We start from the raw sequence: 71893 nt of genomic DNA, 5'->3' as shown, positions 1-71893 counted from the left end.
TCCACTTGACCCTCACCAACCATTTCCTGGATACCCTGTCAGGTGAACATGTGCGTGTGTGTGTGTGTGTACATTATCCGTTTCTAAACATTTCTAACCTTACTCTGCACCTGCTTCCTTTGCTTGTGAGGCACCTGGGTATCCCTCCACGGCAGTTCACACAGATTTGCCTCATCCATCCCAACGTGACGAGATAGTCCATCGCATGCCTACGGCCTGGGGTATTTCCAGAGTCCCCAGTGGAAGACACCAGTTTCTGACATTTTGCTATTGCACACGACACTGCAGCAGCCAGCCTCACACCGTCTTTGCCTGTTTGTGTGAGCATCTCTGTAGGCTCGACTCTGAGCGGTGAAAATGTTGAGTCAAATGCTACGCACACTGTAGATTTTATAAAGAGTGTTAACGTTCCCTCCAAAGGCAGATGGGACATAAACCACCATGTTCCAGCACAGTGCGTCTACATTTACCCCACATTCTTGTCAATGCTACATTCTGCTGATTTGTAACCTTTGTCAATCGGATAGGTACAATTTTTCATGTTTTTCCCTGAAAAAAATGTTGTTGACCATCTTTAGAAAAATAGACAAAGGACATGAATAATGAGTTCTTAGAGAAAATTAGTGTAAATAGCCATGCACCAAAATCCCTAAGATCAAAATGGCTTTAGCATCCATCTGGTGTAGCCACTTGTTGCATTAACTTACGCTGAGAACGGCGGTGATGGCCGCCTGTCGGGTCTGCTTGTGCTGTCTCTGAAGACACAGAGGTGTCTCTTGGTCCGTTCTGGAACTGACTACATTTGGTTATTGTAAGTGTATTGCTTATTTTGAACCACAACAAAACAAAAACACAACATAAGCATTGCACAATAGAAACATATTTCATAAATGTCTTTTATATCTTAGATTTGGCTTACATATTGCATTTTTCAAGTTTTGTGTAGCTTGATTTATTATGTCAAGGCTAGAAAGAAGATTGCCAGGAAACACATCACAGCTAAAGACTAAACTGGAGCTTATACAAGAGGAAAGCAACCTGGGAGGCTGGAAGGAAAACAAGCTCAAGGAGCGTTTTACATAAATTTGTTGATGATCCTTCCCAAACTGATTATTAAGGGGAACTCAAGGATGATCAAAAAAATCCTTAATCTTTTGAGTTTCCTGTAATGAAAGTAAAATATGCTTTTCTTACAAGTCAAAATCAACAATAAATATTTATTAGGCACCATGTCCAGAGAGGCTGCGGAGAGAAAAAGAGTTCGGAGAGGGGTTCTAGGCCAGTGTGTGCTGTGTGCTGTCACACTAACTTTCTCCCCCGCACCGGAGTCTGAGACGAGACAGCTTTGCTCTTGCCCAGTGGGTTCTCCAGAAAGCCAACTGCGGGAGCGGTTTGCCAGCTGGGGGTGAGTTAGCGGGGGGTCCCCAGGGTCCACCCTGTCGGAAGGGAGGCGCTGAGCTGGGTGAAGTCACAACGAGACCTTGGCTGAACCCGCGGGAGCTCTGAGGCTGAGAGGGCCCTGTAGGGCTGGTGCTCGCTGGGGCCAGGGGCTGGTCGGTGCACACCGGTATTGGCTGGCCACTGCGTGCAGGTTGCCTCAGGAAGTGGGGCACGACCTTGGATGAGGCAACCCCTGGAAACTGCCCATCAGCTGAGGGAGCAGGTCTTCTGGTCCTGAGGGGTCATCTGGGCATTGCAGCCATGTCTCCAATGGGACTGCAGCCACGGGAGGAAGATGGGAGCCAGGGAGCAGACACCGCAATTAAAAATCCCTGCCTTGTCTACCGACTGCAGAGTAATCTGGGAAAACCTGTTCTGGGAACTGAGAGAAACATACGTGTATAAGAAAACAATGCAACATACTAGAACCTTCTTCATATCACGGAGGCCATATAACAGCACGGTTAGGGAGGCGCCATCCTGAGCTAGCCTGGCTGAGTTCAAATTCCAGCTGCACCAGTCGCTAGCTGGGCGACCTTGGGCAATGTCCTCAGTCTCTCTGAGACTCCACTTGTTCAACTGTAAAACGTGGAAAACAAGAGAAGAGTGCTCGCAGAGTTGTGGTGAAGAGCAATCGAGCTAACATGCGTGTATTGCTCGACACAGAGCCCGTCACCGGCAGGTGCTGTTTCCTGACGTCCTGGCTGTTGTCATCCTATTTCCCACCACCGCCCCTCCCTCACCCTTCCTCCAAGACTTTCTCAGGAAGGGACAGGCTGTCAGTCTCCACTATTCCCACTGGAACCCCGGCAGGGCTGTCTTGAGAAGTGTCTTGCTTCCTCGCACAGATTGTCCTCACCCTTCTCATACCCACCTGTGCTTCCGCATTGTCCCCTCTGCGGATATCACAGTGCATGAGATAAAACTGCTGTGGAAAGTTAGGCATGGCAGGCAAGCTTCGTAAGCCCCCCGCCACGTACACCCCGCCACCCCTCTTCCCAGTGACAGAACATGGACATTTGTCGAGAGCTTATGGAGACCCCTCGGTCCCCAGGAAGGCCAGCTCCTCTCTGTCCCCAAGAGATGAAGCCTGGTTGGTCTAAGTCAGGGCTTCTCAAGCCCAGCACCATTGTCATTCGGGGCCTGATCCTCCTGTGTCGTGGGGGCTGTCCAGTGCCATCTGGGATGTTTAGTACTGCCCCCGGCCCCTGCCCACCAGATGCCAATAGCACCCCTCCCCCAGTCGTGACAACCAAAAATGTCTCCAGACATTGCCACGCTGCCCGCGGTTGACGCCCGCGGTTGACAACCACGGTCAAGGCAGTGCTGGTCCCCCTGTTTGCCAAACGTTCGCTCTCCTGTTCTCTCTGGGCGCCAGTGCAGGCGGATGGGGAAACTGAGGGCCAGGGAAGTTCGGCTGCCTGAGATCCCGCAGCGCCAGGCGGCGGCAGAGTGGGGAGCTGAACTTCCTTTTGGGAGCTCTACGTCTTTCTCCATCGCCGCTCGTCTCGGATTCCTCACCCCAGCCCAGGTCTCTCCACCTGCATGTCATGTCCTACGCCATTCACGCAGCAAAGCACCCAGTCAGTCTACATATGTCCCAAGGCCACGGGGCGCACGGCGGAATAATCCCCTGCAGCCCAAGCTCTCGGGTAAACTGGCTGAGTCAGCCGGCCCATGCGGACCCCTGGGGTCTGGAACCCTCTGGTCTGTTATCCTGATTGAACGTCAACACGCAACCCTGGGACAATCTCGCCTCCTTGATGGGCCCTTGACTCAGACGCTGGGGAGAAAAGCGGAGCCTTGCACAATGTGCTTCTTCTCGGTGCCTGCGTCGTGTGCTTTTGCACACCCAGTGTGCTTTTGTGTTCAATATGAGTGTGCTCCCAGTGAAGGAGAGAAGCAAATACGGCAGCTGCTTTTCTCAATTAGCGGATGAGAGTATAAAGATTAAGTAACAGGCAGAGGCCATGTGCCCGGAGCCAGGGCGGTACGAGGCACAGGGTCCAGGTCTCTCTCGACTTGGCGTGTTGGTGTGTTCTCGCCAGTGACCTGTGCCGAGGCAAGGACTCCTGCTTCCGTGGGAGCCCAGCTTCGCTCTCTTCTCTCTGCCACCAGAAGATGCGGTGAGAGAAGGCTCGGCTGTCTGGCTGGTGTCTTTATGCTCTCAGCTTCTCATTTTGGAAGGTGCATAATTTCCAGTTGCCAGGTAGCACACCTCTTATGGAAATCGCGCAGGAATCCCTCATTCTGCCTCCCTGACCGCCATCTAGACGTGCTCGTAATTTCTCTGTGAATAGAAGTCTAAGTGCTGGTTAGCTTTCACAGAACGAAACGGGAACGAGACAGAAATCCGCATGGCAGCACATGAATATCAATCACTTCTATTATGATCCTCACACTGGGAAGGCTGTCTTGACAATCAACAAAAGCTTGCGTCTCCACTCGCGGGACCAGCACAGATTTGGAGACCAGAGCAAGCTGCAAATGTATTTCCTGGTTCGGCAAGCACAGAATGGCTGTTAGGGTAGTTTTAATTTCCGTTTTTTCAAGTTGGTATTATACGTCTTTTTTATAGATAAAAATGACAGTCTTGCTGGAGGCATTGCCCTTCCCGGAGCCCGCTCGTGGTCTCGACGGCGCAGTGGTTCTCATGAGGAGCCAGTCTCTGCCTGATTTCAGGGTTTTCAGGTTCACCAGTGGCCGGGGCCCCCTGGCCTTGCGGTTTCAGCCAACGCACATGTTCCCTTTTCTCGTTTCAGTTACCGAAATTTGCCTTCTACTCCCCAACCTTGCCTACAGCTCGGAGTACTGGCTGCTTCTGTAGGCTGAGAATTCACTAATGATTGTCAGACTTTTCTCATAAGAGCCAAACCCTATTGGAAGACAATGGGAAATTAGAGACTTTTCAGTCCCTTGTTTGCACTTTTCTAGGCACTATAATGGGAGTAGTTTCTAGACGGGAAGGGATTTACAAATTTGGAGTTCTTATGGTAGGTGATTGGTTGCCAGCGTAGACTGCGGAGTGGGGGAGGGACCCGGGTGAAGCAGGGGGACAGGATAGGAGGGTAGGAGAGGAATTCTGGGGGGCCTGGAGGGGAAGATCTGAAAGAAAACAGTGGCAGAGATGGGCTACTGCTTTTAATTTTTTACTTGAAACTTTGTTGCTGTGCATGTCAATAGCTAAGTTATAACGAGGTCATGAGGGTGCACCCAATATGCCTGTGGTCCTTGTAAAAAGGGGGAATTTGGACACAGACATGGGCACAGGAGAACGCCATGGGAAGATGATGAGAGCCATGTCTCCACAATCCAAAGGACAACAAAGATGCCAGTGGTCCGCAAGAAGTTCGGGGAGAGGCATAGACCTGAGCCACCTCACAGCCTCAGAAGAAGCCAGCCCTGCCGCCATCCTGACTTCCGCCTCCAGAACCGTGAGCCCATCGGCGTCTGTAGCTGTGAGCCACCCAGTCTGTGGCACTCCGTTCCAGGGCCCCTGGGAGACTAACACAGCCTGTGTGCCTAGGCACGTCGTAGTCGATGCTCAGGTCTTCTGTCTCAGCGCAGCTTCACCCCAGCTTCCCTGTCCTACGCCTGCTGCCTCTCTGGCATGTTCCAGGCGCGGCAGACGGCTCTCAGCTCCAGGGCAGCCCAACGTCCGTCTCTGCAGTGCCGTGCCTCTGTTCAGGCTACCCCCTTTTCCAGCCTATCGTCTCTACCACTGTTTCTGCCTGTTGAACATCTATCTTCTTTGAGCTGAAAGGTTCATGTCCGGTTGCTGGAGTTCAAGCTAAAATACCATTTTTTAGGCACTTTCCCAGAGAGACCCCAACTTCCCATTGTCAGAATTAATGTCTGCTTCCTTCACCCGCTCGTCCATCTGCCCTCGCTGCAGCTGCTGCAGCAGCACTGGGCCTCTTTCCATCAGGGCTGCTTCCCTGCGCATCCGTCTCTTCCACGAGCCTGTGTTCTCCTGAAGGCAGGAGCTGCCTCGCACACGTCATTGCCTTCCCAGAACTCCAGGAGCAGCGGCTCGCACCGCTGAACTTCAGTAACCTGACTGAGCCGGATTTCCAGCTTCTCTGGATCTGAACTTCCGTCTGCTACATTTACAATATCCGCGCGACCCTTTCTGGCTTATCCAGCCCTCCCTTCATGACATGATCTACGTCCAGGTTAAGAACATCTTCTCCACATCCAGGATGAAGCCTATCTTTGAAGGTTATGCAGAAGGCCCAGCTGACTAGATCGTTAGTGTGCCTGGTGACACAGCAGTATTGAACCAGTACAATTCTGCCTTCTCTCGTAGCTAACAACTACGCAGGGGATTAGAAGTGGAACATAACTGCTCAAAGTCCAAAACACAGAAAAGCCAAATATGACAAAGAGAGGATGCTGGCCAGAGATACGAAAATGGTGCGGAAGACCTTCCATTCTGTAGAGTTGGGGAGGGCAGAGTGGGTTCTTGCAATAGTGGACAGTGGGTTCACTGGGTGCAGGGGGAGGTGCTGCTGGCTCAGTGGGTGCAGGGGGAGGTCCCGGTGGTTCAGTGGATGCAGGGGGAGGTCCCGGTGGTTCAGTGGGTGCAGGGGGAGGTCCTGCTGGCTCAGTGGGTGCAGGGGGAGGTCCCGGTGGTTCAGTGGGTGCAGGGGGAGGTCCTGGTGGTTCAGTGGGTGTAGGGGGAGGTCCTGGTGGTTCAGTGGGTGCAGGGGGAGGTCCTGCTGGTTCAGTGGGTACAGGGGGAGGTGTTGCAGGTTCAGTGGGTGTAGGGGGAGGTGCTGCTGGTTCAGTGGGTGCAGGGGGGCTGGCGTGGGAGTTACTTGGGGGTGTTGGATCGTCTGTCTCCTTGACACCACTGACTCTGACCCTTGGTAGATTTCTGATTTGTCTTCATTTTTATCTCCAAGTCCCCCTTGGGTGATGCCTCTATTCAAATATCTTTCTGCTGATAATTAGTGAAGTGTTCTTTCTTGAATTCCAAAACCGAACTTTCTTTCTACTGGAAATATCGGCGCGATTGTCTCACTGGCATCTCCAATAAAGCACGAATGAACCTGAACTCAAGGTCTTTCTCTCAATTCCTGGACCTCCTGGGTCTCTATCCTGGTTCAAGACATCACTCTTTCCATCCCAGCATGAGATCTCAGGTCAGATTTGACTCCTCCTTCTTTTCTGCCTCCACATAAGCTTGTTGATTCTGCTTAGGAAATACCCCAGGGGCCCATATTCTCCATTTGCATGTCCAGCCCCCACTCCAGGTCCTGGGGTATTGCAATAACTTCCCAACTTGCCCCTCTCTCTAGAAAACAGCCCCTCACTAGTTCACTCATTGCTCTGATAATGGAGCCATCTCTTAAGAGTATAAATTTGATTGTGTCACCCTTATGCCGAGCACCCTGGGTGGATCCCAGCTGTCTACACAATCAAGTCAACTCTCTGGCTCTGATAAGCAGCCTCTGCAGCCGGTCCTCTGCCTCCCTCGCTCACCCTCGGCTGGGGCGCATGGCTCTAGAGTCCTCGACCTGGTCGGCCAGCAGCACCTCGCCTTCTCAGCTCCCTTGTGCGGCTATTCCTTCTTCCTCAAATGCTCCATTTCTTCAACACGGTGTGTTTGCCGTTTTCAACATCTCAGTCAAGTCTTATAGCCTCAACGCCCAGGTGCTTCTGTTTGTTTGTTTATTTGGGGGTATTTTTGTGTCTTGAAATCCTGTGGATAAGACCAGTGTTTGCCAACCTCCTGGAGAGACAGATGCACGAGGCCAGCGCCTCACCTGAGGCTCAGACCGACCGCTTTTACCGAGATGGCCTGCTGGACGGCAGGGAGCTGTGTCCATTCACGGCCTTTGAGCCTGGCACCGCTCCCTGCTCGGTGCGCGCTGAGACACCACGCGAGCTTTAGGGCTGCAGCCTCGTGAGGGCTAGTTTTTGCATACTAACTGATCTCAGACCACTTCGTGTTTTGGGTTCTTGAATCTACTTTTTATAGGTTTTTTCTCTTCCCTTACTGCTCACCTGTGAGTTGATAGTCTGCTCGAGGCTCTGCCTCCAGCGAGCCTGCCGTCTGCTTTTCAATTCGCTGAAATGCTGCCATGACGGAGAAAACAAGATAACAATGCTGGTTATCTCTCTCAGTAAAATGAGGCTCTGAACGAAGGCCTGTGAAAGCTTCTTCTCAGCTGAGTGTGTCAACTTAGGCCATGAAATTCCTGACCTCAGCTTGGCTTGCCCAGAAGCTGTCTTCACTTACCTTGGAGTTCTCAGCAAATTTAGATAGTTGAAGTTTCTGGAAATGGTCCTCAGATAAATGGGGCATTATTATAGAGCACATGTCCTTAAAACTTTCAAATTATAGTGTTATGACCACATTAAAGCTACAAGGATTCCCTGGAAGTTTCTGAGACTTGGGGAATGTGGCAGGGCAAATAAAAAGCAGAAGTCGGGATCTAATATTCTAAGTTAACCTTAAAGTCAGTCAATCCATGGAAATGACCTTGAGGGGAAATCACAGAAAGATTGCCTAAGAATATTGTGATTAAATTTACCGCGATGCCAGGAAAGTCCAGCCATCGAGTGAATGACATGTGCCGTTTCGTTAGCACATGTTTTCAGCAGCGTGATCCAGGCCTCTGCCGTGCACGCCCTGTTGGAGGACCCAGCATTCCCAGGAGGTCTGCAGAGTCTTTCTGCAGGAGCAGAAACTGCTCCACCTCCTGGGCTGAGAGAGTGCGGTGGGACTGTGTGGGTTTGGCCATCCTGCTCCTGCCCCAGGTCAGGAGAAACACGTGTCTCCAGAGGGGCTGCTCCTCCAGGCTGGATCCCAGAAAGAAAAGGCATATGAAAGAGCCAGGGCAGCAAGCGAGAAGTTGGCATTCACTGTGGTCAGACACTGAGATCTGGGGGTTGCTTGTTACAGCGGCAAAGCCGACTAACGCCAGCACTCAGGGATACAAGCTGCCTGTCTCCCGAGCTGGGTTTAGCTCAGCTTCTAAGCTTCAGGATGGACATTATGGGAAGAGTTGGAGCCATAAACTTACCTTGAGCTTCTCAAATGAATGAATGATCATCGTATGACACTTGTCAAAAGCATCCTAAAACCTGAATTAAATAGAACCCTGGAGAGGAGCTGATTCTCCTGCTGCCGAGTTCCTTCTGTGGAAGTCCAACAGCTTGACCCTCGGCCTCTCTTACCCGTCTCCAACGACAGAGGGTGCATCACAGGACAATGCAGACAGCTTCGCCGCGGGACAGCCCGACCTGCAGGAAGTTCCACTCAAGGGAAGTTTCTTCTCAGTCCTGAGAGCATGGACTGGGCGTCAGACAGGCCCAGTGGCTTCTTTTTCTATTGCATTGTAACAAGTCACCACCAGCCTCACAGCCGACAGCAGCACACACTTGTTACCTCACCGTTTCCGTGGGGCTGGAGTCCAGGCTCCGCTGAACTGGCTGCTCCGCTCTGCAGCTCATGCGACCGTGCCCAAGGGTTTGGGCCAGGGCTGGGGTCTCCCCTGAGGTGTGAAGTTCTCATCCAGGCTCATGTGGTTGTTGTCAAAGTTCACTTCCTCACGGCTGTGGAGCTCATGGTGGTTCACTTCTTTAAGGCCAGCAGGAGAATCCTTGACCTCTTCAAGTCTCATCTTTCCGGGAAGGCCTGGGCTCACCTGGTTAGGTCAGGCCCACCTGGGACAATCTGCCTTTAGATGGGCTGAAAGCCAACTGGATAGAAACCTTAATTACATCGGCCACATCCCACTGCCTTTGCCATAGAACATAAGCTACTCTCAGGAGGGACGCCCATCATATTCGCAGGCCCCCCACGCCGGAGGAAAGCAGCTTACACAGGGCGTGTGCACTGGGGACTGGAAGCTCGAGCCGTCTCGGAATTCTGGCACACCTGGTCAAGACTGACCTTTGGACACTCTGGGTGCATCAAGTTCACCCGCCTGCTTCTCTGGGCTTCCATTTCTAAAGGAGAGACGAGGGTGGGGCTGCTCCGAGGGTGAACGAGAGCAAAGCACTCAGCACTCGGTGTGTCACAGATGCAAGTGTGATCCTCACGTGGTAGCGAGTTGCCTTCTGCCCAGGAATTCCGTCCGCGCCTTCTCGGTCAGCCCTCTGGATCCTCAGAAGCAGGCCACCCTTCCCCAGTCAGACCTCCACTTGGTAGAAGCCAGCCTCCTGTGCTCTGGGTGCTTTCCTTGGCCCACACATCCCAGACTCTGCAGGCAGCTTAGTGAGCCGTCACTGTTCCCTGTTCCACGTCCTCCACATTGAACCCGAGATTGGGGCTGCGGCGTGCTCACTACAGAAAGAGCAGGCCTGGTTGCCCTGAGGTGGACTCGCAGCCGTGACAGCACAGGGCACATCAGCAGTCACGCCATCCTCTTGGGTTATGCGGCATGTGTGTTAAATCAGAAGGTGCATTTTACATGAACTGATAAGTGAGTTCTTCCAGATATCCGTCAGATAAGGCCTAGACTCTTTTGAATAAGATGTCTTAGAATGCAGGAGAGCTTAGAGGATGATGACTAGACGTTCTCTGCAAGGATGGGCCTCTGTCAGCATCTGCTGAAACAGGGATCCTGCAGGATTCAGCAGGTGGGCATGGGCCTCCATCCGCACCCACTGAACCAAGGCGTCCTGCAGGATTCAGCACGTGGGGGTGGGCATGGGAGGCCGGAGGCCAAGCGGGGGACTGCCTGGCCGATTGGGTTCCTTCCCATCCCCGAGTTGGCCCTGTGACCTCAGTATACCAGGGGGAAGAGATGTGTGTTCTGAGCCTTGATAATCTTACATCAATTGGATTTTTCCAAGACCTTATGGAACACTGGTTATATTTAGTTCCAGAAGCCCTCCAGGAATGCGACGGCTGTTAACATTTTCATCTTTAAGAAAATGAAGTGGGTCCTCAGCAAAATGAGATTATGTTGACTTTTCCTCTTCGGGGCTGGCTGGGCGCAAGGGGTGGCGGTGCTCCAGCGTCAAGCAGGCATCTTTATAGGATTCTGCGTGTTCCGGTACCTTGAGGAATAGCATCGCATGTCCCCGTGCAAAGCAGAAGCTCCCGTTGCTATGGCAACAGCCAATCTGAGGGAGCCGTGACCTAAATCGCGGCTGAGGAAACAGGCCCTCGTCAGCGTCGTCGCAGTCTCTGCTCCCTCGGCTCAGGCTGCGCAGCACGGATTACCTAAAATGAACTCTCTCACCTCAGCAAGAGTGAAGCAGTGCTTTCCTACCGCCAAACTTCTAGGGAACGTGGGTAACAAACACTGCGCTGCTACAGAGTCAGAGCGCGGGAGGAGGTGACCCGTGCCGTCCACTGTCTGCGTGGACGCGGCTTCCCCAACAGTCTGGCTGCACCCACCTCCGCCCGCGCAGCAGCTGTCCCACCAGGCCAGCTCCCAGGGACCGTCTCCTAGACCGTTGTCAGGAAGCCAGTGCCACCACTGGCTTCTACCAGAACACATGCACCATGTACCACCCCACACCCCACACGCACGCCCCAGACAAACACATGCCACACACACTGCACACATGCCACACACCAAATCTACACACACCCAACACACCACACACACTGCACACATACCACACACCAAACATACACACACCCCACACACCACAGACAAACACACGCCACACACACTGCACACATACCATACAGACCACATACACACAGCACACACACTGTACACACCATGCACCACAGATGCATACACACCACACACACACACACCACAGACAAACACACGCCACATACACACAGCACGAACACCACACATACCATGCACCACACCCTACACATACCACAAACATACATATATGCACATGCCACATATACCACACACATATACCACACACCTCACACACACACACACACAAACACAACACAAAACACAAACACACATGGGAGAGAGACAGCCCCGGACGAGGTCCAGTATCTCAGGGACAGAGAGCTGCTCTGGGCGGCTCTACGGAGCATTGGTGGGAGGAGGAGCCGTGACTGTGACATCAGCCCAGGAGGAGATGCTGTGGTCTGGAGCCAGCCCTCCGAGCACCAGGCCTCTGCCCCGTGGGGCAAGGTGGCCCCGCTTCCTGGCAACAGCTGGGGGTCTACACTGACAGAAGCCCCCCCCACAGCAGCATCCCCTCCTCCATATGTGCTTGTGGCTCCCTCCCTCTGGCACCTGTCAGAACCCTGCAGCCCCATTTTATGGGTCCTCTGTCACGTCGTTGGCATGAACTAACCCCCCCACCCAAATGGCAAGTGGAAACATCTGGAAGTTTGGACTGAAGCCTCACAGCGGCCTCCTGAAACTGTCAACACCCCTATGGCCCCGTCCTCCCCTTCTCCTCACCCTGAACACCAGGCGGTAAAATCTAGAGTGTCTGGGGACAATTAAGGACACTCTTATGCTCCTCAGGAAATCAGGGCTGATGTCTGTGCTGCTGCAGAGAAGCCGATGGTGCTGGGGGCTCGGGGAGCTGGGGCTAAAGTCACCCGCCCTCGCGGGCCACCTGGTCTCCCCAACACCTGCCGAGACTCGGGCTCTGGTGCTGGCAGCAGCTTGGTGGCACCTCACACAGGCTGTCTGGTGGTGACGCTGCGTGACACAGCAGCGCAGCTTCTGAGGGAGGTGGCTGCATCCCTGCCCTGAAGCCTCAGCGAGCTCCACGTCTCCACCGTCTTCAGAGGGATTCCGGGCCCAGGACTCATCCTCTTAAAAAGGAATTGCAGTCGACAGCACTGGCTGGACTGTCACTGTCTCCGGCCGGGAGAAGGCAGCGCGGCTGCCAGCAACACACGGTTTTAACTCGGTCACACCCTATCTGGGATGGTCCATGCCCGAGTCAGCGTGCATGCAGCTCCTAGCTCTCTTCGCTCCTCAAGTGGCGGACTGCGATGTTTGGGACTTGTCATAAAAGTAGGAACACCGTCTCCACTGATTTCTTCCTTACTCCCAAAGCAAAATGAGTTTGAGTTTTGTTTTGTCTTTTAACCTGGCGAGCTTGAAGCAGGCACAGTCTCGCTTCCAACGTCGCTTCCCTCTTAGCCCCTCCAGCCTCCTCTGCCTCCCCCCCCCCCCCCATTATACGAGCATCCTGGAAAACCGGATTGCTGATCAGAAATTCCTGTGTGTATATTTGCCAGATGAGGAGACAGGTCCATGGAAGGGAAGGCAGTCGCCCTACACAGCACCATTTGCACGTCCTCTGCCTCCATCATGGCTCACCTACCCTCGGTCCCACCCCTCAGAGCTCGGCCAGGACGGAAGCTGGTGCCACGGCCCCTCAAACGTCCATAGTTGAGAACGGTTTAACCCACCCCTCCTGGCTAGAAATGTGCATTTTATCCTGGGTTCTGAAGCTTCCACAGGAAGGAATAGATCTCTAATGGTCGGGGGTCAGGTGCCATGAAGCAGAAGGTGAGGAGGGCATCCATTTGGGGAAGGGCAGGCGTCTGGATTGGTTTTATTTAACACAAGCTTCTTTTATTTAACGTTTCAAAGGGGTGAGAGGCCCCCTGTCCTCACAGGCCCGTTCTCTGTCGTCCTTCCTGGGACAGCCTGGACACCCCGGGCTTAGTGGTTAAAGTCGGTGCAGACACCCGGCCCCAAATGACCAGCCTGGCCAGCTGTGAATGAGGGAAGATGAGAGTCCATTCGAGTCAACAAAGAAAATACACCAGTGGGATGCTCCTCCTGAGCTGGCTACCATGACTTTTATTCTGGTTTCCCTTTCTTGTTTTTAGATTTCAATTTTACGAAGTTGTAAATATAAGTTAACACAATGGCATGTTAACTCAAGTGCAGAAAGACACCCCAACAAAGAGGCCATTTCGGGCTGGGTCCTGAGGAGGAGCCCTCGCTGGCCCCAGAGTCTGTGCAGGCCCCACAGAGTGTGTGCGGTCAGGGCAGGAGCTCAAACGCCCCAAGGGGCTCTGGGTGACATGTCTCCTCCAACATACGTGCAGCTGCTGCTTTTGTGCCAAGAGGAATGTTAAGGAAAGACTTGGGCCTGTCCAGTACCGAGGTGCCATCGTAGGAAAACGCGTCCTTGGAAGATGCAAGTGGACAGGGCTCTGAGGAAGGTGCCCTCGCCAGGTCACTGTCCTCCACACTGCACCCTGAGGGCCCCTTCTGGGGTGGTTTTCCACACTGCCCACCTGGACGACAGTCGCCCCACAGTGTGCCCACCAGGCATGTGCTGAGGCTCTGGGCAATGGTCCACCAAGGGTGATGAGGGCTCCACTCTCCAGTGGGGACAGCGTCTGAGGCCACTGCTCCTGGATTGTCTGGCCAGGAAGGGACACAGGACTCAAATTGATCCCTGGAAACAGTAAAGTGCCTCCCTCCCACGGGGATTTGGGACGTATTTGGGAGAGGGGAAGTGCGTGAAATACTCAGTTCCTGCAGCCAAACTGCCCCTAACCCCCGGGATTCGGGGTCACAAGAGTCCATTTGCCGGGTCCTCGGCTTAGTCAAGTTATGTAACCTCTCCGGGCCTCACCTCGCTCATCTATAAATGGGATGATAATTGCTACGTATCCTGCAGGGCTGTCATGGAGATCAAATGCTTTCAGACTTGTAAAGCACACAGAACGACGCCCCGCACATGGCAGGGACTGTGTAAGTGTGAGCTGCTGCTGGCGTCGATATTAATATTAGCATTAGGATTCGTATTAACGTTAGCTATTAGCATTAGTGTTAGTGACTGCATCAACATTAGTATTAGCATTAGTTAGCATTGGCGTTGCCACTAATATTAGTATAGGCATTAGATATTACCATTAATATTAGCATTAGCCATTAGTATTAGCATTAGCATTAATGTTCACATTAGCTATTAGTATTAGTATCAGTTTCAGCATTAGCATTAATATTAGTATTAACATTAGTATTAATATTAGCATTAGCGTTAGTATCAGGATTAGCATTAGTTTAATATTTATATTAGTGTTAGTGTTAGCATTAGCATCAGGAGCAGGATTAGTATTAGCATTAGCTATTAGTTATTGGTGTTAGCACTAGCATACATATTAGTATCAGTATTAGTACCACTATTGGTATTAGTATTTAGCATTAATATTAGTATCAGTATCAGCATTAGCTACTGTATTAGCATTAGCTAGTAGCTGTTGGTGTTAGCATTAGCATAAATATTAGTATTAGTGTCAGTATCAGTATCACTGTGAGAATTGCTGTTGGTACCAGCCTCAGTCAGCATTAGCATCACAGCATCAGTACCAACATTAGCATCAGTATCGGTATGAGCATCGACATTGGTCTTGTTGCTCCAGCACTGGCGTGTAGGGCGAGGCCCGCCTCGGCATGCAGAACTGGTGGAAGCGGGTCTGTTTCTGTGTGTTTCTTGAAGACGTGGGCTGTCCAGGCAACTGTGGCAGTGGGCAGGACGCCCAGTTGGGGCAGACGCCCAGATTCCATTTCCTGCAGGTCTCTACCCACAGGCTCACCTGCTGTGACGCCTACCTCTGTCCAACCTTCTCCTCTGTTCTCTCCACCTCCCACCCAGAACATTCTTCTGAAGGGCCTTCGAAGCTCCCCTGGGACCCGTGGTTATCGCACGAGCAGCCTCTGCAAGGTGGAGACCCAAATGTTTTCTTTCTGCCTCTGTCGGTGGCGGTCGGGCCTTCTCAAACCCCCTGCTCCCATCCGCAGGCCGAGTCCACTGCTGGTCTCCAGGCTCTCCCCGCTCCCTGAGGCCTGGGCCCTCGTGTGTGCTCTCCTGTGTGGCTGGAACCTCCCATAGCCCTCCGTCCAGGAGCCACCACTGCCAGCGGGGCAGAGGTGGGGGGCACGGCCATTTCCACGGGTCAGGTTGGGGACGCGGGTGCAGGCGGCCTTGCATGTCCGCCCCGCGTCCCCCTTTGCGCTGTGGCTGCAGCGCTGCTCCCTTGGTCGTTTGCATTCTGGTGCAGTCTGTAATCAGCGCGAGCTTCAGCGCCTCTCATTACGGCTCTTGAAGGGATTCTTCAGACTCAGCAAGAAGGGCCGCCTCCTCCCAGGCCAGCATCTGCTTCCTGCGGCTCAGGGAGCGCGCGTTTGCATCCGAGAGCGCGGCTGCTCCCAGCCGGCTGGACTCTCCCCTCACCTGACCCACAATGGCACCTGTCTGGGTCTGGGTGTCACGGAACATCAGAGCTGCATGGGGACGGGGGCACCATCGCCCGGTCCCTACCCCATCCTCCTTTATAATACGAGCCACGATCAGAGAATGGGGCTGGGGACAAGGGTGTGTCCTCATGTAACAACCCCCCATTTCCCCCAAAAGGGTCTCTAATGATTCAATTAAAAACACATCAAGAAATCTGTGTGTTGCGTGGTGCAGGTGTGCTTGTGTTTCCAGACAAGGGGAAATGTCCAGAATTGTCAGGTGAGACCTGAAGTCTAGGCAGGACCCCAAACTGAGAGCCGCGGGTCTTACACAGTTTTCAGTCAGGGCCGTAGATTCAGTTCTGAATGTGCTAAGAGTCAAAACGGAAAAGGAGGATGGCGTTTCCCCAAGTTTGTCTTTTCTGTGCGCTAACCTCACAGCAGCTGCTCAGTAAAGAACAGGTTATCAAGCACCTGTCCTCGGTGCTTGGGACCCCAGCGAGGACACAGAGGCACGGCACACGACACCCTTGATGTCACCATATGATCACATATTTGGGTTGCTTCTTCCGGCGCCCACCAAGGAACCAGGACGTAGTGCAAGGAGTTCAGTAAAAGCAGTTCCACAAGGGGAAGAGAAGGTAGAAGGAGACAGCATTTGGTATTTGGGCTTCATAGGGGCATAAAAGTGAAAGATCTGGAACCACAGACGGGGTCAGGCCGCTTGTCCCAACCACAGTGGGCTGCAGTCAGACTTGGCCAGCAGCTGGGCCTCCAGTTGGTACCCAAAGAGCCTAGTTCCCCACATGCTTCCCGCTGCTGTCCCCTCCTTTCTCAAACCCACGCTCACCCCGTCCCACTTCTCTCTTCTCCACATCCCACCTAGACGACAGGACAAATACACAAATCACATTCCAGTTCTAGTTTCGTCCTTCCCACTGTGCACGTGAAAGGTGAACTGAAAAGCGTGGCTGGTGTTGTTGCCAGCGCTCGCAGCTGCCCTGACGCGATCGAGAAAGCACCTGTGGCTGTTCTCCTTGGGGTGTGATCTTCTCTCTCCTCCGCTGCCTCAGCTGGGAGTGGGAAGGGGCTGTGAGTGAGACTTCCCGGGGCGAGCTGCCGCAGGGAGCCTGGTTCCCATCAACCGGGAAACGTGCCTGTTGTCGGAGGCGGATCCCCAGAAAGTAAAGGCAGAGGAGCTTGAAGGGGCGCCACGAGCAGGCTGCCACAGCGTTCTCGACAGAGGTGACATTCATCTGGTGTGAGAGGCAGATGCTGGAAGAGTAAAGGGAGAGCAGTCATGAAAACTACGACTTCCGCATTGTCCCACCGCAGAGGCAGAATCTGCTTAAGGCACAGCGTCACTCAGAGACCTGTGCTAAATTTATAGAAAATATAGGACAGAGAAGGGTAGACTTGAAGGCCAGCTGCTTGGGATTCCTCTAAGGCGGGATGAGCAGCCGTAGCCAGCTCTTGATTCCGTCCGAACGATCACCGCTGTGCAGAGCAGTGGGGCAACCTGACTTAAAGGCAAGCTTGACTAGAATTCAGCCCCCGTTTGTTACTGTCTGTGGCGTGGTGATTCAGTTAGACTGCGTTAGTCCAGAATCTCTGACCAAGCACTCAACCAGAAGTGTGTCTACATAAGGCGTGTCGAGCCGGCTCGGTCTTCTTCACACCTGCATAGTATTTCACTGCGTGGCTAGAGCATAATTTACTTCACCTATTTCTTCTGCTGTTCTCAATCTTTTGCAATTAAAATCAGTGCTATGTTGAGTATATTTGTATATATGCCATTCTTATGTATAGGATAAATTCCTAGAAGTGGAATTGGTGAATTATATAAGAGAGTTTAATTTTTGTAGATATTACCAAGTTTTGGAAGCTGCATCACTGTGATGATAGAGCCTGTTTCTCCCACCTCCTGCCAACCTAATATGTGATCAAGCCCTTTGATCTTTGCCAAACTGACAGAGTTTTAAACATTATTTCATTATATCCTTTTTTTTTTAGCTGTTGTTATTGTTTTTGGTGAAGAAGATTGGCCCTGAGCTAACATCTGTTGCCAATCCTCCTCTTTTTGCTTGAGGAAGATTATTGCTGAGCCAACGTCCGTGCCAGTTTTCCTCTATCTTGTATGTGGGATGTGGCCACAGCATGGCTTGATATGTGGTACATAGATCCGTGCCAGGGATCCAAACCTGCGAACCCCAGGCCACAGAATTGGAGTGTGCAAAATTAACAACTACGCCACTGGGCTGGCCCCCCCAAATTATTTCATTATACTCTTAATTTACATTTCCCTTATTCTGAGGACACCAAATGTCTTTTTACACGAATCAGAGGTATTTGGATTTCGTTTTCTGCATGCTTATAAACATTGGGCATTTTTTTCTATTGTACTTTTTTTCTTATTGATTTGAAAAAATTTTAGAGATCAAAACATCTCTTTTTCTATGATACATTCTGCAAATATTTTCTATTTTCCTAGTTTGCACTTGTCTTTTGACTATATTTATAACAGTTTTCCTTATAGAGATCATTTCTTTAAACTTGTTGAGTATAATTTATCAGTTTTTATGGCCTTTGAATTTTGTGTCATACTTAAAAGCCCTTCTGTACTCTAAGATTAAAAATAAGTATTCACTCTGTGTTTTCTTATAATGTTTTTGTAGTTTGGGTTTTACATGTAAAACTTTTATCGTTCCGGAATTCACATTTGTGTAAGGAGCGACAGGCTGTATCTTCTTTCTTTCCAGGTGGCAACCCCATTGCCCTGGCACTATGTACAAGATCGTCCATCTTTCCTTGCACTGATTTGAAAGTCTGCCTTTGTCCTACGTTAAGTTCTGTATGCACTGGGCTCTGTTAATGGACTGCCTCTTCTGTTACATTGATCTGTTTATCTAGTCACGTTCCAGTATGACACCGTTTTAATAATTGTAGCTTTATGGTGGGTTACAGCATCTGAAAGGATGAGTTCTCATTCATTTCTCTTCTGCAGAATAGTCTCAGTAATGTTTGCAAGTTTTCTTTTCTTTTTTAACATGAACTGAATCTGCCTGGAATTTTTTGCCCAACTTTTTGCTTTCAAGACTTCAAGTCGCCTTTTCAGTGCACCGTGGTGATGTTGTGCCATGTTGTATTCAGGATCTTTTCCTTTAAATATGGGAGTTTATCGTATTTGTTTTCTTGACCAATGAGCGTTTGATTATAGTGCTGATCCGTATTTCAGGTCAGGCCTTTGCCGTTTCTCGCTTCTTTGCTTTATTAATCTTTTACAATACATCATTGCTTGCTTAACCTTCATGTGCCCTTTCAGACTGCAGATTCAAGACTTGTTTTACTTTTGGGAAACTTTTAAAAATTACGTCTTGAAATATTTTTGCGTTCTGCTGTTTTACTCCTCTTCGGAGAGACCAGTGTGTGTGTGTCAAGAGGTCTCCTCTCTCTGTCTCTCGAATCTAAGGTCTGCCCGGATCCTTTTCCGCTCTGTGCAGTGCTCCTGTCTCGTCTTCACATCCCTGAGGCCTTCCTGCCTTTTTGGGACCCTCTCATCTCTGTGCTGTTCCCATGTGGCTTCCTGCCCATGATGGCTCTGTTTTCCGCTTCTCTCTCGTGTGAGTAATTCCAGCTCCTGACTCATGCTGACCGGGGTCTTTGCACTCATGACCACTAACTTCAGGTTGTGTCCTGTAGTCCTGTGGGGTCTTTGTAATCATCCCATCCTCCCACTGACCTTGAGACTATTACATCTTTTCTTCTTTCTCCTCAAACCCTCAACACCTATTCCCTCCTCTCCACTCCCAACACTGAATCCACCAGCCAAAGGGTCTCTGTACGCCCACAACCACCATCTCCTGGAGATCCGAGATAAACATGCTGCATTCCATCTATGTCAGCCCTCTGCCTGTACACTAATCCCTTCTCCCCTGCTCAAAGGCTGCACCACTGCCCCGTCTCTCTTCCCCATCATTTGTTACCTCTCTTAGGATCCTTTGCATTAGCATCGAGACAGGCTCTACTCTCCCGCTTCCTAACCAGTAGGTCCATTTACCCCACGAACCAAAGCTGCTGCCACTTTTCTCTGCTTTCACCTACAGCAAAACTCTGCAAAATGCTTTCCTACCCTTGTCTTATCTTCCTCTCCTCTCATTTTCTTTTAAGTCCCCTCTAATCAGCTTTCCATCTCTCTCCCATTCCAGGGAAACCGCTCATCCTCATGGCACCAATGGTCTCCAAACAGCTGAAGCCAGAGGTGGACTCTCAGTTCTCGCCTGACTCCAGTTGTCAGTGGTATTGGACCCAGTTACTCGCTGTCTCTTTCTTGAAACACATGTTCATCTGGCCTCCAGGGTACCACTCTCTCTGTGTTCCCAGCCCCCTTCGCTGGCTTTCCCTCTTGGGTTCCCTTGATGATCCTGTTCATCTCTTGGTCCTTAACAGTTGTCTTGTCGCAGCCCTCAGTCTTTGGTCCATTTCTCTCCTCTGTGTATCCATTCTCTTAGTGACCTCATTGGGTCTCATGGCTGTATTACTATGTGCTGAAGATGATCAACGTCACATCTCAAACCCATAAGTCCATCCCAAAGTCGAGAGCCACAAACTATGTGTGGGCCTGCGTCACCACCTGTGTGTCAACATGACAGAACAAGGCCTGACTGCCCTCACCGCCACCTCTTCCTCTTTCTGCCGCTTCCCCACTCAGAAATGGCAAGTCCATCCTTCCAGTTGCTCAGGCCCAAACCCTTAGAATTGTTCTTGACGTCAGTCTTCCATACCCCACGTGCAATCGGTCTGTAGTTCTTATCAGCTGTATCTTCAAAGGACATCCAGAACCCAATCACTCGCTGTCATTTCTGTTACTACCATCAGGCTCGCCCATCAGCCTTTCATACAAAACAATCATGTGTCCGATAACTCCAGTAAGTGATGTCTGGGCAGAGTTAATTATCTGCGAGCGCCTTCTGTTGTCTCTTGTTCACGGTGACTGACTTTCTGTGCATTTTTGGTTTTTGAGTATGAGCTCACATTTACTAGGATTTCATTTGTGGGGATTTTCTGAGGCCTGCCTTGAAGCTCAGTCTCTCCAGAGAGGATTTCCATCTGCTTCTTCCAGTGCCTGGGTGTCCTGCTAAGCCCAGGTCACCATCAACCAAAATCTTGGCCTGAAACGTCATGGGCCACCAGGCAATGTGAATTTGATGTACAAACCTGAGGATGTGTGAAGGATGGCTTTTGGTTTTGAAAACTCATGGGTGATATTGTTGCCACTTTCTCTTAAGATGGAAAGTGCTCAGTCACTTGGGAGGTATTTTTCCTAATTCATCTAAAGTCACTTGGTAAGGACAAGAAAAGTTTATGGAGGGAGTTCCTCTTAAATCCCCTGCCTAGGCATGACCTTGAACTTTGTCCCCTGTCCTCCATGCCTTAAGTGGCCATGGGAACCAGGGTCAAGTTCCCCCGGTTTATCAAATCCCTCCAAAGCAGAATTGGCTTCTGTCGTATTCTTACTTCTCTGACAGTCTTGAAAAACCAATAATCAATGTCCACTATCCCCATCACTGGACCCTCTGGTCTGCTGGGGTCCCTCCTCCCCTGCTTCCTCTGCTGGCTCTGTAGAGCCGTTTTCAGAGCTGCAATGGGCTCTTCTAGATGCTGAGCTGGCCATGTCTGGATCCTGTAACGCTGTCTCCTCTTTTATTTCCTATTAATCCAACCCCTTGAGTTAGATCTTGTCTCCTAATTCTTCCAGGTTTCTCTCTATCACCACCCATGAGCAGAGCATCATGCTTCACGCAAACCCTGAGTTACAGCGAAGAAAACTTGAACTTCAGTTCTCAGTGACGTAAGCCAGCGTGAGCCAAGCTCTGTGATAGATGAGCTCAACCACAGAGAGTGGGGAAGACGGGGCTTCGTAATCTTGAATGGAGCTCCAGCGAGGGCCTGCTGGGGGATCCTTTGCACAGATTTACCCATACTCACTGAATTTCAGAAAACACAAGGAGTGGCTAAGGAGTATCCTGTGTAAACACCCAGGAACAGTGGGCCTCTGGCTGGTCCTTTCAAATGGAAACCAGAATAAAAAGGAAGAGGCGTCAATCCCGTGTGGCGTCCTCAGGGGTTCCTTTAGTATTTATAACTCTCGCCTCCCAGTTGCCTGTTCTTTTCCACGGCTTCTTCGGAAGATAGTTGAAGAAAGAGAAGATATTGATCATCATTTTAAAAGAGATAAGGCAAAAAATGAAAAGAAAAATAGAAAGAACCGTATTTAAAAGGCTGGGCATATTCGGAAGCTGTGAGTCTCTTTTGTCCTTTGGGGGATGGCCTTGCGAAATTTAGATTGTGTGGAACACGTTCCGCTCTTGGCGGGCCTCTAAGGATTGCTCTGTCTAGACAACTGTATATATATATTATTGGAGTTCCTTTTTCACACCCTGAAAATAAGTAAGCAAAAGACTTGTTGTTATTATTATTTTTGCGTTTTTTTTAGTGACTTTCTCAGACATAGCTCATAGGCAGCTTGAAGTTTTGTGTTATGCACATGAGGAAATAAGTGGTCGTATCCAGCTGTTGCCACCTTCTGCTCCAGCTCCTCCTCCCAGCTGGGGTACCTCTGCCATCCAGCTGGACCATGAGGGCCCTGGCAAGGGAGCCCCGGGACTAGAAAAAGGGGGTCACTTTCAGAGATCCCAGGCGAGACCCCCTCCCAGTGAGTTCACGAGGCAGACTGACTTTCTTCAGTGTCCTTCCATTGACTCTCTCTTAGCCTTGCTCTGCCCTCTTGGTCCATCTCCTGCCTTCTTAGGGACATACCTTTGTCATGTATCATACTGACCAATATTTTCTTAATATTCTACGTGAGTATCTAAGCCTTTGTCAGAATCCATGATGGCTGTAAGAGGATTGAGCTGAGCTGCTTCTCCTTTCTTAGACTCTGACGGTATAAAGAAGAAACAGAGTGATATATTTACAAGTCCCGGGTAAAGCAGAGGATTCTGAGAAATCGAATCCTCATAAACTGTATAATCAGCACTCTTTTCACCGTATAAAAGATTGGGCAACCTATTAACAAGTATGAATGCAAGAGAAATGTCTTGGTTTCAACATGGATAGTCTCCTTTTGGTCAATATATGAAAATTAGTGTCCAATATTTATAAGTGAACACATCACTCTTATGCTTAGAAGTTCCTCCCTCTGAAAAATAATTGTGGTGAAAAACGTAAAGATTCATTACAGTCATGAGTTTTTGTTGTTTGAGTGGATTAATGATCTATTACAATGCAACAAATTACCATCAACTTCATGGCTGAGAGAACAACCGTTGGTACCTCGGTTTCTGTGGGTCAGGAATCCGGGCGTGGTCTGGTGGGTCTCCTGTTTCCACGCCTCACAAGGCTACAGTCAAGGTGTTGTCTGGCTGTGTCTCATCTGAAGGTTCAGCTGGGGCAGGGTCCACTTCGTGCTCACTCACATGGTTGTTGGTGGGGTCAGTCCCTGCAGGGTTGTTGGCTGGAGACAGCCTTTAGTTCTTGGCCATGAGGCTTCTCCAACATAGCAGCTTGCTTCATCCGTAAATGCTGGCCAAGAAGTCAACACAAGAGAATGCCTCCAAGACAGAAGGCAGAGTGCCTTGTAACCTAATCACAGAAGTGACCTCCCATCAATTTTGCTTTACTTATTTATCAAAAGCCAGTTCCTAGGTGCAGCCCACCTCGAAGGGAGGAGATTCCACAAGGGCGTGAGCGGGAGGTGGGGCTCTTGAAGACCATCTGTGAAAGCTGGCCAGGACTGCCTGCACCTCACCTTCAGAGGAAGCGGGAGCACGGCCACACTCCCTTGTTGCCCAACGGTCCTCACCCGGCCTTTGCAGAGACATGCTGCCTGCGCCTGTGCTTGTGTCTGAACCCTCCCGGGAGGGCAGACGCACTCTGGGGCTTTCCCTTCGAGCCTCTTTCTGTCCAGAGGTGGGTTGGAAGGCAGCAAGAAAAGAGGAAGGTATGACTCCAGCCTCAAAAGGAGCCTGGGAATGCTTTGTCATGGTCAGAGATAGATGCTAAGGGTCTGGAGACAGATGCTACCAGCCTTGGCGCATAGCGGGGGACTTTACGTACCGTGATAATCCCGTAAAACCCCGTGTCTTTAATTATCCAGCCCGCAGAAACTCTTAAAATGGATGATTAAGTGAGAGATAATGAATGACTTTCCAGGCAAACCTGCACATTTGCCAGTGGAAATCATCGGCTAGAAAGTTGCCTGAGCGCTGGGGCTGGCCAGAGAGTCTGTCTCCTAATCTTCCAGAAGGCGTGGGAGCCCCCCGTTTCTGAGATACCCAGGTGTCTCTCCTGTCTGCTTCCCGCCAGCCCTGAGCACCGCCGTTTGGCTCCATAGGTTGGCCTCGCCCGGGAAGGGCGTCAACACCTCCGCAGTTCCAAGCCGAGGTAGTCACCGCTCTGCCCGGGGGGTGGAAATGGAAGGACTGTTAGTGAGTGCACACCAGGGAGCAAAGGCCAGAGGTCACAGGGCTTGTCAGGGGAGCAGCTCATTTCCTACAACCCAGAAAACACCTAAAGCAAATTTTTTCAGTGATAATAACTTTGCTTTGGACTTTAAGCGTGTGCTTTCCCCTGTGAAAAGCTTGGCCTACTTCTCTGCTTCTCATCCAATGGAAACAACTGTGTGTGTGTGAGAGAGAGAGAGAGACATAGAGAGAGAGAGGGAAGAAAAGAGAATAAAAAGTGAGACTACGAAAGGAAATGGTTGTTGTCAACCTGGGCTGTCCTGTCTCAGAATCGGCGCCCTGATGGCATCCACGAGAACTCAGTGTCCTGCAGACGGTGCTGGAGCACTGGCGCATCTTCTGTGACCAGCTGGCTCCAAAGCAGACAGCGGGCACGACACAGCGAGCATATCACGGTTACAGTGAAACACAAATGCACCACTCATCGGAAAAACTGGGGGGTCCACATGTCTGTTTTCAGGAGAAGCATTTATTTATTTGTTATTCATAGATATCATCTGACATGGGGCCTCTTACTACACAGAAGGCAAGAAAAGCTTTCCACTAAGCGCCCCAAATCAACAAATCGCACTTTGATAAGCATTTGTCCCCCGTGAGATGTTGAGCAGACTGATCGCTGGTTTGGTCGTGTGACTTTCTGAGTTACGCTATCACTTTGTGGTTCATCAACAGACAGTCAGTGGTCATTGCCTTACAGACTTCAGTTGTGATTACATTTTTAGTATATCCTAAGTTAAGGTTTACTCAAAACCTTCGTTCTGTCTTTGAAAAGTCCCATTGCAATTGGCTGACCTACCCTCTCTGTGTAGTTAAAACTGGCCAAATGCTTCACCTCTCAGGCTGTAACTAGAGCCTGTGTGGGGTGGTTCTCTTGGTCAGTTGCTGGTCTTTTATAGGATGGGCATCTGGTTCTTCTGCTGTCCGATCTCAGCATTCCCCATCCTCTCAGCTAGCTAGGACGACCCTGGCCTCCACTCTCACCCCAGGCTCCCATCTCCAGCACTTAACCCACTCTTCATGCAGAGGAAAATGGTGCGTGTGCGCAGTAAGGCTGCCGTGATGCAGAGAACAGGGGGGCACTCTGATCTCCTGTGCTTTCTCTTTCCTGTTCACACGTCACAACTTGCCTGCTGAAAATCAAGATGAAGCCTGAGCCAAAGGGATAATTTAGGGTCAACCAAGTAAGTGGTGGCATCCACTGTGTGGGCCGGGGCAGGGAGGTGATGCTGGTCTTTGAATGGAGGTGAGAATTGAGCCTATCCCTCCCCAGTCACCTAGCAGGCACCGAGCATTTATTACCTGCAAGGCACTGTGCCTTGTGGCCAGAGACACAAAAGATAAGTCTCTACCCTCAAGAGGATTCTGGTCATCAGGGAGCAGACACACGCACGCAGTCACCTGTAATGGTAAAGGTGTTATTGGGAACGTCACCGTCCTTCAGGCAGGCCTGTCTCTGGGATGATATCACACAGAACGCATCACCTAGCCAGGTACATTCGTTTCCTAGAGTTGCCGTAACCAAGGACCACTGACTGGGCAGCTTAAACCACAGAAGCTGATCATCTCCCGGTTCTGGAAGCTGGAAGTCCAGGATCGAGGTGTAGGCAGGCTCAGTTCCTCCTGAGGCTTCTCTCCTGGGCGTGTAGACGGCCGTCACCTCCCTGTGTCCTTACATGGTCGTCTGCATGTGTGTGTCTGTGTCCTGAGCTCCTCCTTATAAGGACAGTCAACTTGGATCAGAGCCCACACTAATGGCCTCGTTTTACCTTCGTCGCCTCTGTAAAGACCCCGTCTCCAAACACAGCCACATTCTGAGCTACCAGGGGTTAGGACTCAACATATGAACTTGAGGGGGACATGCTTCAGCCCATAACACCAGTTTTTTTTTTAAGAATGGTAGATTTCTATAGGCAGGGAGGAGAAAGTAATGTTTCTGGAGCAACAGGAGCAAAGCGAAAAGGATGGGATGAGGCAGGATGTGTTTGAGGGGGCAAGGGCAGTGGCCGGCAAGGGGGGCTGCCCGGCTCAGAACCCAAACCCTCCAGCTTCCCTCCCATCTCCGGGAGGAGGAGCCTCCTGCGCCCTCTGATAAGGAGAGGAGGTTTTCTTTTGCAACCAAGGCGTCTTTTAGAAGAAAGCCTTAATAAATAGGTTCAACATGGTCTGATACCCATTTATAAGAAGATACTAAAACAAAAATTAAAGGTAAGACATCTATTATATCAACATGTAATCTGTTTGCAACTCAGGCTAATGACAGTCTTTCAACCTGTCATTTTTAGGCCAAAGGCAATACCAACATTAAAAAGGGGAAAATGATCAATCCAGGTGTTTCCTTTAACAGGACGGTCCCGGCATTTCAAAGCTGTTTAGAGAACGCATAAACCGTCCACTCCACAGACGCAGCTAACGCAGAGAACTACAGCAGCACTTTCATGAACTTAGCAACTTTCTGCCTGCGCCACAAGTCCTTCCATTTCATCCTTCTCTGAGCGCTAAAATGGCTTTTATGTTTAAAACATTGTGTGCTAACAGCTCACAGCTTCAAGAGGTTATGCTCCTCCGGAAAGCAGACAAACACATATATTTTGGGGGCCGTGGGCCAGCCCCCTGGTGGGAGAAAGGTATCAGTGTGCTCGTGTCTGTGCTCCGGGCCCCTCTCCACAGCAGTGCCTTCTCCGCCATCCTAACCCCAGAGCTGTTTCATAAGCATAGTTGTTATACACGCTGTGGGTGTCGTTAAAGATGCCATGTGTGTGCGTGTGTCTATGAATTCTAGGTTATCGGCCTCAATTTTCCAGCAATTGAAATGGCTGAGATTAAAATGTCAAAGCTCCAATCTGATGAGTTGTTCTCAATGGCACACATCACTTGTCTGTTTTGACAGCCTTTAGCTGTTAATAGTGATTAATGGAAAGCCTCGCAGAAGTGGAAGTGTCTCAATTTTATCCCATTCTTTGGGGCTAAGAGCCCCAGCACATGACAATTTTAACATTTGGCTCCCAGGGGAGCATCACCAATCCTAATATTGTTAGTGTTGTGGTGAAGTCCACGAAATTCGTGCTCATAGTGGAGGAACTGGTCCCCAAAGGGCGGGGTAGAGAAGAACCTGATTCGTCTGTCTCCATACTGTGACCCCCACCCACACCCTGAAGACTTTAGCGTTTGAGGGGAGGAGGGGGGAGCAGCAGAGGGGAGGGTGGGGAGCGACAAGGGGCGGGAGAGGGTCTGTGAGAGGCAGCAGGAGACAAAAGGAGGCGAGGAAGGAAACGCCCGAAATAAGAAAATGACGCCAGTTGAGTATTTGGAAATCAGTTCTGAACAGAAGTGAACTCCTGAACTTGAATGCAAATTAGATCAAGATCCTGGGGCAGCCTGTCATATTCCTCTGGGGTCACTTGTCCCTTCACATTCGTGCCTTTCTCAGCAAAACTGAGTTCCCATGGAGCCCCCACTCCCACCCGGTGCAGAGCTATCCTCACAGTGCCCCCAAAAGATGCTTCCCTTCCTAACGTCTGAGTCCGCGCCCGCAGAAACAGCAGGCAGCATTTGAGACAACTCTGCTAGGGTGCTTTTTCCCCGATATTCCTCAGTCTTCTCTCCTTTTACGTCTACTACACAAAAGATCTCAGGAAAAAAAGCCTAGAAAGATGTGAGGACATCGCTTCTGTTTTCCCTGGTGCCTGCTGGAGCTTGGATCAGGAGAGGTGTGAGCTGCTGCAGCTGCAGCTGGGGACCCAACAGCGAGGAGGGAGGAGGCAGAGGCCTCAGGGGCCGGGAGAACACACAGGGAAGTCACGCCGCAGACCACAGCAGTCACAGTTTACAAAGAAACGATTGAAAAACAAACTCACTCCAGTTCAGCTGCTCTGGCGGAGGAACGGGTCCTGAGAGCCGACCCTTCCAAGGCCCGTGGTGGCAGGTGCTGCTGTCGTCCGTCCTTGGGACTCACGAATGTAAGTAGGTCTAGTGCTTAAAGAAAAGATGAGAGAGCTTCCGGAACACTCTGTGCTCTGCTATTGAAAAAGATGAACAGAATGGAGTAAATAAAGGACGCTGAAATAAAAGGATTCTAAGGAGGAGATGTAAAAGTCAGCATTAGCTGGGACTTCAGAACAAATGAAACCAAGGGAAACTAGGAGGGTCAGACGTCCCAGCTGTGTTCTGTTGGGACAAGCTCTGTTCACGGCAGGGGCTCTCTCAGGAGGAAGCTGAAGTCGCTCAGACTCGCTGTGGAGTGGGGAGAACTCCCAGGAACGAAAACGGGAGCTTTGAGACTCCTGTTGAGGGGGAATCGCTGTGTGTAGACCAAGCAGGGGGCGGGGACTGCGCTGCTTCCGGGGCATGTTCCTGGGATGGACCGGAACAGATCCAGCCCCTGACACCTGCGCTTCTGCTGACGCGCAGACGGCAAAGCACCGCCAAAGCAGCCCGAGCTGCATCCAGGGACCCTGGAGCCCTGGGTGGCCTCAGCAGAAAGAGCTCATTTCTCAGGGACTTAAATGTGAGTACCCACGAGGACTTGCGACAAGCTGGGCGTTCGGAGTAGGGCGAGCCTCGGTTTGACCTTGAGCAAGCTAACTCTCCAGATTCAGTTTTCCATTTTGAAAATGGGGATAATAATAGCCATCACCCAGAGGTGCTGAAAGGACCCGATCAGACGATGTAGGTGAAACCTTATGCAGGCTAAAATAGCATTTGCTCAATTTGTAGTAACTGAAATTTGAGGATAAAAGAGAAGAAATATCCAGAAAAATTATAAAATCAGATATACTGATTTGCCACAAAATCCTACCTTTCGAACACTTAAGTTGGAGAATGTTTATCAAATATGTAAATCATTCAAATTTAACATGTTGCATATTTAATCTATCCTCAACAAGATTACAAGTGTGTTAGAGAATTCCATGTCTTTATGCACCAACTCCACTTTAAGCAATTTGTGCTAAGGAAATAATCAGAGATACGCCAAGCGATTGATGAACAGCTTGCTCATTGCAGATTGATTAGTGCCGTGTAATGATTAGAGACAATCGACGTGTCCAACAATAAGGGCTCCATTAAAAAACTGTGATATATCTCTAAAACAGAATAATATACACATTCATGCAAGCAAGAATATTTAATGATGCTAGAAAATATTTACAGAATATTATCAAGTAATCAGTGTATTGTATAAGATATCTATTATATGATTTCTGTGCTCATGCTTCAGAGAGAGAGAGAAAGAACCAGGGAACTCTGGAAAAATATACCACAGTACAGACGGAGCTATCTCTAATGGGATATTGTGGATCATTTTTATTTCTCTATTTAAACTTTTCTCGATTTCTGAAATTTCCTATTAGAAATAGAGGGAAACTGTTCAAACATCCCAGGAGGCTTTAACGATGGCTAAAATGTAACAAGAAGAAATGGAACCTGAGGCCATACTGTTTTCTGCAGTTGGCTCCGAAAAATATTTAACTCTGTTAAAAAAAAAAAAGAGAAAAATTAATTAAAAAATTATTTTGCCAGATATTTTATTTTAGTGGTCTGTGACCTCAATATGAGTTATGAACAAGAGTTAAATTCTCCAACAATATCTCTTTAAAATTCTATTTTCTATTATTCATTTTGTAAGACCAAGGCGGTTCAGAACATGTCTAAAGAATTGTGTTGGTTCTGGTTACCACACCGTAAGGGGATTGTTGATAGCTAGACTGGACCAGATGGAGAAGCCAAGATGGTGGAGATTTTGGAAACCATGCCGGGGAAATAGTTGGCAGATGTGTGCTCAGAGAATTCGTGGTGGGTGTGAAATGTACCTCTAGAGGTTGGAAGGCTGTCATTGGTTAAAGGTTGGGCTTCTTAGGTGCGGCTCCAGAGGGGAGACCCAGAACCAAGGGTGAAAGGCAAGAGGAAGGCAGAGTTTGCTCAGAGGAAAGACGGATTCCTAAGCACAGACTGTCAGGGAAATGGTGGGGGCCAGCTGGGGGCGCTCAGGAGCAGCCGGATGCCAACCTTCCAGGGAGAAAGGGTTTGGACCCCTCGCCAAGAGGTGTGTGATTGCTTCTCAGGCTACACTCCTTATTCCCTATGTCCATTAGCATCTAGACCCTTTATCAACTTTGCCACATCAAATGGACGGGCTGTTTTACCAACGCACTTGTTTCCCAAGCTTCGATGCTCAACTGATGGCTGCTTAGCTGTGTAGACACACCTGTAGGAGGACAGAAATATTGAAAAGACAACCATGCTATAGCGTTTAGACAGAAGGTCCTTACTGTCCAAGGTCAATCCATCCTGGGAATGGGCCACTTGGAATGAATTCAGTTAAGGCAGAAGCCAAACCTGTTTGGTAAATAGTAAAAAAGGAATTGATTGACAATCTGTCTAGAAAAAATATAAAACTAATAATACAAAAATGCATATTCTTCTTTTCTAGCTAATAAAAAAGGCTGTAATTGTAATTATATGCTACTCTTAAAAATAATAAACGAATTGGGTGTTGATTATGTCATAATCTTCCTGACAAAGTTGTATAACAGCGTGATGTGACATCTACTTCACGTTTGACTTTCATAACACCATCAAAAGAGAATCACTTTTTTAACATCCAAAAAAATTAAGAGCAACATCAGTTTTCCCAGAGATTCTTTTAGAACCTTATATTCCAATCTTTCTCTTTCAAAGGCATGTTTTGTCACCATCTTTTAGTTTTCTCCTCTGCAGTTCTTAATCGGTTAAACTCTGCTGTGTCCTCGTTTGAGAAGTGTGTTGATTTGCTTTTGAGGAGGATAGCTCACCTACACCCATTTCACCGAGTTGAAACCCACCATTTGTGTCATATTTTCAGCATTTGCCCCATCTTCTTGGATGTTTGCAATGTCAGACCGGCACTGACCAATGGCCAGGGAAGGTTTGGCCTTGTGGGCTGAGAAATGGAGACTGAGGCTTCAGCTCATTACTGGTCTGTTAATCCTTTGATGATTCCCTTTTCTGTCTGAAATCTTACAGCTGAAGGAGCTCAGATGCTGAGCTTGAGGGAGGAGACCTCCAAGGGACTCAGAGATAGACAGAAACTTACTATGAAGGAAGCCCGTTCTGTCGACGGGGACGACAAAAACAGCGTCCAGTGGAGGTTCACTCTTCTGTGCTTGAAACCCTTGGGGCCAGATGTGTTTCAGAATTCAGAGGGTTCAGGTTTGCAAAGGTAATAAAGTGCACATACTGAATATTATGCAACAAACCCAAGAGACGCAGAGATGTACCCCGGAATCAAGCACATGAGCACTTCCGCAATGAAACATGAATATTCACATTGAATGGAATAAATGAGACTAAAAATAGCCTCCTGTCAGTTCAGGACAGGATTTGATGCCAAGTGAGCAAGAAAAATGTTTGGTGTTTCGGGCGTTTGGGGTTTGAAGTTTGGCTTGGGGGTAAGGGACCGTGACCATACTGTATATTGCATCTGAGGGCATCAAGGTGAGAGGACTCTGTGGCCCATTCATATTTATGCAGCTGGTGGTGGAGCTTGCATCTGAACCCTGGTCTTCTGTCGGCAAAGGCCAGGCCATTCACAGCCTGGTGGTAGGCACTCAAGAGAGCTCTGGAGAGCCACGGTGAAGAGCCAAGCACAGCTGTAGCTTTGGGAAATGTGACCAATGAGGGAAAAGGCCTTTATGTGCTTATCTTAGCAATTCAACAAATTCTGAACTCCTCTAATCTGAAAATGTTTCTTAATCTCCTGATTTTTCCATGGGGCTTAGCATAAAACGTTGAGCTAAGGTGTGGGTTATCAATAAGTATTTCCAGAATGAATAATAGCTGAGTTTTACTAGTTGGGAGAGAAAGGCAAAGGGGAGTTTTAATGCAGAGTGCTTCCTAACTGAGAATAGAGACCAGTGACCGCCATGTGTATAGGGTTACAGCAGAATAGCAGAGAACCGAACTATGAGGGTTGTAAATCAACAGAAATTCTCTATTTTTTTAAGGAGTTGTTGAAGATTTAAAGGGGTTGTGAGTCAGACCCTCATGTCTCCCCTCTCAGAAGGGCCTTCTTAGACTTCAGGCCCAAACAGTCAGAGAGAAGAAACTGGAAAACAAAGATCAACCCCCCAGGAAGCATTTGTCCATGACTAGGAGGTGCTCAGAGATCTTCCCTCCGCCCTTAGAAACAGGCCACAGGGGGCTGCTGAGCCAGCCAGCGTTAGAGAGGTCGGGGAGACGGAGGGGTCCCTTATTTGGTTTATTTGCTAGTCTTCATGGTGTAAATATTCTCACCGTGACCAATTTCAAGCTACTGAAGGTTTAGCCACAAGCTTCCTACATTCCTGAACGCTTTTCAGTCAGCTCTCTCAAGCCCATGTGAGCCAGAGTCTCCACTGGGACCTCGCCAGAAAGTCTTGAGTTTAAGGAGGTACTGACTGAATCCAGAAAACACAGGCGAGCCGTCCCCGAAGCCACCAGTTCCTCTCTTAGGTTTAAAGGCTACACGCACATAATGTCTGAGTGAATGTGGTGACAAAACTTGTTCTAGCAAAAATGACCCTGAATTTTCAATCTTTGGTCAACACTGAATAAATGCATATTAAGTGAAAGAATGAATAAACACCAACAGTGGTAAGGTCACACAAATCCCACCTTGCGTTTTCATAGATCTTTATTTTTTAAAGCATTTGTACAGTTGTTAGACCATGCGACACCCTAACAGCTCTATGAAATGGATGGAGCAGTTATTCGTTATAATCCTTTGCAGATAAGAAAATCTAGACAGAAAGAGTGAATGACTTGACTAAGATCTCACAGCTAACGAACTCCGGAGTCAGAGCATGGACATCAGGCTTTCCATCTACTGGTCCTTCCCTGGACCTCCCCACAACCACCCCAGTAAGTCATTCTCAAGACTGAGCATCATCTGAATTTTAACCAGAAAAACCCTTTTACCGTCAAAACAAATACTTTCTGAGACCCTCCAGATTGACACCGATTTCATGCCTGTGTGACTTTCCTGAAACAAAGAAGCGTTGGTGTTGGTGAACCTCAGCTGCAGAACTGGGCATCTGTATTTCACAAGATGTTTCAGACCCACATTCTTCCACCCCTCTGCCGCCCCTCAGTGACCCACCATCAGCGGCTGGAATGAGAGTGTTGTTCACGCTCTCCAGCTTCTGCTCACGCAATAACCTCTGGCCACGCCACACATTCCAAACCCTGGAGAGGGTAGCAGGGAGGGGCTGGCTTATCCTGCCAAACCCCAACCCCAGAATCCCCCTTCCCTCCCTACAGAACTCACATCCATCCCCACTTAATCGCTTTTAGGCCCCAGTAGCCAGCTCGAGGCTTTCCTCAAACATTCTGCCCGCTATTCCCAGGGTCCCAGTACCACAAAGCTGGGATATCAGAGGCAGCCCGACTTGAGTGTGTTGGGCAGAAAACTGGAACTTGAAACATTAATTTTGGGGGTAACTTTGGAAGTTGCAAATTAATTTTTGACAACTAAAGATTTAACTTGTGCACCGAAATCTGTGCTTAGGCGAGATTTAGAATTCAATATGCATCTCCTGTGACTACACTTTTGGATCAGCCGTCTTTCTCGGTGCTCTGTGGAGGGCACAAGGCCATAATCCACTCCCACAGAGCTCCCAGTCCAGCTCACGGCACAGGTCACCAGAGGTGTGGTCACAGCCAACCGCATCCCCTGGGAGAGGCTCCAGGAGCAAGGGCAGCTGCCGAAGCAGTCTTTCCTTGATGCTGCGAATTCAGAAAAAGAAGGTCATCAGCTCACAAGGTCTCAGATGGCCTCATGGGGAAGCGGTCTCTGGGGACAGTGAGGCCAGTGGGTAAACGCTCAGCTCGGGTTTGTGCGGACCCGGGTTCCAATCCTGGCTCTTCTTTCATCCACTGGCAAATGACCGTCTCTAAATCCACTTTTCCTCATAACAATAGAATCAACCCAACAAGAGGTTGTAAGGTTCATTTCTCTTTTTGCATATTTTATCATTTCTCAAGGCAGGGCTTGCTAGAAAAACAGAAGTGAGGCTGGCAGAAGGAGTGGCAGAGAGCAACATGAAGTTAGAGAGACCGGAATGTTCAGCAGCTAGACTTGTCGAAGCACCGGGGGAAGAAGAAAGAGCACTGGAGAGAGGCCGGGCAGCCTGTGGGGGTCCTGGCTTCCCCACTAAGGTGCGCTTTTCTTCCGGAAGGGAGTAAGGAGCTGAAGATCTTTGAACAGGAAGTGGGTATCATGAATTAGGCAGGTTGCCAGAGTCTGGAATAGTCACTGCAGACTCTGCACTGGATTCAGGATCTGAGACGCATCCTTTAAGCAATTCCAACATGTATAAGAGCATGTGCTCATCACTGATCATTTTTTTTAAAACTTGTGACTCAGTTGTCCCACATGTGCTGTCTTATTGTAATACTCGCCCAAAGCTCCGGTTTATCTTGGCATCTGTTTTCTTTATAACAGGCGCCCACCCTCCCCCATGGAAACCTGCAGGCCCTTTGTGAATTTTCTCTCCTGGTCATCAGTTACAGCCACTGCCAAGATGGGATTCAGAACCTATGATTAGCGCCCAGGAGAGCAGTTTTCAGAAGCAAACAGCCCGGCTAAAATCCTTCTTCTATCACTTACGAACTGTGGGGTCAGCTCTGGCTGGGCGATGACACTTCTCAGAGTCGGTTTCCTCCTCTGAAAAATGTGGGGCTAGCTGCCTCTGGTGGGTTGTTGTAAGGACTGAAGCCCATGACGCAGGGCAGGCCCACAGCCCTGTGTCGGCTGTTGCTCCCATCCGTACCGGCACCTTCAGAAGTCTTGGCTGGTCCGGGTAGCAGGACAGACTTCTCACACTGGTTACTGCTCATAGAGTGGCAGAAAAAAATGGACGGAACAAGCCAAGTTTGGTTAGGGCTGAAACTGATCGTTGCAAGATGATTAACAAATGCTGAATCTTTAATGTTAAAGATACTCATGGCTGAATCAAGAGAGATTTGGGTGTGGTATGGATTCATGCTGAAATTCAGACACATGATAAGTAATAAAAGCCTGAATCTTTCTGTACCTCATTCTTCTATTTAATTAAATGTCCCTTCTTCCATCTCACTTATTACATTTTCCCTGGGATAATGAATGTTTTTCTAATAGATTATCAATGAATCGTTTGGCATGTGTGAATAAAGGGTGGATAGGATGTAGATTTCAGACTCGCTCCCTCTGGATGTTGTGTCAATGACTACTGTTGTCTTAACAGGGAGTCAGGACGGAAAAATTTCCACCGGTGAAGGGCCTTTGAGGGACGTCTGCACATAGTGCCACCATTGTGCTTACACGATGATATTTAAAGCAACAGGTGTGAAGTTTGAGCAAATGTGCGGTTTTAGATGCCTAACTGTGAAAATAGCGGGCATACGCCGAACCCAAGTGCCTGGAGCCCCGGGTCTGCGGCCAAGCGGAGTAGCATTAGGGCCACTGTCCTGAGGCTCTGGGCGGAGTACATTGATACTAACTTTCATTCACCTTTAATGATTTGGTTATTTATTAATGATTTTTGTTATTTATTTTTGTTATTTACTGGTGATTGGGTTTGGTTGTTAAGAATGGCCAGAATCATTGAAGAATGTCTTCTTTCTTTCGTGAGTATAGATAGTCCTAGGCTAAAATAGGAGCAAAACATGACTGTTTTTTGATTTCTTGATTTTATTGCTTAAAATATGACATGTAGCTATATCAATCAGTTAGACTTGGGCCAGGCCCATGTTCTAGGAGTTCAATTGTGGAGTTGAACATTGAAATTTCTGAGAGCATCATTTTTTACTTACATTTTGGATATTAGAGATTTCCTAATGTTAAACGCTATTAATTCAGCATCAAATTGATAATTTTTCTTCTTTCTCAATAATTAGGTCCTTATTGAAAACAATCAGAAGCTTCAGAGATTTTAAATAAATATCACTAATTTATTCAATGGAATCCTGTAAGTCCTGAGATGATCAGTAAACACGGGTAAGCTGGCCCCTGTCTTCCGTTCCTCGCTCTGTCACACCGGGCACAGGAAGCCACCATTTCACTTCCTGCGATGCAGACGGCAGTGTTTCCCAGAGAAAGGAAGAAGACTTCAGTCTTCATGCCCTCGGAAACACTCTGGTTATTCATGAGTTAACTGACAGGTCCCATAAATAAATTATGGATGCATTTTTAGAGCACTTTGCTAAGAACAAGAATGGCAGAAAATATCACAAGGCTGTCAAATCATATTAAAGCTCAACAACTTGCCATACTCTGTGGGGAAAACTGACAAACTATACTTTTTGTCGTGTATTAAAACATATTTTACTGATTGGCTGGTTGGAAAAGAAATTTATCCACAACCGTTTTCTTCACTCTGAAGCAGCGTTCTCCCAATGGCTTCTTCTTCATCTACTGCGTATGGTTCGGCCAGGAACATATTTCACAGACATAAATATCATCCATTAGGGCCTTTAAAAGTGAAGATAATATCATTTTTAATGTGGATTCCATTATGGAGAGAGCTGCCCAGGATGAGAGCTCCGTCTCAGCGCCATCTGCTCGTCTTGGCTAGCTTCTCCTTGCCACTCCTAATGCGGACACCCCCTCCCCCCGAGCCTTAACCTGCAGGTCCCTCACTGTGGAAGCCGGGGTGTGTGTTTGGGCAATTGCACAAAGGAAGTGATTTAGGACATTACAGCCCAAGGAGAGGAGGAAAAAAATCAATATCCATCACCATCAGATGGAAGTCTTGTCACCACGGCTGTGAACTAGAACCATTTTTCCCCTTGGCCTCCTATGTGTCTCTTGTGAATCCCACAGGAAACATGCCCCTTCCCCTAAACCCATTGTGCACCATGGGCCTAAGTCAGCTGAACCTCAAGGAAAACAGGACTCCGAAAACATCATTGATTCACCAGTTCTATATAAACGTCCCCTATCATTTTTCCTGCCTGTGTCTGATTCATTTATTCACGCACAAATACACCAGGTATTCAATCACCTACTGTGTGCCAGGCATTGTTCTCCAATCCTCACTCCATCATTAACTGAACCAAAACTTTTCCTTGCTAAATGGTACATTTCCCAGCTGTCTCGTGCTGCAAGTATAGGCTGGCATGCAAAGGGGATAAGATATTAGAAACAAAAGACAAATTTTCAATGTATTCAACACGGTCTGCGATTCATCTGTTCAATCTTCCATTTATTCAACAATATTTATTGTGTCTCAACTCTCTAAAAACCTTTCTGTAGGGTTTTTCCCTCCTGAAGATCATGTTCTCCTGCAAGTTGAAATGTCACATCGAGTCCTGGGTGGAGACGGGAGAATCATAAGACTATTTAGACCAGCGTGCTCTGATGGATATGAAAGGTCTGGGCAAGATGGGGTCGTGACTAAGAATTTGTTCCCATGAGGACAAATGTGGATATTACAAGAAGAGTCTGATAAGAGTTGATGAGTGTCAGAGTCCTAAACAGGTCGGAGACAAGTGGCTCATCTGAGTCACATCCCTTGGCAGGGAAGAGCAGTGCCCTGGGGCATGAGACAGAGAAGCAGGAATCAGGATCTCAGGCCTGGGAGCCTGGGTGATACAGAACCAGACCTGGAGTCAGGGTAAAAGTACAGACAATTTCCCCGAAACTTGGGCAACAGGATCCAGAAACCCAGCAGTGGAAGAGTCACGTGACAGCCCGGGAATGCACACGGACGGACCGGCGACAGCACACATCTCCACTTCTCTTTTATGTTCCTTTCTCTCTGGGGTATTCTCTTCCTAATTTCCAGCCACAGAAAACAAGAGTGTTGATTCCAGAAAAACTGAGAGAGCAATCTGCATCAGAGACTCTGTTTTCCCCTCGATCTTGGCCTTTCTCCAGAGATAAAGAAGAGAAGTCACTCAGGAGCAATTCTCAGTGAGGGACTGGCCGAGGCTGAGACTGTCACGTCTGGTAACCTTCGGTCCCGAGCTCGTGCCCTTTGCTGCTGCCACAGAAAAAGTGAAGCACCCCGCCTGAAAGGGAGAAATGTGGTGTCCGGGAGAAATCTGTTCAGATTTCTGGAACCTAGGACAGTGCTGACGATCCTACTGAGGTCTTTTCATGGTCCCCCAAGAGAGGGCTTCCTTGAACGCACATGAAGAGCCCGGGAGTACGGCTGGATTAAGATGCTTCTTCCCCAGAACCTGTCAGGACTTCCTCAACAACTCACCAGAGTAGCATCTCCCGGCACAATCATGAATTAAGGTCGCCATGAACTGTCTGTATTGGCCAAACTAGACTCAAGGGTTCAAGATGTGTTCCTCAGGAGATCTCCTTCTCTCTCTTGGAAGAATCCTAAGGCCATTGCTTCTCCGTCCGGGTGGTGGTGCCCAGTGTATTAGTTTAGGTTCTGCTCTGCAAGCTATAGAAATGGAATCTGACTAACTTAATCAAAATGGAGAAAATCTGAATTACCAGTCCTCAGAAGAGGCAGGGATCAGGGCGGCTCCAGCGAATCTCTTCCATGGGAGTTCATGGGCCTTCTCTCTGGGCGCCACCATCAGAGGCCTTGGCTCCAATGGTCTTCTGTGTATGAGCACTCAACTTGCAAGTTCGCCATGCAGTTTTCCGCCTGTGCTCGCCCAATGGATATATCTTTTGACCAGGGATTTGAGATACTGTAATTAACCCAGTTAGTTGCACATGCCTACCCTGGTGGCCAGGAAATAGGGTCTATTTCCTTAATAAAGCCAAGAAGGGTGGCTGGCAGACTAAAGTAGTAGCTGCTTGTGTCATCCTCCTGTTAGCCACGAGGCACATACTCCACTCTCCTTCCTGTTGACACCACCCCAGCTCGATGCAGCTGTCCTGCCTACAACTGCAAGTGTGCTCACTTTCTCATGAGTGGAAGAGAAATCCAGAGTCACACACAGCTGTCTCGTCCACTGTGGGTGCCATGGGGTCACCCTCTCCAAGTCTAGGGTCTCTGGTTCATATGCATTCCAGCACAATTCCAGCACAATCTTGCCCTGATATTTGGCAACTTGTGGAATAAACAGCAAATTTTTCAACATCAAGGCATGCCACGTTTTTTAGTAGTAAACAGAAAGAGGAAAGAGAAAGTACTTTCTAAATCCTATGAGATGGCCAGGAAGGTACAAGAGAATCAAGAAGCCTCATGGCTGTGGCTGGTCTCCAGGCCGTGGCTGGCAGCGAGATTATCCACCCCCTCGCCCACTCCGTGTCTCCGCTTGCGCCCCTGGGTGGGGGGCTTTCCGTGCAGCGTGGCCTAAGCATGGGTTCCTGTAGGGCCAGGTTCTTGGTTCCTTCTGTATAGGACTGTGGTGTGTTTCCATTACCTTCGTCGCTGAACGGGTTAATACAGGGAGGGGCCCCGCGGGATTCCCGTATTCCACCCACATCCCTCACTGCCATTTTGAGGTGGGAATCTTTCTTCTCCTTTTCCACAGGAATGAAATCACCCCAGTTAACCGTTAACTACCTCAATGGTCTAGTGGCAGACTCGGCTTCCAGTTCCGCGGGGAAAAGAAATCGTGCTTCCCGGAAGAAAACTCCTCTCTTGCACTTTAAACCAGAGCTCCTATTTGCAGGGAGAGGCAAGGCAGCAAACTTCTCAGACGTTTCCCGTAGATTTAATCTTGAGACAGTCATCCCCTCTCCCACCAGTGTGGCCTATATTACCAGAAGAAGGCTAGAGAGGAGGTGCTGGAAGAAAACCAGTCCCCTTGAAGAAGATGTCCCTGGGTGGAGGTGGATGGCCGCCACCGCATCACAGTCTTCTTTCACACAAATCCAGGTTCTCGTCCCTGTGTGAAGTTGTGCTGCCTAAGGAAAGGCCTGAGGGGGCTGGAGCACTCTGTGTGTCTCTAGACCTAAACAGATGACACACTTGTTGGAGGAGGTCAGGGGAAAGCACTGACAGCAGCTTCGATCCAGAGATGAATTTCCCCATCGAGGCCTCGGGAGGAGACCTCCAGGAGCATGAAGCGCCTCAGCAGCCAGGCAGAGGGGTCAGCACCCGTCAGAAGGGCCGGAGGAAATGACCTGAAGACTAACCCACTGTCTTCGGAAGCAGAGTCTCTGTCAGGGCAAGGCTGGAATCAAATGTCGGTGGGAACCAACAGAAGAGAAGCAGAGGCAGAGCCAGCCGCCCTGGTCCCAGCAGGCGCCCACGGAGCGGAGCCTGATGCTAGCCTTGCAGTGCGATTTTCTTGAGGAGCTTAAGAAATGCCAGGTGTGTTCAACCCACACCCCAGGAGCCCAGCGGGCCGTCCCGGAACCAAACTACACAACTGGTGACATCTGGCATTGGGTGTTCAGACTTGGCCCCTCCTCGGTGACCTTCTCCACTTTCACGGTGACCTTCATGTGAGAAAGAATCTGATGGCAACTCTTTACTCCTTGGAGAGAAAAACAGTTATCCGTGCGTCCACTCTATGTGGAGAGTTTAATGTTTAACCCTTTTCTCAATATGGAAAAGAAACACGTCCCTCATTAAAGAAATTTCAAATACTATTGACCTGGTGGAAGCATTGAGAAGCGGGGATGATATTAGGTTGTATGGGCAGCCACCTAACTCGCCTTTGTCCAAACCCAGCTGAGCCGGCAGCTTCTATTTCTTTGGTGGTTGTTAACGATGTTACCCCTGGACCCAAATATGTGTGTGTGTGTGAGAGAGAGATTGGCTGGTTGGAGGCAAGGAGTGAGGCAGAAGACCGAAGGGTGAGTGGGGAAGTAGGTCTAATCCTTCCTCAAACAGGACAGCAAGCTTCTCAAAAAATAACCCTTACCCTGCACGCTGAGCGTCCATCATCAAGGAGTCACTCACCTCCAGGAAAAAGATGAAGGCCACCTTTGTTCTCTCCACGTCTGCCTCAATTCCAGCAATTGCCTTGTACTTGGGAAATAAGTGCAGAGAAAAAAGTCAAGACTATCCACAAGACACGTTGACACTGAACATTTAAACAATGGAAGCTCTTCTCTCAAGCAAGAAAGCGAACTTGGAACCGAGTTCTTTAAACTGACCACGTGAGATCATCAGGTTCACCCAGCGACGCTCTCCCACTGTAACACTTTGCCTTGCTTGCACAGGATTGAGTGGGTCCAGTACCACAGACGACTGGACCAGAAGCTACTCTGTGCCTTATAGATTTCACATGTTAGAAAGAAGCAGCCACAATTAATGGCCCTCAGACATCTTAAGCATCACCACCTTGTCCTTTGAGCTAGAACTCTGGACCAAGCTGCTTCCGCGCTGATTTCGATCCCCCCAAGTAATTGGACCCTTTCTGAGAGCCTCGGGAAATCACTGTTCAAGTTCCTTACATCCTTCTAGGGGTTATGTGGATTTTTTTATTAGTTCTAATTCGTATAGTACTCTGAAATTTTGAAGCAATTTGAAGCATGTTCTAGGTCGTTTAGAACTGAAGGAATTAGAAAATATGAAGTCGGGGAGTGCCCACAGCGTAAGGAGCTGCAGACCGGAGGTGCAGGCTGTCGGGACACCTTGGTGAGGAACCAGAGGGCGATGCTAGGATTATAGACTCTGGTTGGAAACGCAAGGAAAAAGCTCATGACAAAGGAAGAAGGTAATTTGAACTGACAGACAGGGCAGCTGACACACATGACCCACTGGAGTGGGAAGCCCACTCAGGATTGAATTCCACACGGATTGGGGGCTGTTTACAAACCTCGGGCTGCATTCGTGAAAGGCCTTCTGAGGTCAGGCAGACAGGGCTTGTTCAGCATTCACTCGGAGGTCTGTATCTCTAGCTTTGTACGTGCTGGGGTTGATCGGCGTGTCCTACCCCTGGGAGAACACACTGTGCGCTCTGTTTCCAGTCTCGTTTGCGGCAGGGTGGGAGCTGAGGCACAGTGACGGTCAGCAGCACGCGTGGGGGGTGCAGGGCATCACAGACAGGCCTGTGCGTGGTCAGGCAGGCCCGCCCTGACACTGTCTCGGCCAACTGACCATGTTCCCTGTATTCCTTTTGTTTCTACACATGGAGATGTTTCTATTGATGGAGAGTTTGAAAAAAATATCTGTCGGTTCACCTTTCAAAACCCACTGTCCTGAGCTCTCTGGGGAGACAAATGTGAGTGTGAGTCGGGACAGGCTCGTAGGATGAGGAGAAGGCTGATGTGAATTTCGGCTCCGTGACCCCAGGAAAGAAGGGGAGTCAAGAAGCTCTGAATCAGTCAGGGCTGTAAGATGTGATGATTTCCGCCAGAGACCAGGTCGATTCTCGCACAGCCCCTCCTCGGGGTGGCAGGCCCCATGTGGCGCTCCCTTCACCAGGAGTGAAAGCATGTCTCCCCCTCCCCCCCCCCCAGGCCTCCTGAAAGGTCTGCAGGCCGTGGGAAGACCAGCCTCCAGCGTGGGGTCGGGACTGCAGCTGGGAGCAGCGTCTCAGCCCTCCAGCATCCATCCAGTGACTGCAATGAATGGCGAGCCCCACGCAGCCAGAGGGTGCTCTCCTTGCCTGCACCTCACTTCTTGTCTTGGTGCATTTTGCAGCTTAGAGGCTGATTTCTTTCTCTTTCTTTTCCATTCAGAGATGACATCACACTGCTGAAAGACCAAGGAAAGCCGTGTCTCTAGGAGGTCCCGCCGGCCCCCCGACATCTTCCCCTCTGAGACCCTTTCCCATCTGTGCTTCCAGGCCCAGGTGGTGCCAGAACTCAAGGCAACGCTCCTACAGGCCTGACCTCCCAACACCAACCTTCAGGACGGGAGCTTCCCACAGCTCCCCAGGTCCGGCTTCGGCGCTAAGTAGAGCTTTAAATCCTAGGGATCAGCAGGTAGACGAAGTAAGTAGCATCTTACAGAAGGGTGTGAAGACGCACATCAAAATCTCCTTTCATCTCGGAAGGATAACTGATGTTATGCCTTCCCCTTCCTGAGAGTTGAGCAGAAGAGTCGGGGCGCTGTGTGTTTCACAGGGGAAAAAAGAGCAACAATTACAGACTGAAATAATCCCAGTAAACAATTATTTGATAAAATTATGAATATACATAGATTTTCAACTCATGTATCATAAGATTATTAAAGTGCCGGAATTTTGAATAGTATAACAGACAATGGAGGATATTCAGAAGTTCAGATAAATAAAAACAATCATTTTCCTTGGCAGTGGCACATGGTTCAGTAAATACATGGGAGCAGGGAGACAGCCCCATGAAAAACATTAATTAAGTAAATTCTATTCAGCGGGGGGGTGCGGGGCACCTGGAGAGGCGAGTCTGCCTCTGGGTAGCCCTTCCAACTCCTGCAAGACAAACCCGCATCGCGGTGGATAGACGTGTCGGCCACCCATGGCATCCCCTGGAAGGTCCTGAGTCCCCCAGACTGTAGAGATCCCATGAGACAGGGGAAGTCAGGTGGTGGCAGAATATTCCAGACGGGAGATGGCTAGGAACAGGGGGAAACTCTGAACAGGGGTGGTGCCTGGTCTGAAGAGCATGTGGAGTTAGGCATGTTGCCCTCCGATTTCTCCAAAACACCCTCAGAATGTACTCCCCTAGCCTTTTCTCATTTATAAAGCACCGTGCTCATGGAAGGAAAAAATAATCCCTTTTTCACAGTGTCACGTTTTATCTGACTCTGCTTTCTTCCCACTCTGAAGTTTGTCTTCTCTTTTTGCCAGCCCTGCCAAAGGGCTGCTTCCCATAAAGAGCTTGACCTGGGCTTAGGGCTCCTCTCTCTGGGCTGCATCCGACCCTCTGTTTTGAGCTAAGGTGCCGATAGCTAATTCACAGCTGTGCGTTTTTTCCTTGCACATTCAGTCTTACTGGTGGGAGCGTGCTGATGGGTCCGTGGAAGTGGGTGGGACTGGAGGGGTAATGCAGCTCTGTGCACACCTTGTCACAGAGCTGCTGTCGTACGTATCTCCTCAGAGGACTGGGCCTGGCAGATGTGTCTAAGACATCTACAATAGCCACATATGCTGCTTTTATTGCTTGTTTTGGCCCTTTTAACTGACATTTTCATCAACGAGAAGCTACTTATAAAATATGGTCATTGCAGTCAAGCTGACAGGTTTTTGTCTTGAGGCTGGCGCTCTGCTGCAAAGCCCGCAGGCCTTCTCTCTCCTGGAGCGGGGAGACAGTTCATAAACTCATCCCGTTTTGACTAACTGACAAATCTTTATCCCCACGAGTTCACGCTTCCCTGTTCCTCTCTTCTCTTTCTTGTTCACAAAGCCCGAAGGATTCTTATTGGAATCTGTGGCTGAGGTTGCTAGGATCTAAACTTCACAAGGTCAGGATCCGTGTCACTCAGGGCGTATCGCCGTCTAGGACAGCCCTGTGTGTACGCCGTGCTCACCAGGCTTGCCGTGCTCCGAGCCCCACGTGCGATCACAAGGGGTCTGTCACTAGGACAGGGGACTCTGTGAACTCCCAGTGCCTCTCCATTGGGCTCTGGGAAATTGCTCCACCCGCAGCTCCAGCTCCCGCTGGGAATAACTGAAGACGTTTGGTACTGTCAGAGGGAATGATGAGGCCAGGTCTGACTAGCAGGTGTATGTAGTAAGTTATCGACGAATGTTTGTTGACTCCCCATATGACAAGATCACTTGATTGTGTTCACAGCATCCTTTGGTGCGCTAGAGCTGGCTGGGGTGGCTCAGGAGACCCCACAGCGAAATATTCAGGAGTATCCACGCCACAGAAACAGGCCAACACTGCAAAGCAGGGGTCCTCCCCACCCAGAGAACCCGTGCCCGGCACGTCACCGCATATGCCCCCGACGGAATCACGGCGCACTTAGGCTGGGGCACGCTCCATCTGCTGTGCTGGAGTCCAGCAGTGGAGGGCTGCGAGGTTTTGAACGGCATGATTTGCTCTCTGCAACATCCATGTGAAAACAAGCTGTGTAATAACAGGCCTCTAGCTTGTTTCTTAAATCTCAGCATCTCTTTAAGCCAGCTTCCTAAAGGTGTTAACTTGAGGATGAAAGGTGAGAAAAAAAAGTGCAGCCTTTCATCTTTTGCGTTTCGGAGGCCCTACATCCCCACTATGAATTAATGTGCCCTTGTTTATGTTTGCTCTTGGGCCTCAGAAGGATTACAAACATTTTCTAGAGACCATCCAGTAGGAAGGGATATAGTGTTCTGTTTGTTTTAGAATCGGGTGGCACTCAACGACTAATAAATACAGACTTATTATACGTTCTTTGAGAATTCTTGCGGTGTCCTTAACAGCTGCTAATTTTGTTAATTAGATCCAGTTAATTGTAGCCAAATCATTCTGACCCTTCTCCTTAAATTATCTGGACATTCCAGATAGGCACATGATTTTGACCCAGACTCACTGCCCTGGCCCACATCGTTTTTCTCGTGAAGACCTAGTTGGGATCATTCGTCCTTTATTGCCTCTTCTATATAATTTCCTGGATTAACTTCCCATAAGACAAAAGCTCTCTGAGGTTCTTCTTGGTCCCCAGAGACTTGCTGTCTGGTTTTTGTCTCCTCTGGAAAGTTTGAAGAAATTCTCCTTTTAATAATTTTAGGTTAGTTAAAGGAAAAACCACCCTTTTCTATTTATAACTCTCCAGCTCACCAGCATATCAAAATCTGCCTGAACAAATAAATGTCACTATGGGACCAGGGCCACCTGATGGATGAAGAAGCAGACCAGAGACTCTGCCCACAGGCTCAAGGCACCAAGCAATGTGCCAGAGGACCAGTGGGCACCTGCACACCCGCCCCAACCCCACCCCACTGCCCTGGGCTTCTCAGACAAGGGAGGTGGGGAAGCGGTGGCCAAGATTTACCTTGCCCTTTCACGTAATCTTTTGATGCATTACTGGTAGGAAATTAACACATGAGGTCCCTGAGCACATCGCAGGTCCTGCAGCAGGCTCCAAATTAGGCACTGGGGAGGTGCAGCGATCCGAGACCAAGCCAGGTGCTCCACCGCTGGCCAGAGAGATGGCAGGGAAGATGGATTCTGTTCATCTGACATTGCAATGACGTGGAGAGTGGAGGCCCAGTGAGGCGACAGAACCTGCACTCAGTACTGAGACACAAAGGTCAAGAGTCATGAAATTGAGGGTGGCTCACTCATACACACACAAGGCCTAATAAGTGGTCTCAGGATAAAATGAAACCAAAGGATGCAGACACGTTCTCTGCGGTCTCTTCCCCCCAAGAAAGGAAGATAAATAAAGGAATAGCAACTATCTGCTGGCACAGATGAGTTTGGGGTGGCAACCAGGGCTCCGTACGGATCACTGTCGGAGATAGAGGACTGGAGAGCCCTCGGCGGGGCAGCCGAAGTCCCCTGTGCTGCAGCTGCATGTGCAGCCTTGGGCACAATCGCATCGCTGGGCCCAGGACAGTTTATTGGCCAGATGACACCACTCAGTTTTATAAGTCACTTGACATTCACCATAGGATTCAGTATGCCATCCGCACATGACAAAAACAGATTAAAACATACTCTCAAATGACATCCCTTCCTTGCCATCCTCCACGAGGGAGCAGGAAGGACGAGGAGAGTGACACCCATCGGGTAGCTCATCAAAGCGCAGAGGAAGAGCGACATACACACGTGCACAGCTCACCTTGAGGGTGATTGTGTAGAATTTGTCAGTCACAAACAAGGGAAACGAGGTGAGGATTTAGGAGCCTCTCTCGTGAAATGGGATGAGCACCCAACTGCTCTATTTAGGAGGCAGCATTTTATAAAGCCCCTGGCATCTTTTGCAGGTGACTTAGAATTTAAGGCCCTATGACATTTCTTCCTTTAGTCTTTACCCTGCCCTTTCTGAAACATTGGTTCTCGAATTCCATTTGCAGGAAAACTATCTAAGGAGCTGGTGGAAACTGTAGGTACTTAGGACACGCTGTGGGAGAGTCTGATTCACAAGGACGAGGGGTCCCAGGCATCTGCATTTTCATGAGGCCTCATGGCGAGTCTCACGCAGGTGCTTTAGAGACCACGCATTGAGAAACACAGCTCTAGAACACAGGTGTTTGAGTGCACACGACAGAGAGATGTTCAAGGCTGAGTTGCCCTGGAGCCAGCTCTGGGGTGGAAATGGGTGGGCAGGGCGTTTATGAGGGTGGGTGCTGTGGGAGGGGGCAGGGTGGGCCGAGGAAGACCATGAGCACTCGGCCAGCCCCCCGAGGGAATGGAGCTGGGGGCCCTCCAAGTTGTCCTGAGCTGGAGTGAGGGGCTGGGTCCTAAAAGGTCCCATGTTGATCGGTCACTGGAAGTAGGCAGCTCCTGGAAGGAGCTGCAGCCCTGAGCAAGGCAGCTTTCTCCCCCGAGACAATTCCCAACGAGGCGATTGTGAGGGCTGTCTTCAGGCGGCATTCCCAAAAGCTAGGGAATGAACATCTTCGCTCCTGGAGGGGCAACACCACACTCAGCATCCATCACAGCTAATGGGCTTAAATTTGAAACGCCCGCTGACCACATTTGGTCCCCCAGTGGGGCCTCCTTCCTTCCTTCCTTCTCTTCAGCTTCTCTTAGGCTGTCGTTCTCTTCATTAAAAATACAACTCCCCCTTTCTCCACAATTCATCTTTGTACCATCGTTTTCTCCTGATCCTCTGCAAATAAGCATCCTGTGTCTCCCGCAGCATCCTCAAGTCATGAGTGATGTGGACATTACTTATCACCAATATCACAAGGACTTGTTTATTTGTCCCCGGTATGATCCTGATCCTGTTGTCTCAAGCAAAGGACTTGCAATCATTAGGGTCCAGACCTGAATCCTGTATGAATCCATAGGAAATGAAAATCTAGTCCCTGTAGGAATAAGCTAGGAGTGGATGCTTCCCTTCCCTGAAAAGCCCTAGGACTTGCGCTGACCTGGGCAAATTCCCATCCCTGTGAGCAGAGGGTGAGGCGGGGCCCTTGCAAGCTCATCTCTCTGACTCATGTGGTCCCAGGAGACTGAATTGGCACCTGTGTCTAATGAGTCATCTTATGGTAAATCCAGCTCAAGTCACCGACAGAAATAATAAACCGAGTCATATGTGGATTCAATTAAGCACAGGGAACCCTGATGGGCACAGAGAGGAGAGGCTGAGAACTAATAAATCAGAGGCATGCCAATGGGGAAAGCACGAACGACAAGCAGATTAGAGACCACTAATCGGTGTTGCAGGACAATGCTCCTCGTTCCCAGTTTGCACTAGGTGTCCATCTAATGGGCAGCCTGGGCCTTCCTGGTCACTTTATTCAGTTCCTGTCCTCAGTCCACACGCCCCTGAGCACAAACCGTGCATGGGCTCCGTGCCAGGACTGGAAACACAGCACTAGGAAGGCAGATCTGTGGGTCAGCCCGCGCAGAGAAGGGAATGGAGCGCCCCCATGACAGTTTCTGCTCCAGGGACACATGAAGAGAGAAATCTTGATGCCCATGGTTTGGGAACCATGTTGCTTAGGCCATAAAACCCAACTTTTCATTTTTGGAGTTTTCCTTAATCTCAGAACATTCTAGAGATGGAGATAACGCAGTTATTATTAACATATTTATTCTGTAGATGGGGAAATAAGGGCCCCTAGAATTTAAGTGACTTCCTTCACAAAAGGACCAAGACAGATGTCACGATGCCTCACAGCTCTAGGCTGCCTGCTCAGGTGGGACTGGAAATTAGCCCTCCCTGGAGCTGTTAGTGAGGCCTAATTCCATGTGGCCACAGTAAGCTCAGGTCAAGTTCAAGTCGTACAGTGGAGAACGCGTGAGTAACTTAACTTCTAAAACCCTGAGATGCACTTAGAATTTGCAACCTTGTATTATTACTTCTTTATCCAAAGGGGCGGAGGGGCTGTCTTTGACTCCCACCCAGGCCAGCACTTGTACAGGGTGGGCACCCAGGGAAGGTGTGGAGGGCGATGCGATCACCAAAAACGGAGTTCACATCCCTTGATCATCAGTTTGTACGCAGCATCAGCGACGTCGTTAGTGATTATAACAAACAAGTACTTTCGAGGTGCGGTCACAGACGCGGAGGTGCGGTCACAGACGTGGAGAAGCGGTCAGCAATCACAGCGCTCAGCTAGAATCCGAGCACTTGAAAGGCCGCCGGCTTCCACGGCAGTCAGAAAAATAAGGATAAAATCAGCCCAGAAGAGCAGGGTACATATTTTCAACTGGTTTCAGATGAAAAGAAACAAAAAGAAAAGAAAACCGCGTGAGTGTGTGTGTATGTGTGCACATGTGTGTGCGTGCATGTGCTTGCCTTTACCGTGGTTTCCAAAATGCCTTTAAACAGAAGCTTTACAAATGCAAAATGCTCAGTTTAGGCTTTGCTTATGGTCAAGCTCACAAGGCTTCAAAAATCTACTTTTTCTGATTTTTTCACTCTTTCCAATCCTATGTTACATGTTGGCTGCAAGATAACAGAAAAGGTTAAGTCTGCGGTGATCCATAATTACGAAGAACCACAGCTCCCGTGCCAAACTAACAAGATTAATACCTTTTTGACAGAATTTAATAATACGGTTTTATAATATTTAATTTTGTTCAGAAAATATCTCTCAGTAGGAAGCCTTTTTTCCTTTACTTACCTAAACATTATTACTTTAAAACAATTTCCTGGCACAGAGAATGTATTATGCGGACCTGTGATCTGACTCCCACAGGCCCTTGGGGGCGGCACGGATTAACTTCAAGTTAATTTGGACATTCAACCAATTTTGACAACACAGTCGTCAGGCTCCTGCGAATAAGGGTAGTTACATCTGGATTTATCTTATTTTGAGGACAGCTGACAGAGAGAAAAGTTGTTTCTGCCTCAGATAACAAGTCTCCCATCTCTGTCTCCCTCGCATCGAAGTTGGACACAATTAGCCACATTAATTTATCACCCCGTGGGTTTCCGAATATGGTTGTCAACAGCAGTCACAATGTGTTACCGAGCGTTTTTACTGAATGACCTAATTACTCTCTTTAATACCCCAAACAGTGACTTACCTTCCATTAGGAAATTCCTAGTGGAGTCTTCTTGCTAATGTCCTGGTGATAAAACCAGTGAAAATGAATTGGCTCTGTCGACTCTATTCTGACGAGGCTGGAGCTGGCTCTTCACGAGGAGAAGAGGAAAGGAATCAGCTCCCCCAACCGGCGGTGCTCGCAGGCCAAAGCCGCCGTCACTGGCATTTACAAACGACTTCTTTTGAATCCTCTAAACAGAATGTCCTCAGCACCACCACACTAGAGGGAAAGGCAATTTCTGGACTCTTGGTTGGCAAGTGTCTCCACTTCCTCGCTCCCTTGCACCTCTCCCAGTGGGTCTCTCTCCTGCTCCCCAGTGCAGTGCGGGAAGCAGACACAGTAAGCGCTGGCTGCTCGAGGAGCCGCCTGGATGTGGACACGGAGATGCAGGGGCACCTGGGCTAAAGCTCCGGGCTGGTCGTTGCTGAACCCGATACTCGGTTGAGATCCAAATGTGACATCTCTTCTCCTCCCATCTTTCCTCCCAAATTGCTCGTCAAATATAGCCCCACTGCACAGATCCAGATGTGGTCATTTCAGAGGAAAAACTCCTGTGAAGAGGTCAGGGCTGGGGAAAAACAGATAAGAGAGAGGTCAACGTATTCTGGGTGACAGAACTCACAGGTGCGCTTCTAGAAGAGGCACCCAGGGTGGGTGGTTGTACACTGAAGGCGAGCTGACACTGAACAGCTCGGACCAGCGGCTGGGCACGTAGGGAAAGTTTTGCCGCATTATCTCCGTCATCCTCTAAAAGCCCCTGAGTTGGAGTCCAGTGTTACCCACGTTTAACGGAAGAGGCAATTGGAAGAGGTCACACAAGTAGTGAGTGACGGGACAAGTTTTTATTCCAAGAGGAATAAAATAAATATGGAAAATAAATGAAGAAATGCATCTAGCAATCTCCGTCTTTGAATTCCAGCCTTTTAAGGGAGTCCCTGAGACATGGTGTCGTGGACGCTGTGACGTGCCGCCCAGACCCCCTTTACAAGCAAGGCGCTCACTCTCCAGTGGGCAGGGGGGCTGCGTCCTTAAAGCTCACCGTCTCCAGGGAACGGCCTCAGCTGAAGGAGCTGCCTCGCCCAAGGCTAGGACCTCTCCTCGGTGGCCCCCCACAATTGCTGACTGGTCAATCAGGGACACAAAGGCCCAGCTCCCTGCCTTGACTCGGGATGGCTCTGCTGCCCATCGCCGCTCCACAGTTCTCACAGGATCGCTGGGGCTTCCGTTGCAGTGGTCCCCCAGTTGAGCTGCTCTCTCTGCCCACTTCTGTTCTGTGCTGCTCTGAGAGCACCCCGCGAAACCTGCACGCCAATCTCCATCTCAGAACCTGTGTCCTGGGGAAGCTAGTGTAACAGTTGATGTGAGGGGTAGTTGTGGGGCACAGACTCTAAAATAGGACTTCAGAGTTGGATCACCCACTGGCCAGCTGGAAACAAGAACCACGCGGTTGGTGGTGGACGATACGCTGACAGTCCCTGGCGCGCCCCAGGGTAGGTCATTAGAACTTTTCCAGGTGTGAACAGGAGTGATGTATCAGAAGAAGAGAACCATAGGTGCGACATCTCAGGCATTTGAGTTCTGGAGAAGAAGTAACATTAATGATCACGGAGTTGAATGACTTTTGTTGGAAGTTATGGAGGAGAGACATTGAAATATGGAGACGAGGAGATCGGGGCTTCCGGCTGGACATAGGGCAGCGGGCACAAATTTGTATCACATGTTAATTTCCACCAGAAAACATGCCCCATGGAAGAGGCACTGAAATCTAAAGTAGACGCAAAACCTCAACCAGGCGACGTCAGCCGTCGTCTGTCATTGGTCACCACAGTGCCAGCCTGATGGCACATGAACAGGGTGGCTGTGATGGCAGGGGTGGAAGCCCTGCCTGTGCCCCCAGGCGTGGGTCCCCCTCACCAAGGCTGATGTAGCTTCTAGCACTGCCAGCATGCCAGTGACTTGACGCCCAGCACGTCAGCAACGGACGCCAACACTGCACCCGCCCAGCACTGCCTCTCGAGGAGGCTGGGCAGGGACTCAACGGCCAGTGGATTACATTGGCTCCCCTTCCAGGAGGAAGGGGCAGCAACTTCTCTTCGCTGGAATTGACATATGTTCTAGGCGAAGTCCTTTCCCGCCTACAGGCTAACAGAAGATTTGATAGACTGATATGGTACACCGCACAGAGCCTCCTTGGACGAAAGGACCCACCTTAACCAAAGAAGTCACACTGTAGGCACAAGGCCATGACAGACACTGGTCCTTTCCAGAAGCCATCAACCTGATAGAGAGCACGTTTGGAATGCAGATGATTCACTGGAGCATCTCTTGGTACTCTGCCCAGTTTTAATGGAAAATAGATAAGTGTAGCAGCTACGGCCTGAGAGGAACATACGATCAGAGATGAGGATCTGGTTTTCCTCCGATAGCTAACTGCCCAGCCCAACAGTGGTGCTCTCTGGGGCGGTAGGGACACGATGGGTGTCTGGAGCAGCCTCGAGACCAGCCGCAGCAGCAGGAGTTGTCCTTCAGGAACTTCTCTGGTCAAAGTTACCCCAGGAATGCAGACTCACTGGGATGCAAGGGGCTGAACCTGTACAGGGTAATGTAGCATAGGAAGCGAGGTGTTGAGATGTGCAAGTAGAACACTGTGGAGAGTGCCGTGGCTGCCAGCCATACCAGAGGCCCCTTCCAGACCAGGACCCTCGCCCTCCCACCTGCTGGTCCTGTTGCCTCCAGTGGCTCACAGCTGAGTCACTCTCAGGGAACTATGCCAGCTGAATGCAGCTGCCTCGCTCAGGATAGTGCCCCTCTCTAGGGACAGTGCACGCCCAATGACCGATCAATGTGGACGCCCTCTTCCCTCGATTTGGGCAGCTCTGAAGGACCATCCCAGATCCAGACCTCCCCGTGGGATTATCTACAGTCTCTGATGCTACCGCATCATAATTCAACTTCACTCTCTGCCCACTTGTGTGTCCATTCTTTTCCTAAAAGAGTTCCCACCGAGAGCACCTGGCCCCCAACACAGCCTCTGCAGACTAGTCTCTGTCCCAGATTCTATCGCTTAGTGAACTGTCTTACAACGCATGATCTGAACTGCTTTTGAAAGACCAGAAACATCGTTTCTCGAATTGTGGGGGTTTTCCTATTCAGGTTAGGCAAACTTTAAAATTCTTGACCCTGTCTTTGCCCAGATACCTAATCAGTAAATCTAAGAGAGAAGTTCCTGGCCCCAAGGCTCTTTTTTCCTGGGAAACTCTTAACCCACCCCAAAAAATCCCATAGACAGACTCTTGTCCTGTTTCCTGTAATGCTCAGCCTGGACACAACCAATATTGACACAGTGTGTATTCATTCACCCAGTCAGAGCAGTAAAGATGTTGACTGTAGCTAAGGGCCTCTGAGGGGAAGATGGGGCACGGACACCAGCCAGGCGATTCCTTCTTCCTCCTAAGGCACAAAGAACGAGGTGCTGCCCCCAGTGACCGTCCATTTGATGATTAACACAGTCAAAACTATGCCATTTTCAAAATACAGCTGTGCCACCAACTGTGTGCTGTCAGATAACACCACCGGCAATGTTACTGCTGTGATTTATAACTCGAAAGACCTGCTGCTGAGCCGCATTTTTTATAGTTAAGGAAAGACTTTTAGATCATTATCTCCATGGTTTTCAAAATGCGTCCCCTGACGTCCTAGGAGCTTTTCAGGAGTGTCCCGGAGTTTGGGGAGTCAGGGAGCTTACAGGACAGGGTTCAAGAGCGTCCCTTCTCTTCAGCCTCTGTGGATCTGCTGTTCCCTGCTTTATAGGGCGGCTTCCTGCTGGGGGTTCCTGTGAAGAGTGTGGATTCCTCAAGGATTCCAACGTTCGTGATTTGCTTGGGGACTGAGGCCGGAAGCCTCCACCCTGCGGAGCTCAGCATAGGCGTCCCTTTTGTCTGATGGGTCTCTTAGCCTTCTGTCCCTTCTCAACAGTGTCCTGGTAGCAGTTTTCCCGTGGACTGACACAATGACCCTGCCAAAAACCTCTCGGGATATCACTGTCCTGCTAGCTTTTCTGTGACTGTTGTCCCCCTGCTGCTGTTTGCTGAGTGTGCTCCCGGGGTAGCTGATGCGAAACAGGAGCCAGCAGTGGGGTGAGGAGGGCGCCGCAGCACAGCGAGCTTCAGAGGGATCCAAAGGAGTTTTAGCCCCGTACAATGTCCTATTGCTGGAATCACACTATTTTTAGTAGAAAAGGCCACATGTGTCTAAGATAGTTCCATCACGGGGTGGTTTTCATCTGTGATTATTATATTTATTGTTATTATAATATTATACTATATAAAATATTTATATATTTATATATACTATATATTATACTATATTATATATAATATAATATTATACTATATATTATATTATATATAATATACTATATAAATATATATAAAATATATATATTTATATATATTATATACTGTATATAATATATATAAAATACGTAGTATACTATATCATACTATGATTATTATAATTGCTATAATAATTATTGTTATTGTTGTCGTGGTTGTTATCACAACATGACCAGCAGTGGAGCATTGTCTGACGCAGCACCAGAAGGTGAGAGGGTGGTGCAGAAAGACGGGGCGGGGATGCGCTCTGCTGAGCACAGGGTCGCTGGGAGTCAGAATTGACTCCAGGGCACAGACAACAACAGCAATTGTCACAGTCATACCAGTAGCCTTTAACAATGTAAATGCTCTCTGTTAGTGATGTTTGTAATAGTACTGACAGCATCAACAGTTTATTTCACGCTTACCACGTGCCGGGCACTGTTCTAACTGCTTCGTTACAATTTAATCTTCATGACAGCTCTTTGAGACGAGTACTGTCAGTTCTGTAGATGAGAAAGCTGAGGCACGGAAGTAAGGTAATTTGCCCAAAGCCACGTGGCTGGGATGTGGTAGAGGCTGCAATCCGTTAAGCAGGCTGACCAGACTCTGCTTATGATCACGAGATGACAAACAACTCTGCTGCATTCCAATGGCCCATTGCTTTCTATGTGAAGAAGAAGGAATTCTAAGACAAGAAAAGAATGCTGGTTGCCTTTAAAGGAGGATTGTGGGCAAAAGAGGATGTTCTATGAGATCAAGTTTTAAACGTTGCTTATGTTATGTTGCTAAAGCCCAGCGTCTGGCGGGGGACTGCAGCCTTTGCCTGAAGATGCCTCCAGAGTGCAGGGTGCCCTGAGAGGGAAGGCCAGAACACGTGGGCAGCCTGTCACCCGACAGTCACACACAGCACTGACTGTGGTAGACTTCAGGCCCCGTCACACCTGTGGAACAAACGGGTTGGAGGGAGCTGTCTCATGCTGACTGGTTCACCGTAGACAGTACAGGGAGTACCCAGCCCTGCGTCTCACAGTCTGTGTCCAGAATGTTTGCGGTAAATGGTACTAACCCGTGCAGTTGGTGCTGCAGTGCAGCAGACCATGGCTTTTGCAAACACCCTAGCCCCCGCCCCACAGCAGAAGTAGCCACTGGTGACCCCATACCTTTATTCAGGCACTCACCTGCATTGTTAAGATCAGTAGACTGTGAGCTCCTCAAGGCAGGGACCCACTGGTTGGCTTATGCCTTTCACCTGGTGGAACCCCTGGCACACAGTTGGTGCTCAGTAAATCGTTCCTGGGTAGATGGACCAATGAGTAAAATTTCAGTGGGGGAAGAGGTCCCTGAGATTTAGGGAGAGCAACTTTATGGATGAGGTACGTGAGCTCCAAAATAAATAAATATGGCTGTGTTGATGCAAGGCTTCCATTGGGAAGGGCTGATTTCTTCATGAAGATTTCTTCAGCCATCATGGACTACAGCATATCCCATTTTAAATTTCCTACAGCAATTTTAAGAGTCCTACAGAGCTTCTTGAGAACTGCTAACCAAATGCAAGCTGAAAGTCAACAAAGCCTTGAGGAGGGGTTTCACTTCTAGCCATGGCATCACAGCTTTTCTAGGGCCCCTCCCTCCCAGGACACCTATGATATCTGTGGGCAGGCATCCGGGAGCAATGGAAACAGCCAAGACTGAGGAGCCAAAGGCTCTAAGGAAGCAAAATGAATTGAGATGAGCCCTAAATTTCCACCATTAGTTTGCCACAGGAGATTTACTCATTCTTGGTAAAAATTATAGACATTGTCTCTGGTCCTTCAAGAAGCAGACACTGAAACAAAGTTAGGAGTGTAAGTAATCTTTTGAGGATAATCCCCATGAAATATAAAAGGGAGCAGAAGCAGAAAGGGACCATGATTCACAATCTGATTCACATGAGAACAAAAGGGACAGGAAGAGGGACTTGGCAAGGGAAAGCTGCAGGCTTGCAGAGCTGACAAAGTTTTGGTAAGCCCAACAGAAAGCGTCAGAGGCATGGTTGCCCATTACAGGAATCCTGCACTAGGTAGAAATGGCCAGTCATCAGCAGTGGACTCCCAAGGGACAGCATAATGGTGGATTGAAAGTGGAGGTGAATCCCAAAGACACTGAGCCAGCAGCTGCCAGCTAAATGCACGCACTGAAGATGAATGGCAGGTCCTTTCTGGAAGGGCAATCTGAGCAGCACACTTCCAGAGCTGCCACAGAGGATGGACAGAAGGTTCTTAGGTATCCATAACTGGAGTCCCAGAGGAGGGGAAAGAGAGAACGGAGGCAGAAACAATATTTGAAGAGAGACTGGCCAAGAGTTTCCCCAAATCGAAAGACAACAAGTCTTGTTTTAACGAAGCCCTAAAAAAATGCAGCAGGACAAACATAAAGACAAGCATGCTAGGTACATCGTAGTCAAACTGGTAAAAATTTGGAACAAAAATAAATCTCAGTAGAAGACAGTGAAAAGAAGCTAAGCTTCAAATAAGCAACTTTAAGATAATTGATGACTTTTCAATGGGAATTATGGGAGCTGGAAGACAATGGAATGGCATCTGGAAGGCAGCGTCTTGTAACGTCCTGTCTCTTGATCTGGGTGGTAGTTACACAGATTTGACACCTTGATAAAATTGCACTGAGCTGTATATTTAAAATTTGTGTACTTTACTGTATGTATGTGTTATTTTCATAAAACTGTCCACAAAAAAAGAATTCTACAGTGTGAACATATCCAAAGATAAAGCAAATGAAAAACATGGTATTATTCACAGTTCTGAAAGCCTGTTCTGGATCCTGTGTGTAGAATGGCTTACAAAGGAGACAGTGTAGAAGCTGGAAGCCATCTGCAAGGCTATTTTAACAGTGTAGGTAAACTAGGGTGGCTGTAGGAATAGAAAAGGAGAGAAGTGGAATGATAGCAGATAAGTCCTGGCTGGCCAGTTCACAAGCTGGCTGGATGTGGGGTGTGAGGGGAAGAATGAAACTGAGGGTGATTTCCATGGATATGGCTTCAGCCACTGGCTGGATGGTGGTGCTGTTTACTGAGATGGTGATAACTTTGAGAAGTTTACCTGGAAAATAAAGGATTCCATTTCTGACGTGTTTTATTTCAAATAAATAACTGTCAGACATCCAAGTGGAGACGGAATATCAGTTTGATCTTGTCATTATTTTGATAACTTTTAATTTTGATTTCTATTTAATTACACATATATGCATATATGTATAATACATATTTTTGGTAAATGCAAAAATATGATTATCCAATATTTGCTTTTCCTTATTGCAGCCTTTCTTTTCCTTTTTCTTTTTCAGCTTGAATCCTCATTCCCCTTCTACACTTCACACTTCATTATTCTTAAGTAATTGTGTCAACAACCAGGGAGGTGTCCTTATATTTCCTATTCTGGACTCTGGATTATCACATAGGGCGGGTGATCATTGTTGTTTTGCGAAGATTGGACTATGTTGTGCAGACTTTTCTGCATCACTCAGCAGTGCTTCAAGGAAATCTCACCAAGTGACCTTGATAGCTCTAGTTTTTTATATTTAGTGGCTGTTTATATTCCATGGGTTCGGCATTGTCACTAATTTAACAATTCCTCTGCTGATGGGCATTCTGTACATTTCAAGGTTTTTTTCTACTCTGAACAATCCTGCAATAAACATTCTAGAGTATATGTCTTTATACATCAAAGATTTTATTCTACAAGAATTTACAGGGGAGAATTTCCAGGTCAAAGAGAAAAAGTATTTTTAATCTTAATAGATGTTGTCATATTACCTCCTTTCTCCTCAAAACCCTGTAACACTTTATAATTCCTCTAACAATGTATGAATCCTCTTTTATCCATATCAAGCTAATTCTTTTGAAGTTTTTGCCAGTCTACTGGGTGTAAAGGAATACTTATTGTCATTTTACTAATATTTTCCCACCATTAGTAAATTTCATATTTCTCAGTCACTTAAATATGCTGTTCTGTGAGTTGCCTATTCACATCTTCAAATGTTTGTCTATTGGTTAGCCTTTATTTTTTACTTAACTTTTAACATTTATTTTTATTTGTCTTCATCAGAGTTCATTTTATGTTATAGATATTAGCTAATTGTCATCTGAGGTACAAATAAATTTTTTCAAATCTATTATTTGTATATAGGCTGTTTATGATAAATTTTGAGCTTTTAAAATTATACATATATAATCAATTATGTCTATATTTTCTTAGGTTCTGAATTTCTGCTCTTTCCAATGCCTTTCCAGTACCCCAACCCTAGATTTTATATGTTGTGGCCTAGATTTTCTTGCAAGAGTTTTATTTTTTACATTTAATTTGTTTATTGTTCTACAATTTATTTATTTATTTATTTTGGTGAGGAAGATTGGCCCTGAGCTAATGTCCATGCTGATCTTCCCCTATTTTGTATGTGGGACACCACTGCAGCGTGGTTTGATGAGCGATGTGTATGACCATGCCCAGGATCCAAACTCTCGAACCCTGGATTGCTGAAGCAGAGCACACAGACTTAACCACTATGCCGCTGGGCTGGCCCCTAGAATTTATTTTTTATATGGGATAATACTGAGTTGTCTCTATTCTTCCCTATGGATAGCCAGCTGTGTCAGCATTGTTTATCACACAGTCCATTATTTCACACTGATAAGAACTGTCAACTGTGTCTCATATTAAGTTCTTGCATTACTGTGATACATTTCCCAATTCACTATTCAGTCCCATCGTCCTCTTTGTTTCCTTAGGTATCAATCCCACAGCAACGTCCTTCCAGTGGCTTAGGTATTTTGAGGAAGATTAGCCCTGAGGTAACATTGGCCGCCAATCCTACTCTTTTTTGCTGAGGAAGACTGGCCCTGAGCTAACATCCATGCCCATCTTCCTCAACTTTATATGTGAGATGCCTCCCACATCATGGCTTGACAAGCAGTGCCATGTCCGCACCCAGGATCCGAACTGGCAAACCCCAGGGCGCTGAAGTGGAACGTGCAAACTTAACTACTGCGCCACCAGGCTGGACCCCCAGTGGCTTAGTTTTATGTTCTGACGTCCAGAGATGCGAGAGCTCTCTCACTATTCTTACTCTTCATAATTTTCTTGACTGTTCTTGGGTACTTATTCTTTCGTGTAAATGTAAATATCATTTTAGCCAATTAAAACTTGGCACCATACTTGGAATTATCTTAAATTTGCATTGCATTAATTTAGGGAGAATTGCCACTTTTATGATAATCTCATCTAAAAATATGACTGTTGTATTATTGGTCTAGATTTTGTTTTACATCCTTCTGTAAGATTTTATAGATTGTCTTATTGATATTGTGCCTTCTTTATTAAATTTATTCCTAAATATTTTCTAGTATTCATCACTATCGTGAATATAGTTCTTATTTTTCTCTTATTCTCATTTTCATTTTTAGGTTCTTATTGTTAGAGTAGAGAACAGCTACCAATTTTTGTATATTTACAGATATAAGCCAAGTTACTGAGTTTTAAAATGAATTCTAGCAGTGTTTTGTTTTAATATAGGTTCTTTGGGTTCTAGCATGCGGTCTGTCCTCAGCGAGCAGATCTGGTTTCATTTCTGTTGTTTCCCAATGTTAATACAAGTTAATTCACTTTCTTGTCTTATTGAATTCACCAAAAATCTCTAAGATAACATTAAAGTATAACACTACTACAGACATCCTTTCCCAGTTCCTGATTTTAATTTAAGTGATTTTAATATTTTATCATTTAGGAAAATATTTGTGTTGGATTTTGTTAAATAATCTATATTTACGTTTTTTTCCTCCTTTCTTTCTACTTTATAGGAAGTCTCTATTAGGAATTACTGCCGTATTTCTCAAATACCTTTTATTTTATTTATTTGTTTATTTTGAAAGATTGGCTCTGAGCTAACATCTGTTGCCAGTTTCTTTTTCTTTTTTCTTCTTCTTCTCCCCAAACGCACCCAGTACATAGTTGTATATTGTAATTGTGAGTGCTTCTGGCTGTGCTATGTGGGACACTGCCTCAGCACGGCCTGACGAGCGGTGCCACGTCCGAGCCCAGGATCCAAACCAGTGAAACCCTCGGCTGCTGAAGCAGAGCGCGCGAACTTAACCACCCGGCCACGGGCCCGGCCCCTCAAATACCTTTTACACGTCTGTTGACGTGATTGATTGTGGAGACAATGGACTGTGTGGACAGGCTTCTCTATACTCACCTGTTCTTACGCTCTGGTCATGGCTTGTTATTCTCGTAATATAACTTTTGCACTTACGTTTTTTAGTGAGGTTAGTCTACAATTTTTTATATTTACAATCTATATTGAGTTTTTGTATTAAAAGTTATGCCGCCTTCATAAAATGAGTTTTCCAAGTCCTGAAACAGTTTAAATAATATTAATATCACACATTTGTCACATCTGTATTCAATCCCCATGTGGTCATTTGCTACTGTCCTTAGTCCTATAATCAGAGTACGATGCGGAGTCAGTCGAGATGAAATTATAAGCACAGGCACAAGGAGCACAGATCATGTAATGTCCTCTGCCGTGAATTATGTCAGATCTTTACAATGGGGTCCTCATGGAAGAAAACATCATAATGAACTTCACAAAACATTTCTTAAACCACTGTGCGTTCGCTGTGTGCAGTAGGGGGCGGGGGCACAGAGGGAAGCAAGAGGGCTCATTCCTAGGACTGATGTTATCTGTTGCAATTGCACGGCCTTGAACATTAGTCTCCACAGAAGTAAGAGGAAATGAGAAAGCGTACCTTACATGCTCCTTCAGAGGCCAAAGGAGTGACGGTGGAAGTGACTGCTAACTGTGCTCCAACAGCATCTTAAAACCAAGCAGAACTGGGACCCAGGGAAACTTATTGTTTATAACCAACTTTCTCGCCATCCCAAGGAAACTGCTAGGAGGGCAAACCACCCCTGTGTAACCCAGCGACTTCTTCCGTGCCCACTGGGAGTTCTAGATATTCGACAGGTCTTTATGGATAGTGATGTGTGCAAGACAGGCAAAGAGGGAGAAAAGGAAAATCATCTTTCATCATTCCTGTTTTATGTCCAACGTCTGCATTTTTTAAGGTGATTTGAAATTTGAAGGTCAGTCCCACAGTGATGGTTTTACTAAAATCTTCCACAGTCTGTGTATATTTTAATTATGGCTATTTCTATCCAGCCTTCCATTGTATTTTAAGTTCTCTCGATCTCAGCTTACTACTGAATGGTCCCAAGGCCAAGCGTAATATAGACTTGCAGTAAATTACACTTCTTCAATCGCACTCTCAACACAGCTCCATCGCTGTTGCGGGAGGCTGCCATTCCCACTAATGACACATTTCACATTCCATTTCGCCTTATTCTCACCCAGCCCATTCAGGGATAGCTTTCAGAAAATGGCTCAATTAGGACTGGCTTTCGGATGTTTCTGCTGGATATTTGCCGTCGGGAGCTGATGAGGAGACAGGAAAATGTGCAGCTTTCTTCACCTCAAGAAAGTTCACGCGTAATTCTGATGAGTGATTTTCTCTTAAAATTGGACACGTAGAGGGGAACCTAATGAGTTGCCAATGGTTAGGTCTTGCCCTTGGGAAGGCAGAGGAGCGTAATGACTCCATAAATAACCAGACATGGAAATATTGGGAGAAAGGGAAGGGAAATCCGGCCCCCGGGCGTGGGTCTTTGTGAGGCCGTCCGGACTTTCCCCTTAGAGGAAACACTTGGTTTGAGGTGGGATGGTCAGAAGACGGCAGGGACATGGGCACTGAGGTGTATGTAAGTACGATTTGTGTCTGCTTTCATACAAATGAGTTTTCTCTGTATGTGGACCCTCTCCTCACATTCTGGCTCTAAAAGCAAGACTTAAATTTAATCCACAAGCATGAATCATGAATGGTGGGCAATGGACTGGCTCCTCTCCACTCCAACATTGGCTGCCATCGGCCCCCCTGGCCTTAACTGGTAGTGAGTATGGAAATCTAGTGAGCTCTGGATTCAAGAGACTGATTTTCTACTGATTAAATGATCCCGTCGATAATCATGGGAATCGAATAACTTATGAGGTCTAAAACCTAAAAGTAGGTCTTATCTGTGTCACTGAAGGTGGCCACAGGACACAAAATGGAGTAGATGAGCTGGCTGTATTATTTGTCACCATGTCTTCATAGCACCAGAACCACCAATGGGAGCACAGATACTTCAGTAAAACCAGAAAACCACAGATGCCTTGTGGATGTTCGATTCACAAGAAGACTGATGGACAGCACGACTACATTTTTTAAGCCTGTAGTCTGATCATCTTGGAAACATGCACTCCAATCTTGCAAATATTATGATGCCTGCCCCTGGCATTCTGTTAAACTCCAGTGGCAGGCCAGTGTCGTCAGGTCATGGTGTTGAGACTGGAGGCGGTCCTGACAAAGCCTCTGTGAAGGAGTCGCTGTTTGCGTTTTACGCCCTCAACGCCTTCTCCTTTGGCTCCTTTATCCAGCTACTGCACCATCCTGGCTTTGCAGGGTTTAGGGCCCTCCAGCTTTCCACTGAGGCATGTCACCTCTGCCCTAAAACCTTTTCTTGTCCCTTGTTCAGTATGGAAGCTGCCCTTCTGTGTGTCCTCTTTCCTCAGAGTCTTGGTAGGAAACTGAGTTGCTGGTTTCTGATAAAATCATTCCCAAGATAGTTTAACGTGCTCCTTCCCAGGTCACCTTGCGCTCATAGAAAGAACTTCCAGAAACACCCACGCCTTAACCCAAGAGCAGAATCCCCAGTTACAGGAATCTTTGCACCCTGATTGCCTGAGAAGTCTCTTTGGATTCAGTCCTCGGCCGTACGTACATCAGTCCTGAGAGCAACTGGGCTCTCCGCCTCTACGTAAGACCCTGGGCTTCGGCAACACACCAACCCAGGGCCAGCGGCTGTGAGCGTGGCCGGTTCCCAGCAGGAGAGCACCTTGGCCTTGGGTCCCCTCACACCCGCACCCCGAGCCTTTCCCTGCAGATACCTCGTTCTTTATGGCCCCTCCCCCACTAACAAAGCGAGCACGCACCAGTTCTGCATCCTTTCTCAGTCCCTCTTTGCAAAGCAATGCGTAAACACCTGCCACGGCTTGAGAGTGGCCTCTCCCAGAGGCAGACGCATCTGAAGCGAGATCGGGGAAAAGGGGCGAGGCTACAGATGATTCAGCAACAGCCTCAGGAGGGGCAGTGGGGAGCTGAGTCTCCCCTCCCATGCTCGCCTGGGGAGAGCCCCACTCCTAGCTGAGTGGGTTTAGAAAACTCCTGGTACCAAGAGAACTTCACCTAGAAAACAATCATCAAATGCCGTATATTTTGGAGGGTTAAAAAAAAATGTCTTTTATGAAGGGGGGGAAGTGGTAGGCAAAGCGGGTAACACAAACAAGAGTTCTCTGAAGAATTCGTTTCGTTTGCCTGCCTTGGTTGGAAACTTCCCTTTACTGGGTCTGTCATGCACTCTGGACCTTCCCCCCTTTGCAGGAGTGACTCACCTTCCTTCAGGCCCGTCTCTGAGAGGCCGAGGCCCTCTCAGATGCTTGCTCCCCACCCCCTTGCCCTGGGGATGCTCCCTTGTCCCGGCATCAGCCCTCTGGCCTCCCGGCCTCCATTCTGGACTTCCCTCCAATCTGTTCCCCACGTTCCTACTATTCTTTGTCAAGTTTGAGTCTGGTCCCGTCACCTCCCTGCTTAAAATCCTCAGTCCCGCTCCATGGCTCAGAGTGAAGATGAATTCTTTGTTTCTCCAGCCCAACTCCCTCACTGTTGGCCCCAGTCACTCCACATTGCTTTGCGGCTCCCCCTCGGGCTCCTCGCACCTGTCCTGGCCTGCTGGCTTCTTCTCGGTTTATCTCCTTCCCCTTGTCTGCACCTGATGTGGACGTCTTTCGAAGCTAAGTACAGCTGTCACCACCTCCAGGAAATACTTCCAAAAACACTTGGGCTATGTGCCTGTCCGTCAGGTCTCGTGGTCATTTAGTTTAGTCTCAGGGCCTCACATCAACCCCAAAGTGGCCCATTCTATAGACCCGCAACAGACAGTGGGAAGAGACGGTGACAAGAATGAGGTCTTAACAGATCTCATGACCGCGTGACCTGGATCAGGGCTTGGCTCTCGAAAGCAGCCCGTTTGAGAAGCTGTGGTCTCATTCAAAGGCTGCTTCTTTGCTCATAATACTTTTTGGAAATCCTGTTAAGTTGCCGATTTCAATGTATATAGCACATTTCTTTGAATATTTTTGCAGAAGTAAACATCGATCCTTTAAGTTTAGATTTGACTTTTGGAAATAACGAAGAATCATTAATAGACAAGTTTTATGAAGATGGCTGGGGAATGAGCTGGTGACTCTGCTTGGGATTAAACGTTGGACGTGACCATAAACTGTGTCTGCAGATAATCCTAAAGTCTTACCACCACCGAGGACATCATTGAACCAACCGCACAGCACTCTAGCACACTCTCTGTTTTAAAAAATCGCGATACTTTTGGTAAAGCCTTCCTTGCCTGTCAAGTTGCCTTGTGGCCAGGTCTCCCTGTCACTAGAGGAAAGGTTGTGATGTCCTAGGGCTTTGGGAATTTTGCGCTGGATCTAAGAGGTGTCCTGTACCTTCTGGCTCAGGAAGACAGGGAAGGCAGCCCCACTTCTGGCTCAGCCCCACGCCCCCTGCCTGTGACCTCAGACACTGACCCCCAGGAGTAGCTCTGTCCCATCGCGAGAATGTTCGGCTCCTACTGGTGATTCAGCCTCTCAGTCTGCCCAAACCAGGCTGGGAAGCATTGTGTCTTCTGATCCTGATGTCACACGTGTCCCTCGCCGTTGTGATAGAGAGAGGGTCAGACAGTGTCAGAACCCTTAGCTTTGCCAGCTGGTGGCTTTAGGCTGCATGACTTCCCTGCTTGAGCCTTGGTGCCCGGCCACCTTCTGTTGCTCTCAGATCCTTGTCCACCCTTCCTGCTGTGGGCCACACCTCCAGGAACTGCACTGCAGGTGCATTTGCCCTCTGGCCTCTAAGTGTGTCTGTAGTGGGAGGCACAGATGGCGAACTGGAGGAGAACGGAGGCCTCTCCCCTCCTCTCTCTGCCTTTACAGCTCCTCCAAGACTCTCTCGCTCCCGACACCCCTGCTTCTGGGCTCTGGCACCGCCTCCCCCCTTGTCCCTCCCGCCTGGGGGTGGGTGGCTCCCTGCTGTTCTAATCTCAGGGTGGCATGCCAAGCCCGACTGCCTTCTCAGCACTTGTATCAGCTTTATCAGCAGCTCCCTACATTGATTTCCTTCTGTCGAAAGACCTAGAATGCTTCGATTTCTTGAGTGGAACTGGACTTCACATGCCAAGTAGAGACCAGAGCTGTCCTGCTCACAGGCTTTTCTGGAAACCTGTAAACTAAGGGACACGAGCGCGCTTCACAAAGTGAAAACCAGTGCAAAGGTGGAAACTACCAGAGTCGGCATGATTAACAACCGAGAAAGGCCTGTGGCTGCCTCAGCCCGTCAGGACGCTTCCAGCTTGAGACTCAGCATCATCATGAGCTGAACTTGGCGAAGGAGAATGAGGAGAGAAGGAGCCGTGTGCCTAGCGATGGTTTGTTTTTGAGGATTCAGAATCCAAGGCCAGCGCCTCAGAGGACCCCCCTCAGCTTCTCTTACCTCCCTTTCCTCCCACGTCTTTCCTCCCCCTTCCTGCCTCTCTCTCTAAGGACTCCTGACTGGCCAGCGGGTGAGACATGCTGAGGACCACAGTGGAAGAGCATGTCGTCACCCTCTCTTGTCGCCACGAGCTGGTCACTGAACAATGATGTAGCCCTCCAGTTCACACACCGTCGGCAGAGGCCTGCGCGGCCGCCAGGACGTCATGCTCCCCTCTCCCCGTGGACACAAACACTCATCTGTTGGCCTCGGCCCGTGTCTGAGCAGAGACGCGGTCTCTCTTTCTCTTCATCCTCTTCTCTCCTTCTCTTTGCTTGTCTCCTCTTTCCTCCGCCTCCTCTCCCGTGACCTTCGCATTCCGAATCAAAACCAAAGGCAATAAAGCATAAAAAGACAGCCATTTCCCCAGGCCCCTCTCAGAGCCGGGGGGAAGGGCATGTCTGACAGTCCCGTCTGCTAACAAAAGAAAAGGTAGTAAAACCTCTTTCTCTTTCAAGAAACCTGGCCGCCGCCCGCCGCCCTCCTGTCTTAGAATGAGAGATCATAGACATCCCAAACAAAACCAGCAAATCCAACGCGGCCATGAAATACGCATTCCCTAATTGCTAATGTTTCCTTTTTGATAACTAAAAAGACTGCGCACATTAAATAAAAGGAGATTTAATTTCTAGTTTAAATACAGCTGCTGCAATTCTTATGCACCACACAGCTGTTCCGAGGCTGGCACGGGGCCACGGCGCGGAGGCTCCACCACGTCTGTCCTCATTGTCTTTCTGACACACGCACACAGAACATCTTGGAGTGTTTGGGAAATATTTTTATCCATTTTCAGGTCTGCACTGCGTAACGCAGGGATGAGCCTCGCTGGCCCGACACCTCTGAGCACCGTGCACCTGCCAAGCTGTTTTCTTTTTCTCCCTCTGGCAACGTCCTTTCTGTAGAGAAAAATAATGTGTTTTACCATTTCTTTTTCTATTCCGGGCAGGGACTGGCCCAACAGAGTACAATGCTTCTAAGGCTTGCTAAAAAAATTTTTTAAAGAAAAGGACTGATCACGTGTTTTTGTTTTGAAAACCACAAGAGCAAAATTTCGGGCTGGAGTCTTACAGGGACGTTGTCAATCTGGGCCTGTGTCTGGGGGGTGGAGAGAAAAGAAATTGCTGCCAACTGGTGTGTCATTCTCGATTCATCTCAGAAGGAAAATAATCTTAGGAGATATAGGAAAAAATTAGGAAGATGAAAGGCTTCAAGGACATTCTGACCACTTGCTTTAATTTAGGAGCTCTCCTCTGGGAGGACTGGAGCAGTTCCTGCTCGTGGTCAGTTAAAGAGAATTGTTGCTGTTGGGTCGCCGTGAGGGAGGCCCACCGAGGACTGCACGGTGTCCTGAAGTCTGAAGACTCTTTTCTTGCGAGGATTTAGCCTTAGGAAGCCCCTGGAAGCCATGTAGGCATTGCATGTTTCTCTGACTCTGCAGTGGGGAGAAGACGTCACAGCCTCGTCTCCCCTTGTCTCCCCACTGCCCGCAGTGTCCTCAGCCCCTTTCTCCTGGAGACGGCTCCTGGGTCCCCGAGTGCAGCCCTTCCCATTGGGTCCTGCAAACACGGAGATGCAGCTGGGCGTGTTCCTGCCGTGATTGCCATGTCCATCCTTGACCTCGTCCCCTTGAACACAGATCAGCCTTCTCAAAGCGGCTTGCAGGGTAGGGGAGCGGAGACTAGTTGTGTGATAAGGAGCCAAGAAAATCATCCCCACCCAGTTATCTTGGAAGCCTCGGCCTCCCTTCCTCTTAGCAAGGTCCTCGATCTCATCACTTCACTGCAGGAAGCTGTCTTAGCGGCTGGCGCTGCCGTAACCAAGGACCACAGACCACGTGATTTAAACTACGGGGACGTTTGTTCTCTCCGTCCTGGAGGCTGGAAGTCTGAGATGGAGGTGTCAGCAGGGCTGGTTTCTCTTGAGGCCTCTCTCCTTGGCTTGTAGACGCCATCTTCTCCCTAAGTCCTCATGTGGCTGTCCCTCTGTGTGTGTCTGTGTCCTCATCTGCTCTTCTTATGCTCACCAGTCACATTGGATCAGGGCCCACCCACACGACCTCATTTTACCTTAATCACCTCTTTACAGGCTCCGTCTCCGCCTGCAGTCACATTTTGAAGTACTAGGACTTAGATTTTCTACATGTGACTTGGGGAACACAACTCAGACCATAATACGAGTTCCACAGGGCGCTATGTGCAATGCAGAGCTTCCAGCTAGAGTGTGTGTCCAGTCCACCCAGGGGTGGTGGATGTGTCCCTTATCCCGCATCGCTAGGATGCCACCTCCCTGAATGATGATGGAACTCACTTTCTCACTGAGTGGATTTGACCCACGGCAAGTGGAGAGAAGGAAGGAGTGGCTGAGCAGAGCCCTGGGGGCTACGTCAGACCCAGAGCCGTCACTCTTCAACTAAATACGCCCTTGGGAGAAAGCCTGTCTCTCTGTGAAAGGAAGGGGTGGGGCTGAGCCATCTCAGAGGTCCTCAATACACCCCATGGTGACCCCACTCAGGACGGAACACAGAATCAGCAAACTAAGGCCCAGGGGCCACATCTGGCCCCACATCCATCTTTGCAAATAAAGTTCTATTGGAACACAGACACTTATTCACTTACCCATTATCCTGCTGCCACCATGGCAGAGGCCAGTAGCTGTGACAGAGACCGTCTGGACCACAGAGCCTAAAATATTTACTGCTAGCCCTTTACAGAAAACCTCTGACGATCCCCGGACGAGAGCACTAGAATCTGTCAATTATTCATTTTAGTTGGAGAGCAGCCGTCCAGCAAAACGAGCTTATCCAGCCTCAGTGGGATGTCCGTTCATTTGCTGGAACATGTGATGTTTGTTTGCAGTCTGTGTGGGTGAAGGCTGCCTGTGTGCTCAGAGATTCACAGCCAGGTGTCAGCTCTCCCTCCCCAGCACGCCTGACCCACGTGAATGGAGTCCCTCAGGCCCCTGCGCCTGTTCGGAGGGGGATGGGCTACCGTGCCAGCCTTGGCAAACTCTCCGGGCCAGGCCTTTGCTGCAAACCAAGGTCTGCAACGGAATTGCCTGTGGAATACAGTAACAGCCAAAGCCACAGCCAACAGCAAAACCTAACCTTTATTTAACCTCCTGTGTCATGAACAAGCTAAAATTTTAGAAAAGAATTAATAAACCAATCTCTCTATTTTTCTTAATTGCAAAATTAGAAAATTTTTTTAAAAAATGCTAACTAGAGCCACAATTTCATCTAAGTTCTGGTCCCACCGTTGTATTTTGGGGGAAGAGGAGCCGAGGGAGCAGGAGAGCACTGACCTGTCCTCTCGCTTCTACTGCTCATGAGCGCTCAGCGTCGGGGGCCGGCCCCAACGCAGAAATGCCACCGCGGAGAACTCACAGGGAGGAACGTGTGTGGGGATCCCAACGTGCTGCTCACGTAGAAAACGGCCTGCAGTTTAGTTTGCACCTCGCCTCCATATGCGCCCTGCATTGCTGTCAGAAAGGGTGATTACAGCCACTCCAAATGTGACTTACAGTGTGCTCTGAGTTTTCTTGGACAGATTATTTAAGCCAACAAGCTTCAGCCAGCCCTGATGGTGTGGTGGTTAAGACTCGGCACTCTCACCACCAGCCCGGGCTCAGGTGCCAGTCAGGGGACCACACCACCCATCTGCCGGTTGTCCTACTGTGGCAGCTGCGTGTGGCTGTGATGCTGAAAGCTCTGCCACCAGTATTTCAAGCACCAGCAGGGTCACTCATGGTGGACACGTTTCAGCAGAGCTTCCAGACTAGACAGACTAGGAAGAAAGACCCGGCCACCCACTTCTGAAAAAGCTGGCATGAAAACCCTATGATTAGGAGCAGAGCATTGTCTGATACAGCACTCAAAGGTGAGAGGATGGCGCAGAGAGACTAGGCAGGGTTCCACTCTGCTGTGCACGGGGGGCACTAGGAGTTGGAACCCACTCAACGGCACTAACCCTTTGCCTGCTGGGAAGCACCTAGCCCCGTGGCGTGGCTTTCACAGCCCAGCCTGCCTCCTCCCTGTGGTGAGGGGTCGCTGCTCCTAGAGCCCAGGTGGCGCTTCCTCCCACCTTGTGCTGTTTTTGTGCAACAGGCACAGGGTGGCAGACGTTTTGTGTTTGGCTGCCTCCCCCAGACCTTGACATGTGGTCTGGAGTGGGGCCTCCCTCAGCTCTGTGTCCCCAGAGCACCCCACTCCATGCTTTGGGCTTGTAGGTTCTCCAACTTGGAACAGAAGCTTCGGCCCTGGATTGTCTCTGCAGCAGGCCGGCCGATCTCTCTGCTCCGTGTGTCTCTCCCTGAGCCTCTCTCCTGTCACCTGCTGACCTGTTTATGCTCGCCCACAGTCCAGCCGTGCTGTAGGGCCTGGGAAGCAGGGGCGGCGCTCGCCTTGCTGTCCAGCAGGCTCCCCGCGATGTGCTGCAGAGCCCCGCAAGAGCTGGAGCGAAGGAGGGAGCACTAAGGTGAATACTGGTTCTTCCTGAGCCCGGTGCACCAGGACAGCACTGGGCGCCCGCCCGTCCTCCACCTCGTCCCTCGTCTGTGAGCTGGACGCTCTCCCCTCGGCACCTGAGATGCGCCAGGCGGGGCCAAGCCATGTGCACAGCTGCCCACCGGGTAGAGCAGAGGGGCCGCGGGTGGTCAGCCAGCCTTCACTGCAGCAAAACAGCCCAGCACGGGAGCACAGCTCAGGTCTGCTGGGGACAGAGTCCCATGGAGGATCAGATGGGAAATCCAGCAGCTGTTTGTGTGACTGGGGGCAGCAAATTCTAGGAGGGGTCAGGAGTCTCACAGAAGGAAGGTCTGCTCTCTGGAGACGAGCCCGGGTCACCCACACCGAGACCCAGCTTTCTTCCTGGGCATCCTTGCATCTCGGCATCTCAGCTCCGCGTGTCCAGGGCAGGCCCAGGGAGGCCTTCTTCCCGCACTGTGCGATGCTGCTGCCGCCACGGCCAGAGGTGGGCAGGACGGCACCTGGGAGGTGGGTCTGAGTTCTCATCACAGGAGAAACTTTCCTTCTTTTATTTCTTTTTTTTTTTTGAGGAAGATTAGCCCTGAGCTAACAGCTGCCAATCCTCCTCTTTTTGCTGAGGAAGACTGACCCTGAGCTATCCATGCCCAGCTTCCTCTACTTTATATGTGTGACGCCTAACACAGCATGGCTTTTGCCAAGTGGTGCCATGTCCGCACCGGGATCCAAACCAGTGAACCCGGACCAATGAGAAGTGGAACGTGGGAACTTAACCACTGTGCCACCGGGCCGGCCCCTCCTTCTTTTCTCTTTCTTGTATTTGTATGAAATGATGGATGTTAACCAAACCCCTCACAGCCATCATTTCACAATATGTGTAAATCAAACCATCATGCTGTACACCTTTAACTTACACAGTGACGTAGGTTAATTATTTCTCAATAAAACTGCAGAAAAAAAAAAGAAAAGTAAAGAGAAGGCCTCCAGCCAGGGCCAATGCAGCTGAGGGCGCAGGGCTTCCCCGGGGGGGTGGCCCGTTCTCAGCTCTGGTCTCCAGCACCCTTACGCACGACGCATCCCACACAGCGAGGGTGGTGGTCCGGGGACAGTCATAAGGCCTCACAGTAAGACCGTCAGAGGAGCAAATGGGGGAGAGCATGCGGGGCATTTGGCACACAGCTGCACGTGCCACGTGCCCGGTGCAAGTGTGCTGACCTGGACTGGAGCTGCGACGGGAGCAGCTGAGGACCAGCTTCATTACAGAGGTGACGGGCGCATGGCCCCACCTGACCCC

The 71893-nt window shown here is 49.0% G+C and overlaps 1 long non-coding RNA gene across 1 annotated transcript; it reads right to left on the bottom strand.

Annotated features, from left to right (window-relative positions):
* Nucleotides 1-12907: 12907 nt before the first annotated feature.
* On the bottom strand, nucleotides 12908-28403 carry LOC139082963 (uncharacterized). Its single transcript, XR_011539362.1, has 2 exons — nucleotides 27928-28403; nucleotides 12908-16826 (listed from the first exon to the last, which is right to left on the bottom strand). It is a non-coding gene; the product is annotated as an uncharacterized lncRNA (long non-coding RNA).
* Between the last annotated feature and the right edge of the window lie 43490 nt (nucleotides 28404-71893).

Source organism: Equus przewalskii, chromosome 4 (genome assembly GCF_037783145.1).
Source record: "Equus przewalskii isolate Varuska chromosome 4, EquPr2, whole genome shotgun sequence".
NCBI lineage: Eukaryota > Metazoa > Chordata > Mammalia > Perissodactyla > Equidae > Equus > Equus przewalskii.
Note: the sequence above shows the minus strand (reverse complement) of the source record. Positions and strands in the feature narration are given on the sequence as shown.